This window comes from Hyla sarda, chromosome 1 (assembly GCF_029499605.1).
Source record: "Hyla sarda isolate aHylSar1 chromosome 1, aHylSar1.hap1, whole genome shotgun sequence".
Lineage (NCBI taxonomy): Eukaryota > Metazoa > Chordata > Amphibia > Anura > Hylidae > Hyla > Hyla sarda.
The window spans coordinates 152,636,663-152,708,751 of record NC_079189.1 but is presented as its reverse complement, the minus strand read 5'-3'; positions in this window follow the sequence as shown (position 1 = coordinate 152,708,751).

The following is a 72,089-nucleotide window of genomic DNA, read 5'->3' as shown; positions in this document are numbered from 1 at the left end:
ACAAAAGCCTAGTATGAAGGAAGTTTGTTGTTCTTATATCTGTATGTAAAATGTGTAGTTTTGCCATGTGTACATTTATAGTAATAGTGGGCTGTACTTGCAAGCCATTGTGATGGTTTTTTTGTATTCCCATTTGTACCTTTTTTTTTAACCCATATCATAGTTTTTTTTTATTGTCCATGATTTTTAAACAAAATTATGAGACTGAAACATTTTTCTTCACTTCAACAGCATATAACCCCTTGAGACGTTATGTATGCTGATTTGACAACATTGGTGAATTTTAAAAATTTGGGTTAAAAAATGTTGAGAATGTAGGCTATGGAAGAGTTTCTGTGTACTGTCATTTGCATAAAAGGATGCAAATAATTGGTCAGGCACCAATTTTGGAGATGGATAGGAAGGCTGTAGGGGAGGAGGAGGCCTCTCTTAGGGCACAGTGTCTAACATTTCGCTGTGCTCTCAATAGATAATACAGTAAAGTTTCCATAGCCAGCTATCTTAACTCTGTTTAATATTGTAATATTTGATTTTAACAGGAGGTGCCAATTTTTGTTATTAAAAAAGCCTAGTATGAAGGAACTTTGTTGTTCTTATATCTGTATCTAAAATGTGTAGTTTTGCTATATGTACATTTATATTAATATTGGGCTGTACTTGCCAGCTATTGTCATGATTTTATTGTATTCTTATCTGTACCTTTTTTAACCCAAATAATAGTTTGTTTTTATTATTGTCCATGATTTTTAACCAAAATCATGAGACTGAAACATTTTTTCTTCACTTCAACAGCATATAACCCCTTGAGACGTTATGTATGTTGATTTGACAAAATTGGTGAATTAAAAAAATTTGGGTTAAAAATGTTGAGATTGTAGGCTATGGAAGCGTTTCTGTGTACTGTCATTTGCATAAAATGATGCAAAGAATTGGTCAGGCACCAATTTTGGAGATGGATAGGAAGGCTGTAGGGGAGGAGGAGGCCTCTATTAGGGCACAGTGTCTAACATTTCGCTGTGCTCTCAATAGATAATACAGTAAAGTTTCCATAGCCAGCTATCTTAACTCTGTTTAATACAGTGGTCCCTCAACATACGATAGTAATTCGTTCCAAACGAGCCATCGTTTGTCGAATCCATCGTATGTTGAGGGATTCGTGCAATGTAAAGTATAAAAAGCTGTACTCAACTGTCCCCGCCGCTCGCGATGGTGTCCCCGCCACTCCCGATGGTGACCCCGGGCCTCCGCTGGGCTCTCCTGGTCTTCTCTGGTCCTCCGCTGTCTTCTCCAGTCCTCTGCTGTCTTCCGCAAGGCCTTACTGGGCCTGCGTAGCGACGTCATTACGCCATTTCTATTGGATGACGTGGGCAGCAGCGTATTGAAGTCATCGGAGAGGGCTGAGAAGACACCGGAAGACAAGCGCTGGACCCGGAGGGCACCCCGGAGCATCGTGGAGGGGTAAGTAATACTTACCGCACCACTCGGGGAATATTAAGCTGCTATCCGGCAGCAGCTTAAGCATTTTTTTACGCTGCCGGATAGCACTTGATGCGATGGCCCCGACATAAAAAAGCATCGTATGTCGATGCTGACATCGACATGCGATGGCCTCTGAGAAGCCATCGTATGTCGATTTGATCATATGTCGGGGTCATCGTAGGTCGGGGGGTCACTGTATTGTACTATTTGCATTTGAGAGGAGGTGGCAATTTTTTATATTACAAAAGCCTAGTATGAAGGAAGTTTGTTGTTCTTATATCTGTATGTAAATTGTGTAGTTTTGCCATGTGTACATTTATACCAATAGTGGGCTGTACTTGCAAGCCATTGTGATGATTTTTTTGTATTCCTATTTGTACCATTTTTTTAACCCAAATCATAGTTTGTTTTTATTATTGTCCATAATTTTTAAACAAAATCATGAGACTGAAACATTTTTCTTCACTTCAACAGCATATAACCCCTTGAGACGTTATGTATGCTGATTAGACAACATTGGTGAATTTGAAAAATTTGGGTTAAAAAATGTTGAGAATGTAGGCTATGGAAGAGTTTCTGTGTACTGTCATTTGCATAAAAGGATGCAAAGAATTGGTCAGGCACCAATTTTGGAGATGGATAGGAAGGCTGTAGGGGAGGAGGAGGCCTCTATTAGAGCACAGTATCTAACATTTCGCTGTGCTCTCAATAGATAATACAGTAAAGTTTCCATAGCCAGCTATCTTAACTCTGTTTAATATTGTACTATTTGATTTTGACAGGAGGTGCCAATTTTTGTTATTACAAAAGCCTAGTATGAAGGAACTTTGTTGTTCTTATATCTGTATCTGAAATGTGTAGTTTTGCTATGTGTACATTTATACCAATATTGGGCTGTACTTGCCAGCTATTGTCATGATTTTATTGTATTCCTATTTTTTTTGTATTTTTTTGTATTCCTTTTTTATTGTATTCCTTTTTTTAACCCAAATCATAGTTTGTTTTTATTATTGTCCATGATTTTTAACCAAAATCATGAGACTGAAACATTTTTTCTTCACTTCAACAGCATATAACCCCTTGAGACGTTATGTATGTTGATTTGACAAAATTGGTGAATTAAAAAAAATTTGGGTTAAAAAATGTTGAGATTGTAGGCTATGGAAGTGTTTCTGTATACTGTCATTTGCATAAAATGATGCAAAGAATTGGTCAGGCACCAATTTTGGAGATGGATAGGAAGGCTGTAGGGGAGGAGGAGGCCTCTATTAGGGCACAGTGTCTAACATTTCGCTGTGCTCTCAATATATAATACAGTAAAGTTTCCATTGTCAGCTATCTTAACTCTGTTTAATATTGTACTATTTGATTTTGACAGGAGGTGGCCATTTTTTGTTTACAAAAGCCAAGTAAGAAGGAACCTTGTTGTTTTTACATCTGTATCTAAAATGTATAGTTTTGCTATGTGTACATTAATACCAATATTGGGCTGTATTTGCCAGCTATTGTCATGATTTTATTGTATTCCTATTTATACCTTTTTTTAACCCAAATAATAGTTTGTTTTTATTATTGTCCATGATTTTTAACCAAAATCATGAGACTGAAACATTTTTTCTTCACTTCAACATCATATAACCCCTTGAGACGTTATGTATGTTGATTTGACAAAATTGGTGAATTAAAAAATTTGGGTTAAAAAATGTTGAGATTGTAGGCTATGGAAGCGTTTCTGTATACTGTCATTTGCATAAAATGATGCAAAGAATTGGTCAGGCACCAATTTTGGAGATGGATAGGAAGGCTGTAGGGGAGGAGGAGGCCTCTATTAGGGCACAGTGTCTAACATTTCGCTGTGCTCTCAATAGATAATACAGTAAAGTTTCCATAGCCAGCTATCTTAACTCTGAGTAATACAGTGGTCCCTCAACATACGATGGTAATTCGTTCCAAACGAGCCATCGTTTGTCGAATCCATCGTATGGTGAGGGATTCGTGCAATGTAAAGTATTAGAAGCTGTACTCACCTGTCCCCGCCGCACGCGATGGTGACCCCGCCGCTCCCGATGGTGACCCCGGGCCTCCGCTGGGCTCTCCTGGTCTTCTCCGGTCCTCCGCTGTCTTCCCCAGTCCTCTGCTGTCTTCCGCAAGGCCTTACTGGGCCTGCGTAGCGATGTCATTACGCCATTTCTATTGGATGACGTGGGCAGCAGCGTATTGAAGTCATCGGAGAGGGCTGAGAAGACACCGGAAGACAAGCGCTGGACCCGGAGGGCACCCCGGAGCATCGTGGAGGGGTAAGTAATACTTACCGCACCACTCGGGGAATATTAAGCTGCTATCCGGCAGCAGCTTAAGCATTTTTTTACGCTGCCGGATAGCACTTGATGCGATGGCCCCGACATAAAAAAGCATCGTATGTCGATGTTGACATCGACATGCGGTGGCCTCTGAGAAGCCATCGTATGTCGATTTGATCATATGTCGGGGCCATCGTAGGTCGGGGGGTCACTGTATTGTACTATTTGCATTTGAGAGGAGGTGGCAATTTTTTATATTACAAAAGCCTAGTATGAAGGAAGTTTGTTGTTCTTATATCTGTATGTAAATTGTGTAGTTTTGCCATGTGTACATTTATACCAATAGTGGGCTGTACTTGCAAGCCATTGTGATGATTTTTTTGTATTCCTATTTGTACCATTTTTTTTAACCCAAATCATAGTTTGTTTTTATTATTGTCCATAATTTTTAAACAAAATCATGAGACTGAAACATTTTTCTTCACTTCAACAGCATATAACCCCTTGAGACGTTATGTATGCTGATTAGACAACATTGGTGAATTTTAAAAATTTGGGTTAAAAAATGTTGAGAATGTAGGCTATGGAAGAGTTTCTGTGTACTGTCATTTGCATAAAAGGATGCAAAGAATTGGTCAGGCACCAATTTTGGAGATGGATAGGAAGGCTGTAGGGGAGGAGGAGGCCTCTATTAGAGCACAGTATCTAACATTTCGCTGTGCTCTCAATAGATAATACAGTAAAGTTTCCATAGCCAGCTATCTTAACTCTGTTTAATATTGTACTATTTGATTTTGACAGGAGGTGCCAATTTTTGTTATTACAAAAGCCTAGTATGAAGGAACTTTGTTGTTCTTATATCTGTATCTGAAATGTGTAGTTTTGCTATGTGTACATTTATACCAATATTGGGCTGTACTTGCCAGCTATTGTCATGATTTTATTGTATTCCTATTTTTTTTGTATTTTTTTGTATTCCTTTTTTATTGTATTCCTTTTTTTAACCCAAATCATAGTTTGTTTTTATTATTGTCCATGATTTTTAACCAAAATCATGAGACTGAAACATTTTTTCTTCACTTCAACAGCATATAACCCCTTGAGACGTTATGTATGTTGATTTGACAAAATTGGTGAATTAAAAAAAATTTGGGTTAAAAAATGTTGAGATTGTAGGCTATGGAAGTGTTTCTGTATACTGTCATTTGCATAAAATGATGCAAAGAATTGGTCAGGCACCAATTTTGGAGATGGATAGGAAGGCTGTAGGGGAGGAGGAGGCCTCTATTAGGGCACGGTGTCTAACATTTCGCTGTGCTCTCAATAGATAATACAGTAAAGTTTCCATAGCCAGCTATCTTAACTCTGTTTAATACAGTAGTCCCTCAACATACGATGGTAATTCCTTACAAACGAGCCATCGTTTGTCGAATACATCGTATGTTGTGGAATTCGTGCAATGTAAAGTATTAGAAGCTGTACTCACCTGTCCCCGCCGCACGCGATGGTGTCCCCGCCGCTCCCGATGGTGACCCCGGGCCTCCGCTGGGCTCTCCTGGTCTTCTCCGGTCCTCCGCTGTCTTCTCCAGTCCTCTGCTGTCTTCCGCAAGGCCTTACTGGGCCTGCGTAGCGATGTCATTACGCCGCTGCGTACGCCATTCCTATTGGATGACGTGGGCAGCAGCGTATTGAAGTCATCGGAGAGGGCTGAGAAGACACCGGAAGACTAGCGCTGGACCCGGAGAGCACCCCGGAGCATCGTGGAGGGGTAAGTAATACTTACCGCACCACACGGGGAACATTAAGCTGCTATCCGGCAGCAGCTTAAGCATTTTGCGCTGCTGGATAGCACTTGATGCGATGGCCCCGACATAAAAAAGCATCGTATGTCGATGCTGACATCGACATGCGATGGCCTCTGAGAGGCCATCGTATGTCGATTTGATCATATGTCGTGGCCATCGTAGGTCGGGGAGTCACTGTATTGTACTATTTGATTTTGACAGGAGGTGGCAATTTTTTATATTACAAAAGCCTAGTATGAAGGAAGTTTGTTGTTCTTATATCTGTATGTAAAATGTGTAGTTTTGCCATGTGTACATTTATAGTAATAGTGGGCTGTACTTGCAAGCCATTGTGATGGTTTTTTTGTATTCCCATTTGTACCTTTTTTTTTAACCCATATCATAGTTTTTTTATTGTCCATGATTTTTAAACAAAATTATGAGACTGAAACATTTTTCTTCACTTCAACAGCATATAACCCCTTGAGACGTTATGTTTGCTGATTTCACAACATTGGTGAATTTGAAAAATTTGGGTTAAAAAATGTTGAGAATGTAGGCTATGGAAGAGTTTCTGTGTACTGTCATTTGCATAAAAGGATGCAAAGAATTGGTCAGGCACCAATTTTGGAGATGGATAGGAAGGCTGTAGGGGAGGAGGAGGCCTCTATTAGGGCACAGTGTCTAACATTTCGCTGTGCTCTCAATAGATAATACAGTAAAGTTTCCATAGCCAGCTATCTTAACTCTGATTAATACAGTGGTCCCTCAACATACGATGGTAATTCGTTCCAAACGAGCCATCGTTTGTCGAATCCATCGTATGTTGAGGGATTCGTGCAATGTAAAGTATTAGAAGCTGTACTCACCTGTCCCCGCCGCACGCGATGGTGACCCCGCCGCTCCCGATGGTGACCCCGGGCCTCCGCTGGGCTCTCCTGGTCTTCTACGGTCCTCCGCTGTCTTCCCCAGTCCTCTGCTGTCTTCCGCAAGGCCTTACTGGGCCTGCGTAGCGATGTCCTTACGCCGCTGCGTACGCCATTCCTATTGGATGACGTGGGCAGCAGCGTATTGAAGTCATCGGAGAGGGCTGAGAAGACACCGGAAGACCAGTGCTCGAACCGGAGGGCACCCCGGAGCATCGTTGAGGGGTAAGTAATACCGCACCACACGGGGAACATTAAGCTGCTATCCGGCAGCATCTTAAGCATTTTGCGCTGCTGGATAGCACTTGATGCGATGGCCCCGAAATAAAAAAGCATCGTATGTCGATGCTGACATCGACATGCGATGGCCTCTGAGAGGCCATCGTATGTCGATTTAATCATATGTCGTGGCCATCGTAGGTCGGGGGGTCTCTGTATTGTACTATTTGATTTTGACAGGAGGTGGCAATTTTTTATATTACAAAAGCCTAGTATGAAGGAAGTTTGTTGTTCTTATATCTGTATGTAAAATGTGTAGTTTTGCCATGTGTACATTTATAGTAATAGTGGGCTGTACTTGCAAGCCATTGTGATGGTTTTTTTGTATTCCCATTTGTACCTTTTTTTTTTAACCCATATCATAGTTTTTTTTATTGTCCATGATTTTTAAACAAAATTATGAGACTGAAACATTTTTCTTCACTTCAACAGCATATAACCCCTTGAGACGTTATGTATGCTGATTTCACAACATTGGTGAATTTTAAAAATTTGGGTTAAAAAATGTTGAGAATGTAGGCTATGGAAGAGTTTCTGTGTACTGTCATTTGCATAAAAGGATGCAAAGAATTGGTCAGGCACCAATTTTGGAGATGGATAGGAAGGCTGTAGGGGAGGAGGAGGCCTCTATTAGGGCACGGTGTCTAACATTTCGCTGTGCTCTCAATAGATAATACAGTAAAGTTTCCATAGCCAGCTATCTTAACTCTGTTTAATACAGTGGTCCCTCAACATACGATGGTAATTCCTTACAAACGAGCCATCGTTTGTCGAATACATCGTATGTTGTGGAATTCGTGCAATGTAAAGTATTAGAAGCTGTACTCACCTGTCCCCGCCGCACGCGATGGTGTCCCCGCCGCTCCCGATGGTGACCCCGGGCCTCCGCTGGGCTCTCCTGGTCTTCTCCGGTCCTCCGCTGTCTTCTCCAGTCCTCTGCTGTCTTCCGCAAGGCCTTACTGGGCCTGCGTAGCGATGTCATTACGCCGCTGCGTACGCCATTCCTATTGGATGACGTGGGCAGCAGCGTATTGAAGTCATCGGAGAGGGCTGAGAAGACACCGGAAGACCAGCGCTGGACCCGGAGAGCACCCCGGAGCATCGTGGAGGGGTAAGTAATACTTAACGCACCACACGGGGAACATTAAGCTGCTATCCGGCAGCAGCTTAAGCATTTTGCGCTGCTGGATAGCACTTGATGCGATGGCCCCGACATAAAAAAGCATCGTATGTCGATGCTGACATCGACATGCGATGGCCTCTGAGAGCGATGTCCTTACGCCGCTGCGTACGCCATTCCTATTGGATGACGTGGGCAGCAGCGTATTGAAGTCATCGGAGAGGGCTGAGAAGACACCGGAAGACCAGTGCTGGAACCGGAGGGCACCCCGGAGCTTCGTTGAGGGGTAAGTAATACCGCACCACACGGGGAACATTAAGCTGCTATCCGGCAGCATCTTAAGCATTTTGCGCTGCTGGATAGCACTTGATGCGATGGCCCCGAAATAAAAAAGCATCGTATGTCGATGCTGACATCGACATGCGATGGCCTCTGAGAAGCCATCGTATGTCGATTTGATCATATGTCGGGGCCATCGTAGGTCGGGGGGTCACTGTATTGTACTATTTGCATTTGAGAGGAGGTGGCAATTTTTTATATTACAAAAGCCTAGTATGAAGGAAGTTTGTTGTTCTTATATCTGTATGTAAAATGTGTAGTTTTGCCATGTGTACATTTATAGTAATAGTGGGCTGTACTTGCAAGCCATTGTGATGGTTTTTTTGTATTCCCATTTGTACCTTTTTTTTTAACCCATATCATAGTTTTTTTTTATTGTCCATGATTTTTAAACAAAATTATGAGACTGAAACATTTTTCTTCACTTCAACAGCATATAACCCCTTGAGACGTTATGTATGCTGATTTGACAACATTGGTGAATTTTAAAAATTTGGGTTAAAAAATGTTGAGAATGTAGGCTATGGAAGAGTTTCTGTGTACTGTCATTTGCATAAAAGGATGCAAATAATTGGTCAGGCACCAATTTTGGAGATGGATAGGAAGGCTGTAGGGGAGGAGGAGGCCTCTCTTAGGGCACAGTGTCTAACATTTCGCTGTGCTCTCAATAGATAATACAGTAAAGTTTCCATAGCCAGCTATCTTAACTCTGTTTAATATTGTAATATTTGATTTTAACAGGAGGTGCCAATTTTTGTTATTAAAAAAGCCTAGTATGAAGGAACTTTGTTGTTCTTATATCTGTATCTAAAATGTGTAGTTTTGCTATATGTACATTTATATTAATATTGGGCTGTACTTGCCAGCTATTGTCATGATTTTATTGTATTCTTATCTGTACCTTTTTTAACCCAAATAATAGTTTGTTTTTATTATTGTCCATGATTTTTAACCAAAATCATGAGACTGAAACATTTTTTCTTCACTTCAACAGCATATAACCCCTTGAGACGTTATGTATGTTGATTTGACAAAATTGGTGAATTAAAAAAATTTGGGTTAAAAATGTTGAGATTGTAGGCTATGGAAGCGTTTCTGTGTACTGTCATTTGCATAAAATGATGCAAAGAATTGGTCAGGCACCAATTTTGGAGATGGATAGGAAGGCTGTAGGGGAGGAGGAGGCCTCTATTAGGGCACAGTGTCTAACATTTCGCTGTGCTCTCAATAGATAATACAGTAAAGTTTCCATAGCCAGCTATCTTAACTCTGTTTAATACAGTGGTCCCTCAACATACGATAGTAATTCGTTCCAAACGAGCCATCGTTTGTCGAATCCATCGTATGTTGAGGGATTCGTGCAATGTAAAGTATAAAAAGCTGTACTCAACTGTCCCCGCCGCTCGCGATGGTGTCCCCGCCACTCCCGATGGTGACCCCGGGCCTCCGCTGGGCTCTCCTGGTCTTCTCTGGTCCTCCGCTGTCTTCTCCAGTCCTCTGCTGTCTTCCGCAAGGCCTTACTGGGCCTGCGTAGCGACGTCATTACGCCATTTCTATTGGATGACGTGGGCAGCAGCGTATTGAAGTCATCGGAGAGGGCTGAGAAGACACCGGAAGACAAGCGCTGGACCCGGAGGGCACCCCGGAGCATCGTGGAGGGGTAAGTAATACTTACCGCACCACTCGGGGAATATTAAGCTGCTATCCGGCAGCAGCTTAAGCATTTTTTTACGCTGCCGGATAGCACTTGATGCGATGGCCCCGACATAAAAAAGCATCGTATGTCGATGCTGACATCGACATGCGATGGCCTCTGAGAAGCCATCGTATGTCGATTTGATCATATGTCGGGGTCATCGTAGGTCGGGGGGTCACTGTATTGTACTATTTGCATTTGAGAGGAGGTGGCAATTTTTTATATTACAAAAGCCTAGTATGAAGGAAGTTTGTTGTTCTTATATCTGTATGTAAATTGTGTAGTTTTGCCATGTGTACATTTATACCAATAGTGGGCTGTACTTGCAAGCCATTGTGATGATTTTTTTGTATTCCTATTTGTACCATTTTTTTAACCCAAATCATAGTTTGTTTTTATTATTGTCCATAATTTTTAAACAAAATCATGAGACTGAAACATTTTTCTTCACTTCAACAGCATATAACCCCTTGAGACGTTATGTATGCTGATTAGACAACATTGGTGAATTTGAAAAATTTGGGTTAAAAAATGTTGAGAATGTAGGCTATGGAAGAGTTTCTGTGTACTGTCATTTGCATAAAAGGATGCAAAGAATTGGTCAGGCACCAATTTTGGAGATGGATAGGAAGGCTGTAGGGGAGGAGGAGGCCTCTATTAGAGCACAGTATCTAACATTTCGCTGTGCTCTCAATAGATAATACAGTAAAGTTTCCATAGCCAGCTATCTTAACTCTGTTTAATATTGTACTATTTGATTTTGACAGGAGGTGCCAATTTTTGTTATTACAAAAGCCTAGTATGAAGGAACTTTGTTGTTCTTATATCTGTATCTGAAATGTGTAGTTTTGCTATGTGTACATTTATACCAATATTGGGCTGTACTTGCCAGCTATTGTCATGATTTTATTGTATTCCTATTTTTTTTGTATTTTTTTGTATTCCTTTTTTATTGTATTCCTTTTTTTAACCCAAATCATAGTTTGTTTTTATTATTGTCCATGATTTTTAACCAAAATCATGAGACTGAAACATTTTTTCTTCACTTCAACAGCATATAACCCCTTGAGACGTTATGTATGTTGATTTGACAAAATTGGTGAATTAAAAAAAATTTGGGTTAAAAAATGTTGAGATTGTAGGCTATGGAAGTGTTTCTGTATACTGTCATTTGCATAAAATGATGCAAAGAATTGGTCAGGCACCAATTTTGGAGATGGATAGGAAGGCTGTAGGGGAGGAGGAGGCCTCTATTAGGGCACAGTGTCTAACATTTCGCTGTGCTCTCAATATATAATACAGTAAAGTTTCCATTGTCAGCTATCTTAACTCTGTTTAATATTGTACTATTTGATTTTGACAGGAGGTGGCCATTTTTTGTTTACAAAAGCCAAGTAAGAAGGAACCTTGTTGTTTTTACATCTGTATCTAAAATGTATAGTTTTGCTATGTGTACATTAATACCAATATTGGGCTGTATTTGCCAGCTATTGTCATGATTTTATTGTATTCCTATTTATACCTTTTTTTAACCCAAATAATAGTTTGTTTTTATTATTGTCCATGATTTTTAACCAAAATCATGAGACTGAAACATTTTTTCTTCACTTCAACATCATATAACCCCTTGAGACGTTATGTATGTTGATTTGACAAAATTGGTGAATTAAAAAATTTGGGTTAAAAAATGTTGAGATTGTAGGCTATGGAAGCGTTTCTGTATACTGTCATTTGCATAAAATGATGCAAAGAATTGGTCAGGCACCAATTTTGGAGATGGATAGGAAGGCTGTAGGGGAGGAGGAGGCCTCTATTAGGGCACAGTGTCTAACATTTCGCTGTGCTCTCAATAGATAATACAGTAAAGTTTCCATAGCCAGCTATCTTAACTCTGAGTAATACAGTGGTCCCTCAACATACGATGGTAATTCGTTCCAAACGAGCCATCGTTTGTCGAATCCATCGTATGGTGAGGGATTCGTGCAATGTAAAGTATTAGAAGCTGTACTCACCTGTCCCCGCCGCACGCGATGGTGACCCCGCCGCTCCCGATGGTGACCCCGGGCCTCCGCTGGGCTCTCCTGGTCTTCTCCGGTCCTCCGCTGTCTTCCCCAGTCCTCTGCTGTCTTCCGCAAGGCCTTACTGGGCCTGCGTAGCGATGTCCTTACGCCGCTGCGTACGCCATTCCTATTGGATGACGTGGGCAGCAGCGTATTGAAGTCATCGGAGAGGGCTGAGAAGACACCGGAAGACCAGCGCTGGAACCGGAGGGCACCCCGGAGCATCGTTGAGGGGTAAGTAATACCGCACCACACGGGGAACATTAAGCTGCTATCCGGCAGCATCTTAAGCATTTTGCGCTGCTGGATAGCACTTGATGCGATGGCCCCGAAATAAAAAAGCATCGTATGTCGATGCTGACATCGACATGCGATGGCCTCTGAGAGGCCATCGTATGTCGATTTAATAATATGTCGTGGCCATCGTAGGTCGGGGGGTCACTGTATTGTACTATTTGATTTTGACAGGAGGTGGCAATTTTTTATATTACAAAAGCCTAGTATGAAGGAAGTTTGTTGTTCTTATATCTGTATGTAAAATGTGTAGTTTTGCCATGTGTACATTTATAGTAATAGTGGGCTGTACTTGCAAGCCATTGTGATGTTTTTTTTGTATTCCCATTTGTACCTTTTTTTTTTAACCCATATCATAGTTTTTTTTTATTGTCCATGATTTTTAAACAAAATTATGAGACTGAAACATTTTTCTTCACTTCAACAGCATATAACCCCTTGAGACGTTATGTATGCTGATTTGACAACATTGGTGAATTTTAAAAATTTGGGTTAAAAAATGTTGAGAATGTAGGCTATGGAAGAGTTTCTGTGTACTGTCATTTGCATAAAAGGATGCAAAGAATTGGTCAGGCACCAATTTTGGAGATGGATAGGAAGGCTGTAGGGGAGGAGGAGGCCTCTCTTAGGGCACAGTGTCTAACATTTCGCTGTGCTCTCAATAGATAATACAGTAAAGTTTCCATAGCCAGCTATCTTAACTCTGTTTAATATTGTAATATTTGATTTTAACAGGAGGTGCCAATTTTTGTTATTAAAAAAGCCTAGTATGAAGGAACTTTGTTGTTCTTATATCTGTATCTAAAATGTGTAGTTTTGCTATATGTACATTTATATTAATATTGGGCTGTACTTGCCAGCTATTGTCATGATTTTATTGTATTCTCATCTGTACCTTTTTTAACCCAAATAATAGTTTGTTTTTATTATTGTCCATGATTTTTAACCAAAATCATGAGACTGAAACATTTTTTCTTCACTTCAACAGCATATAACCCCTTGAGACGTTATGTATGTTGAAATTTTAACAAAATTGGTGAATTAAAAAAATTTGGGTTAAAAATGTTGAGATTGTAGGCTATGGAAGCGTTTCTGTGTACTGTCATTTGCATAAAATGATGCAAAGAATTGGTCAGGCACCAATTTTGGAGATGGATAGGAAGGCTGTAGGGGAGGAGGAGGCCTCTATTAGGGCACAGTGTCTAACATTTCGCTGTGCTCTCAATAGATAATACAGTAAAGTTTCCATAGCCAGCTATCTTAACTCTGTTTAATACAGTGGTCCCTCAACATACGATAGTAATTCGTTCCAAACGAGCCATCGTTTGTCGAATCCATCGTATGTTGAGGGATTCGTGCAATGTAAAGTATAAAAAGCTGTACTCACCTGTCCCCGCCGCTCGCGATGGTGTCCCCGCCACTCCCGATGGTGACCCCGGGCCTCCGCTGGGCTCTCCTGGTCTTCTCTGGTCCTCCGCTGTCTTCTCCAGTCCTCTGCTGTCTTCCGCAAGGCCTTACTGGGCCTGCGTAGCGACGTCATTACGCCATTTCTATTGGATGACGTGGGCAGCAGCGTATTGAAGTCATCGGAGAGGGCTGAGAAGACACCGGAAGACAAGCGCTGGACCCGGAGGGCACCCCGGAGCATCGTGGAGGGGTAAGTAATACTTACCGCACCACTCGGGGAATATTAAGCTGCTATCCGGCAGCAGCTTAAGCATTTTTTTACGCTGCCGGATAGCACTTGATGCGATGGCCCCGACATAAAAAAGCATCGTATGTCGATGTTGACATCGACATGCGGTGGCCTCTGAGAAGCCATCGTATGTCGATTTGATCATATGTCGGGGCCATCGTAGGTCGGGGGGTCACTGTATTGTACTATTTGCATTTGAGAGGAGGTGGCAATTTTTTATATTACAAAAGCCTAGTATGAAGGAAGTTTGTTGTTCTTATATCTGTATGTAAATTGTGTAGTTTTGCCATGTGTACATTTATACCAATAGTGGGCTGTACTTGCAAGCCATTGTGATGATTTTTTTGTATTCCTATTTGTACCATTTTTTTTAACCCAAATCATAGTTTGTTTTTATTATTGTCCATAATTTTTAAACAAAATCATGAGACTGAAACATTTTTCTTCACTTCAACAGCATATAACCCCTTGAGACGTTATGTATGCTGATTAGACAACATTGGTGAATTTTAAAAATTTGGGTTAAAAAATGTTGAGAATGTAGGCTATGGAAGAGTTTCTGTGTACTGTCATTTGCATAAAAGGATGCAAAGAATTGGTCAGGCACCAATTTTGGAGATGGATAGGAAGGCTGTAGGGGAGGAGGAGGCCTCTATTAGAGCACAGTATCTAACATTTCGCTGTGCTCTCAATAGATAATACAGTAAAGTTTCCATAGCCAGCTATCTTAACTCTGTTTAATATTGTACTATTTGATTTTGACAGGAGGTGCCAATTTTTGTTATTACAAAAGCCTAGTATGAAGGAACTTTGTTGTTCTTATATCTGTATCTGAAATGTGTAGTTTTGCTATGTGTACATTTATACCAATATTGGGCTGTACTTGCCAGCTATTGTCATGATTTTATTGTATTCCTATTTTTTTTGTATTTTTTTGTATTCCTTTTTTATTGTATTCCTTTTTTTAACCCAAATCATAGTTTGTTTTTATTATTGTCCATGATTTTTAACCAAAATCATGAGACTGAAACATTTTTTCTTCACTTCAACAGCATATAACCCCTTGAGACGTTATGTATGTTGATTTGACAAAATTGGTGAATTAAAAAAAATTTGGGTTAAAAAATGTTGAGATTGTAGGCTATGGAAGTGTTTCTGTATACTGTCATTTGCATAAAATGATGCAAAGAATTGGTCAGGCACCAATTTTGGAGATGGATAGGAAGGCTGTAGGGGAGGAGGAGGCCTCTATTAGGGCACGGTGTCTAACATTTCGCTGTGCTCTCAATAGATAATACAGTAAAGTTTCCATAGCCAGCTATCTTAACTCTGTTTAATACAGTAGTCCCTCAACATACGATGGTAATTCCTTACAAACGAGCCATCGTTTGTCGAATACATCGTATGTTGTGGAATTCGTGCAATGTAAAGTATTAGAAGCTGTACTCACCTGTCCCCGCCGCACGCGATGGTGTCCCCGCCGCTCCCGATGGTGACCCCGGGCCTCCGCTGGGCTCTCCTGGTCTTCTCCGGTCCTCCGCTGTCTTCTCCAGTCCTCTGCTGTCTTCCGCAAGGCCTTACTGGGCCTGCGTAGCGATGTCATTACGCCGCTGCGTACGCCATTCCTATTGGATGACGTGGGCAGCAGCGTATTGAAGTCATCGGAGAGGGCTGAGAAGACACCGGAAGACTAGCGCTGGACCCGGAGAGCACCCCGGAGCATCGTGGAGGGGTAAGTAATACTTACCGCACCACACGGGGAACATTAAGCTGCTATCCGGCAGCAGCTTAAGCATTTTGCGCTGCTGGATAGCACTTGATGCGATGGCCCCGACATAAAAAAGCATCGTATGTCGATGCTGACATCGACATGCGATGGCCTCTGAGAGGCCATCGTATGTCGATTTGATCATATGTCGTGGCCATCGTAGGTCGGGGAGTCACTGTATTGTACTATTTGATTTTGACAGGAGGTGGCAATTTTTTATATTACAAAAGCCTAGTATGAAGGAAGTTTGTTGTTCTTATATCTGTATGTAAAATGTGTAGTTTTGCCATGTGTACATTTATAGTAATAGTGGGCTGTACTTGCAAGCCATTGTGATGGTTTTTTTGTATTCCCATTTGTACCTTTTTTTTTAACCCATATCATAGTTTTTTTATTGTCCATGATTTTTAAACAAAATTATGAGACTGAAACATTTTTCTTCACTTCAACAGCATATAACCCCTTGAGACGTTATGTTTGCTGATTTCACAACATTGGTGAATTTGAAAAATTTGGGTTAAAAAATGTTGAGAATGTAGGCTATGGAAGAGTTTCTGTGTACTGTCATTTGCATAAAAGGATGCAAAGAATTGGTCAGGCACCAATTTTGGAGATGGATAGGAAGGCTGTAGGGGAGGAGGAGGCCTCTATTAGGGCACAGTGTCTAACATTTCGCTGTGCTCTCAATAGATAATACAGTAAAGTTTCCATAGCCAGCTATCTTAACTCTGATTAATACAGTGGTCCCTCAACATACGATGGTAATTCGTTCCAAACGAGCCATCGTTTGTCGAATCCATCGTATGTTGAGGGATTCGTGCAATGTAAAGTATTAGAAGCTGTACTCACCTGTCCCCGCCGCACGCGATGGTGACCCCGCCGCTCCCGATGGTGACCCCGGGCCTCCGCTGGGCTCTCCTGGTCTTCTACGGTCCTCCGCTGTCTTCCCCAGTCCTCTGCTGTCTTCCGCAAGGCCTTACTGGGCCTGCGTAGCGATGTCCTTACGCCGCTGCGTACGCCATTCCTATTGGATGACGTGGGCAGCAGCGTATTGAAGTCATCGGAGAGGGCTGAGAAGACACCGGAAGACCAGTGCTCGAACCGGAGGGCACCCCGGAGCATCGTTGAGGGGTAAGTAATACCGCACCACACGGGGAACATTAAGCTGCTATCCGGCAGCATCTTAAGCATTTTGCGCTGCTGGATAGCACTTGATGCGATGGCCCCGAAATAAAAAAGCATCGTATGTCGATGCTGACATCGACATGCGATGGCCTCTGAGAGGCCATCGTATGTCGATTTAATCATATGTCGTGGCCATCGTAGGTCGGGGGGTCTCTGTATTGTACTATTTGATTTTGACAGGAGGTGGCAATTTTTTATATTACAAAAGCCTAGTATGAAGGAAGTTTGTTGTTCTTATATCTGTATGTAAAATGTGTAGTTTTGCCATGTGTACATTTATAGTAATAGTGGGCTGTACTTGCAAGCCATTGTGATGGTTTTTTTGTATTCCCATTTGTACCTTTTTTTTTTAACCCATATCATAGTTTTTTTTATTGTCCATGATTTTTAAACAAAATTATGAGACTGAAACATTTTTCTTCACTTCAACAGCATATAACCCCTTGAGACGTTATGTATGCTGATTTCACAACATTGGTGAATTTTAAAAATTTGGGTTAAAAAATGTTGAGAATGTAGGCTATGGAAGAGTTTCTGTGTACTGTCATTTGCATAAAAGGATGCAAAGAATTGGTCAGGCACCAATTTTGGAGATGGATAGGAAGGCTGTAGGGGAGGAGGAGGCCTCTATTAGGGCACGGTGTCTAACATTTCGCTGTGCTCTCAATAGATAATACAGTAAAGTTTCCATAGCCAGCTATCTTAACTCTGTTTAATACAGTGGTCCCTCAACATACGATGGTAATTCCTTACAAACGAGCCATCGTTTGTCGAATACATCGTATGTTGTGGAATTCGTGCAATGTAAAGTATTAGAAGCTGTACTCACCTGTCCCCGCCGCACGCGATGGTGTCCCCGCCGCTCCCGATGGTGACCCCGGGCCTCCGCTGGGCTCTCCTGGTCTTCTCCGGTCCTCCGCTGTCTTCTCCAGTCCTCTGCTGTCTTCCGCAAGGCCTTACTGGGCCTGCGTAGCGATGTCATTACGCCGCTGCGTACGCCATTCCTATTGGATGACGTGGGCAGCAGCGTATTGAAGTCATCGGAGAGGGCTGAGAAGACACCGGAAGACCAGCGCTGGACCCGGAGAGCACCCCGGAGCATCGTGGAGGGGTAAGTAATACTTAACGCACCACACGGGGAACATTAAGCTGCTATCCGGCAGCAGCTTAAGCATTTTGCGCTGCTGGATAGCACTTGATGCGATGGCCCCGACATAAAAAAGCATCGTATGTCGATGCTGACATCGACATGCGATGGCCTCTGAGAGCGATGTCCTTACGCCGCTGCGTACGCCATTCCTATTGGATGACGTGGGCAGCAGCGTATTGAAGTCATCGGAGAGGGCTGAGAAGACACCGGAAGACCAGTGCTGGAACCGGAGGGCACCCCGGAGCTTCGTTGAGGGGTAAGTAATACCGCACCACACGGGGAACATTAAGCTGCTATCCGGCAGCATCTTAAGCATTTTGCGCTGCTGGATAGCACTTGATGCGATGGCCCCGAAATAAAAAAGCATCGTATGTCGATGCTGACATCGACATGCGATGGCCTCTGAGAAGCCATCGTATGTCGATTTGATCATATGTCGGGGCCATCGTAGGTCGGGGGGTCACTGTATTGTACTATTTGCATTTGAGAGGAGGTGGCAATTTTTTATATTACAAAAGCCTAGTATGAAGGAAGTTTGTTGTTCTTATATCTGTATGTAAAATGTGTAGTTTTGCCATGTGTACATTTATAGTAATAGTGGGCTGTACTTGCAAGCCATTGTGATGGTTTTTTTGTATTCCCATTTGTACCTTTTTTTTTAACCCATATCATAGTTTTTTTTTATTGTCCATGATTTTTAAACAAAATTATGAGACTGAAACATTTTTCTTCACTTCAACAGCATATAACCCCTTGAGACGTTATGTATGCTGATTTCACAACATTGGTGAATTTTAAAAATTTGGGTTAAAAAATGTTGAGAATGTAGGCTATGGAAGAGTTTCTGTGTACTGTCATTTGCATAAAAGGATGCAAAGAATTGGTCAGGCACCAATTTTGGAGATGGATAGGAAGGCTGTAGGGGAGGAGGAGGCCTCTATTAGGGCACAGTGTCTAACATTTCGCTGTGCTCTCAATAGATAATACAGTAAAGTTTCCATAGCCAGCTATCTTAACTCTGTTTAATATTGTACTATTTGATTTTAACAGGAGGTGCCAATTTTTGTTATTAAAAAAGCCTAGTATGAAGGAACTTTGTTGTTCTTATATCTGTATCTAAAATGTGTAGTTTTGCTATATGTACATTTATATTAATATTGGGCTGTACTTGCCAGCTATTGTCATGATTTTATTGTATTCTTATCTGTACCTTTTTTAACCCAAATAATAGTTTGTTTTTATTATTGTCCATGATTTTTAACCAAAATCATGAGACTGAAACATTTTTTCTTCACTTCAACAGCATATAACCCCTTGAGACGTTATGTATGTTGATTTGACAAAATTGGTGAATTAAAAAAATTTGGGTTAAAAATGTTGAGATTGTAGGCTATGGAAGCGTTTCTGTGTACTGTCATTTGCATAAAATGATGCAAAGAATTGGTCAGGCACCAATTTTGGAGATGGATAGGAAGGCTGTAGGGGAGGAGGAGGCCTCTATTAGGGCACAGTGTCTAACATTTCGCTGTGCTCTCAATAGATAATACAGTAAAGTTTCCATAGCCAGCTATCTTAACTCTGTTTAATACAGTGGTCCCTCAACATACGATAGTAATTCGTTCCAAACGAGCCATCGTTTGTCGAATCCATCGTATGTTGAGGGATTCGTGCAATGTAAAGTATAAAAAGCTGTACTCACCTGTCCCCGCCGCTCGCGATGGTGTCCCCGCCACTCCCGATGGTGACCCCGGGCCTCCGCTGGGCTCTCCTGGTCTTATCTGGTCCTCCGCTGTCTTCTCCAGTCCTCTGCTGTCTTCCGCAAGGCCTTACTGGGCCTGCGTAGCGACGTCATTACGCCATTTCTATTGGATGACGTGGGCAGCAGCGTATTGAAGTCATCGGAGAGGGCTGAGAAGACACCGGAAGACAAGCGCTGGACCCGGAGGGCACCCCGGAGCATCGTGGAGGGGTAAGTAATACTTACCGCACCACTCGGGGAATATTAAGCTGCTATCCGGCAGCAGCTTAAGCATTTTTTTACGCTGCCGGATAGCACTTGATGCGATGGCCCCGACATAAAAAGCATCGTATGTCGATGCTGACATCGACATGCGATGGCCTCTGAGAAGCCATCGTATGTCGATTTGATCATATGTCGGGGCCATCGTAGGTCGGGGGTCACTGTATTGTACTATTTGCATTTGAGAGGAGGTGGCAATTTTTTATATTACAAAAGCCTAGTATGAAGGAAGTTTGTTGTTCTTATATCTGTATGTAAAATGTGTAGTTTTGCCATGTGTACCTTTATACCAATAGTGGGCTGTACTTGCAAGCCATTGTGATGATTTTTTTGTATTCCTATTTGTACCATTTTTTTTTACCCAAATCATAGTTTGTTTTTATTATTGTCCATAATTTTTAAACAAAATCATGAGACTGAAACATTTTTCTTCACTTCAACAGCATATAACCCCTTGAGACATTATGTATGCTGATTAGACAACATTGGCGAATTTTAAAAATTTGGGTTAAAAAATGTTGAGAATGTAGGCTATGGAAGAGTTTCTGTGTACTGTCATTTGCATAAAAGGATGCAAAGAATTGGTCAGGCACCAATTTTGGAGATGGATAGGAAGGCTGTAGGGGAGGAGGAGGCCTCTATTAGAGCACAGTATCTAACATTTTGCTGTGCTCTCAATAGATAATACAGTAAAGTTTCCATAGCCAGCTATCTTAACTCTGTTTAATATTGTACTATTTGATTTTGACAGGAGGTGCCAATTTTTGTTATTACAAAAGCCTAGTATGAAGGAACTTTGTTGTTCTTATATCTGTATCTGAAATGTGTAGTTTTGCTATGTGTACATTTATACCAATATTGGGCTGTACTTGCCAGCTATTGTCATGATTTTATTGTATTCCTATTTTTTTTGTATTTTTTTGTATTCCTTTTTTATTGTATTCCTTTTTTTAACCCAAATCATAGTTTGTTTTTATTATTGTCCATGATTTTTAACCAAAATCATGAGACTGAAACATTTTTTCTTCACTTCAACAGCATATAACCCCTTGAGACGTTATGTATGCTGATTTGACAAAATTGGTGAATTAAAAAAAATTTGGGTTAAAAAATGTTGAGATTGTAGGCTATGGAAGTGTTTCTGTGTACTGTCATTTGCATAAAATGATGCAAAGAATTGGTCAGGCACCAATTTTGGAGATGGATAGGAAGGCTGTAGGGGAGGAGGAGGCCTCTATTAGGGCACGGTGTCTAACATTTCGCTGTGCTCTCAATAGATAATACAGTAAAGTTTCCATAGCCAGCTATCTTAACTCTGTTTAATATTGTACTATTTGATTTTGACAGGAGGTGCCAATTTTTGTTATTACAAAAGCCTAGTATGAAGGAACTTTGTTGTTCTTATATCTGTATCTGAAATGTGTAGTTTTGCTATGTGTACATTTATACCAATATTGGGCTGTACTTGCCAGCTATTGTCATGATTTTATTGTATTCCTATTTTTTTGTATTTTTTTGTATTCCTTTTTTATTGTATTCCTTTTTTTAACCCAAATCATAGTTTGTTTTTATTATTGTCCATGATTTTTAACCAAAATCATGAGACTGAAACATTTTTTCTTCACTTCAACAGCATATAACCCCTTGAGACGTTATGTATGCTGATTTGACAAAATTGGTGAATTAAAAAAAATTTGGGTTAAAAAATGTTGAGATTGTAGGCTATGGAAGTGTTTCTGTGTACTGTCATTTGCATAAAATGATGCAAAGAATTGGTCAGGCACCAATTTTGGAGATGGATAGGAAGGCTGTAGGGGAGGAGGAGGCCTCTATTAGGGCACGGTGTCTAACATTTCACTGTGCTTTCAATAGATAATACAGTAAAGTTTCCATAGCCAGCTATCTTAACTCTGTTTAATACAGTGGTCCCTCAACATACGATGGTAATTCCTTACAAACGAGCCATCGTTTGTCGAATACATCGCATGTTGTGGAATTCGTGCAATGTAAAGTATTAGAAGCTGTACTCACCTGTCCCCGCCGCACGCGATGGTGTCCCCGCCGCTCCCGATGGTGACCCCGGGCCTCCGCTGGGCTCTCCTGGTCTTCTCCAGTCCTCCGCTGTCTTCTCCAGTCCTCTGCTGTCTTCCGCAAGGCCTTACTGGGCCTGCGTAGCGATGTCATTACGCCGCTGCGTACGCCATTCCTATTGGATGACGTGGGCAGCAGCGTATTGAAGTCATCGGAGAGGGCTGAGAAGACACCGGAAGACCAGCGCTGGACCCGGAGAGCACCCCGGAGCATCGTGGAGGGGTAAGTAATACTTACCGCACCACACGGGGAACATTAAGCTGCTATCCGGCAGCAGCTTAAGCATTTTGCGCTGCTGGATAGCACTTGATGCGATGGCCCCGACATAAAAAAGCATCGTATGTCGATGCTGACATCGACATGCGATGGCCTCTGAGAGGCCATCGTATGTCGATTTGATCATATGTCGTGGCCATCGTAGGTCGGGGGGTCACTGTATTGTACTATTTGATTTTGACAGGAGGTGACAATTTTTTATATTACAAAAGCCTAGTATGAAGTAAGTTTGTTGTTCTTATATCTGTATGTAAAATGTGTAGTTTTGCCATGTGTACATTTATAGTAATAGTGGGCTGTACTTGCAAGCCATTGTGATGGTTTTTTTGTATTCCCATTTGTACCTTTTTTTTTTAACCCATATCATAGTTTTTTTTTATTGTCCATGATTTTTAAACAAAATTATGAGACTGAAACATTTTTCTTCACTTCAACAGCATATAACCCCTTGAGACGTTATGTTTGCTGATTTCACAACATTGGTGAATTTGAAAAATTTGGGTTAAAAAATGTTGAGAATGTAGGCTATGGAAGAGTTTCTGTGTACTGTCATTTGCATAAAAGGATGCAAAGAATTGGTCAGGCACCAATTTTGGAGATGGATAGGAAGGCTGTAGGGGAGGAGGAGGCCTCTATTAGGGCACAGTGTCTAACATTTCGCTGTGCTCTCAATAGATAATACAGTAAAGTTTCCATAGCCAGCTATCTTAACTCTGATTAATACAGTGGTCCCTCAACATACGATGGTAATTCGTTCCAAACGAGCCATCGTTTGTCGAATCCATCGTATGTTGAGGGATTCGTGCAATGTAAAGTATTAGAAGCTGTACTCACCTGTCCCCGCCGCACGCGATGGTGACCCCGCCGCTCCCGATGGTGACCCCGGGCCTCCGCTGGGCTCTCCTGGTCTTCTCCGGTCCTCCGCTGTCTTCCCCAGTCCTCTGCTGTCTTCCGCAAGGCCTTACTGGGCCTGCGTAGCGATGTCCTTACGCCGCTGCGTACGCCATTCCTATTGGATGACGTGGGCAGCAGCGTATTGAAGTCATCGGAGAGGGCTGAGAAGACACCGGAAGACCAGTGCTGGAACCGGAGGGCACCCCGGAGCATCGTTGAGGGGTAAGTAATACCGCACCACACGGGGAACATTAAGCTGCTATCCGGCAGCATCTTAAGCATTTTGCGCTGCTGGATAGCACTTGATGCGATGGCCCCGAAATAAAAAAGCATCGTATGTCGATGCTGACATCGACATGCGATGGCCTCTGAGAGGCCATCGTATGTCGATTTAATCATATGTCGTGGCCATCGTAGGTCGGGGGGTCACTGTATTGTACTATTTGATTTTGACAGGAGGTGGCAATTTTTTATATTACAAAAGCCTAGTATGAAGGAAGTTTGTTGTTCTTATATCTGTATGTAAAATGTGTAGTTTTGCCATGTGTACATTTATAGTAATAGTGGGCTGTACTTGCAAGCCATTGTGATGGTTTTTTTGTATTCCCATTTGTACCTTTTTTTTAACCCATATCATAGTTTTTTTTTATTGTCCATGATTTTTAAACAAAATTATGAGACTGAAACATTTTTCTTCACTTCAACAGCATATAACCCCTTGAGACGTTATGTATGCTGATTAGACAACATTGGTGAATTTTAAAAATTTGGGTTAAAAAATGTTGAGAATGTAGGCTATGGAAGAGTTTCTGTGTACTGTCATTTGCATAAAAGGATGCAAAGAATTGGTCAGGCACCAATTTTGGAGATGGATAGGAAGGCTGTAGGGGAGGAGGAGGCCTCTATTAGAGCACAGTATCTAACATTTCGCTGTGCTCTCAATAGATAATACAGTAAAGTTTCCATAGCCAGCTATCTTAACTCTGTTTAATATTGTACTATTTGATTTTGACAGGAGGTGCCAATTTTTGTTATTACAAAAGCCTAGTATGAAGGAACTTTGTTGTTCTTATATCTGTATCTGAAATGTGTAGTTTTGCTATGTGTACATTTATACCAATATTGGGCTGTACTTGCCAGCTATTGTCATGATTTTATTGTATTCCTATTTTTTTTGTATTTTTTTGTATTCCTTTTTTATTGTATTCCTTTTTTAACCCAAATCATAGTTTGTTTTTATTATTGTCCATGATTTTTAACCAAAATCATGAGACTGAAACATTTTTTCTTCACTTCAACAGCATATAACCCCTTGAGACGTTATGTATGTTGATTTGACAAAATTGGTGAATTAAAAAAAATTTGGGTTAAAAAATGTTGAGATTGTAGGCTATGGAAGTGTTTCTGTGTACTGTCATTTGCATAAAATGATGCAAAGAATTGGTCAGGCACCAATTTTGGAGATGGATAGGAAGGCTGTAGGGGAGGAGGAGGCCTCTATTAGGGCACGGTGTCTAACATTTCGCTGTGCTCTCAATAGATAATACAGTAAAGTTTCCATAGCCAGCTATCTTAACTCTGTTTAATACAGTAGTCCCTCAACATACGATGGTAATTCCTTACAAACGAGCCATCGTTTGTCGAATACATCGTATGTTGTGGAATTCGTGCAATGTAAAGTATTAGAAGCTGTACTCACCTGTCCCCGCCGCACGCGATGGTGTCCCCGCCGCTCCCGATGGTGACCCCGGGCCTCCGCTGGGCTCTCCTGGTCTTCTCCGGTCCTCCGCTGTCTTCTCCAGTCCTCTGCTGTCTTCCGCAAGGCCTTACTGGGCCTGCGTAGCGATGTCATTACGCCGCTGCGTACGCCATTCCTATTGGATGACGTGGGCAGCAGCGTATTGAAGTCATCGGAGAGGGCTGAGAAGACACCGGAAGACCAGCGCTGGACCCGGAGAGCACCCCGGAGCATCGTGGAGGGGTAAGTAATACTTACCGCACCACACGGGGAACATTAAGCTGCTATCCGGCAGCAGCTTAAGCATTTTGCGCTGCTGGATAGCACTTGATGCGATGGCCCCGACATAAAAAAGCATCGTATGTCGATGCTGACATCGACATGCGATGGCCTCTGAGAGGCCATCGTATGTCGATTTGATCATATGTCGTGGCCATCGTAGGTCGGGGAGTCACTGTATTGTACTATTTGATTTTGACAGGAGGTGGCAATTTTTTATATTACAAAAGCCTAGTATGAAGGAAGTTTGTTGTTCTTATATCTGTATGTAAAATGTGTAGTTTTGCCATGTGTACATTTATAGTAATAGTGGGCTGTACTTGCAAGCCATTGTGATGGTTTTTTTGTATTCCCATTTGTACCTTTTTTTTTAACCCATATCATAGTTTTTTTATTGTCCATGATTTTTAAACAAAATTATGAGACTGAAACATTTTTCTTCACTTCAACAGCATATAACCCCTTGAGACGTTATGTTTGCTGATTTCACAACATTGGTGAATTTGAAAAATTTGGGTTAAAAAATGTTGAGAATGTAGGCTATGGAAGAGTTTCTGTGTACTGTCATTTGCATAAAAGGATGCAAAGAATTGGTCAGGCACCAATTTTGGAGATGGATAGGAAGGCTGTAGGGGAGGAGGAGGCCTATATTAGGGCACAGTGTCTAACATTTCGCTGTGCTCTCAATAGATAATACAGTAAAGTTTCCATAGCCAGCTATCTTAACTCTGATTAATACAGTGGTCCCTCAACATACGATGGTAATTCGTTCCAAACGAGCCATCGTTTGTCGAATCCATCGTATGTTGAGGGATTCGTGCAATGTAAAGTATTAGAAGCTGTACTCACCTGTCCCCGCCGCACGCGATGGTGACCCCGCCGCTCCCGATGGTGACCCCGGGCCTCCGCTGGGCTCTCCTGGTCTTCTACGGTCCTCCGCTGTCTTCCCCAGTCCTCTGCTGTCTTCCGCAAGGCCTTACTGGGCCTGCGTAGCGATGTCCTTACGCCGCTGCGTACGCCATTCCTATTGGATGACGTGGGCAGCAGCGTATTGAAGTCATCGGAGAGGGCTGAGAAGACACCGGAAGACCAGTGCTGGAACCGGAGGGCACCCCGGAGCATCGTTGAGGGGTAAGTAATACCGCACCACACGGGGAACATTAAGCTGCTATCCGGCAGCATCTTAAGCATTTTGCGCTGCTGGATAGCACTTGATGCGATGGCCCCGAAATAAAAAAGCATCGTATGTCGATGCTGACATCGACATGCGATGGCCTCTGAGAGGCCATCGTATGTCGATTTAATCATATGTCGTGGCCATCGTAGGTCGGGGGGTCTCTGTATTGTACTATTTGATTTTGACAGGAGGTGGCAATTTTTTATATTACAAAAGCCTAGTATGAAGGAAGTTTGTTGTTCTTATATCTGTATGTAAAATGTGTAGTTTTGCCATGTGTACATTTATAGTAATAGTGGGCTGTACTTGCAAGCCATTGTGATGGTTTTTTTGTATTCCCATTTGTACCTTTTTTTTTTAACCCATATCATAGTTTTTTTTATTGTCCATGATTTTTAAACAAAATTATGAGACTGAAACATTTTTCTTCACTTCAACAGCATATAACCCCTTGAGACGTTATGTATGCTGATTTCACAACATTGGTGAATTTGAAAAATTTGGGTTAAAAAATGTTGAGAATGTAGGCTATGGAAGAGTTTCTGTGTACTGTCATTTGCATAAAAGGATGCAAAGAATTGGTCAGGCACCAATTTTGGAGATGGATAGGAAGGCTGTAGGGGAGGAGGAGGCCTCTATTAGGGCACAGTGTCTAACATTTCGCTGTGCTCTCAATAGATAATACAGTAAAGTTTCCATAGCCAGCTATCTTAACTCTGTTTAATATTGTACTATTTGATTTTAACAGGAGGTGCCAATTTTTGTTATTAAAAAAGCCTAGTATGAAGGAACTTTGTTGTTCTTATATCTGTATCTAAAATGTGTAGTTTTGCTATATGTACATTTATATTAATATTGGGCTGTACTTGCCAGCTATTGTCATGATTTCATTGTATTCTTATCTGTACCTTTTTTAACCCAAATAATAGTTTGTTTTTATTATTGTCCATGATTTTTAACCAAAATCATGAGACTGAAACATTTTTTCTTCACTTCAACAGCATATAACCCCTTGAGACGTTATGTATGTTGATTTGACAAAATTGGTGAATTAAAAAAATTTGGGTTAAAAATGTTGAGATTGTAGGCTATGGAAGCGTTTCTGTGTACTGTCATTTGCATAAAATGATGCAAAGAATTGGTCAGGCACCAATTTTGGAGATGGATAGGAAGGCTGTAGGGGAGGAGGAGGCCTCTATTAGGGCACAGTGTCTAACATTTCGCTGTGCTCTCAATAGATAATACAGTAAAGTTTCCATAGCCAGCTATCTTAACTCTGTTTAATACAGTGGTCCCTCAACATACGATAGTAATTCGTTCCAAACGAGCCATCGTTTGTCGAATCCATCGTATGTTGAGGGATTCGTGCAATGTAAAGTATAAAAAGCTGTACTCACCTGTCCCCGCCGCTCGCGATGGTGTCCCCGCCACTCCCGATGGTGACCCCGGGCCTCCGCTGGGCTCTCCTGGTCTTCTCTGGTCCTCCGCTGTCTTCTCCAGTCCTCTGCTGTCTTCCGCAAGGCCTTACTGGGCCTGCGTAGCGACGTCATTACGCCATTTCTATTGGATGACGTGGGCAGCAGCGTATTGAAGTCATCGGAGAGGGCTGAGAAGACACCGGAAGACAAGCGCTGGACCCGGAGGGCACCCCGGAGCATCGTGGAGGGGTAAGTAATACTTACCGCACCACTCGGGGAATATTAAGCTGCTATCCGGCAGCAGCTTAAGCATTTTTTTACGCTGCCGGATAGCACTTGATGCGATGGCCCCGACATAAAAAAGCATCGTATGTCGATGCTGACATCGACATGCGATGGCCTCTGAGAAGCCATCGTATGTCGATTTGATCATGTGTCGGGGCCATCGTAGGTCGGGGGGTCACTGTATTGTACTATTTGCATTTGAGAGGAGGTGGCAATTTTTTATATCACAAAAGCCTAGTATGAAGGAAGTTTGTTGTTCTTATATCTGTATGTAAAATGTGTAGTTTTGCCATGTGTACCTTTATACCAATAGTGGGCTGTACTTGCAAGCCATTGTGATGATTTTTTTGTATTCCTATTTGTACCATTTTTTTTTACCCAAATGATAGTTTGTTTTTATTATTGTCCATAATTTTTAAACAAAATCATGAGACTGAAACATTTTTCTTCACTTCAACAGCATATAACCCCTTGAGACATTATGTATGCTGATTAGACAACATTGGCGAATTTTAAAAATTTGGGTTAAAAAATGTTGAGAATGTAGGCTATGGAAGAGTTTCTGTGTACTGTCATTTGCATAAAAGGATGCAAAGAATTGGTCAGGCACCAATTTTGGAGATGGATAGGAAGGCTGTAGGGGAGGAGGAGGCCTCTATTAGAGCACAGTATCTAACATTTCGCTGTGCTCTCAATAGATAATACAGTAAAGTTTCCATAGCCAGCTATCTTAACTCTGTTTAATATTGTACTATTTGATTTTGACAGGAGGTGCCAATTTTTGTTATTACAAAAGCCTAGTATGAAGGAACTTTGTTGTTCTTATATCTGTATCTGAAATGTGTAGTTTTGCTATGTGTACATTTATACCAATATTGGGCTGTACTTGCCAGCTATTGTCATGATTTTATTGTATTCCTATTTTTTTTGTATTTTTTTGTATTCCTTTTTTATTGTATTCCTTTTTTTAACCCAAATCATAGTTTGTTTTTATTATTGTCCATGATTTTTAACCAAAATCATGAGACTGAAACATTTTTTCTTCACTTCAACAGCATATAACCCCTTGAGACGTTATGTATGTTGATTTGACAAAATTGGTGAATTAAAAAAAATTTGGGTTAAAAAATGTTGAGATTGTAGGCTATGGAAGTGTTTCTGTGTACTGTCATTTGCATAAAATGATGCAAAGAATTGGTCAGGCACCAATTTTGGAGATGGATAGGAAGGCTGTAGGGGAGGAGGAGGCCTCTATTAGGGCACGGTGTCTAACATTTCGCTGTGCTCTCAATAGATAATACAGTAAAGTTTCCATAGCCAGCTATCTTAACTCTGTTTAATACAGTGGTCCCTCAACATACGATGGTAATTCCTTCCAAACGAGCCATCGTTTGTCGAATACATCGTATGTTGTGGAATTCGTGCAATGTAAAGTATTAGAAGCTGTACTCACCTGTCCCCGCCGCACGCGATGGTGTCCCCGCCGCTCCCGATGGTGACCCCGGGCCTCCGCTAGGCTCTCCGGGTCTTCTCCGGTCCTCCGCTGTCTTCTCCAGTCCTCTGCTGTCTTCCGCAAGGCCTTACTGGGCCTGCGTAGCGATGTCATTACGCCGCTGCGTACGCCATTCCTATTGGATGACGTGGGCAGCAGCGTATTGAAGTCATCGGAGAGGGCTGAGAAGACACCGGAAGACCAGCGCTGGACCCGGAGAGCACCCCGGAGCATCGTGGAGGGGTAAGTAATACTTACCGCACCACACGGGGAACATTAAGCTGCTATCCGGCAGCAGCTTAAGCATTTTGCGCTGCTGGATAGCACTTGATGCGATGGCCCCGACATAAAAAAGCATCGTATGTCGATGCTGACATCGACATGCGATGGCCTCTGAGAGCGATGTCCTTACGCCGCTGCGTACGCCATTCCTATTGGATGACGTGGGCAGCAGCGTATTGAAGTCATCGGAGAGGGCTGAGAAGACACCGGAAGACCAGTGCTGGAACCGGAGGGCACCCCGGAGCATCGTTGAGGGGTAAGTAATACCGCACCACACGGGGAACATTAAGCTGCTATCCGGCAGCATCTTAAGCATTTTGCGCTGCTGGATAGCACTTGATGCGATGGCCCCGAAATAAAAAAGCATCGTATGTCGATGCTGACATCGACATGCGATGGCCTCTGAGAAGCCATCGTATGTCGATTTGATCATATGTCGGGGCCATCGTAGGTCGGGGGGTCACTGTATTGTACTATTTGCATTTGAGAGGAGGTGGCAATTTTTTATATTACAAAAGCCTAGTATGAAGGAAGTTTGTTGTTCATATATCTGTATGTAAAATGTGTAGTTTTGCCATGTGTACATTTATAGTAATAGTGGGCTGTACTTGCAAGCCATTGTGATGGTTTTTTTGTATTCCCATTTGTACCTTTTTTTTTTAACCCATATCATAGTTTTTTTTTATTGTCCATGATTTTTAAACAAAATTATGAGACTGAAACATTTTTCTTCACTTCAACAGCATATAACCCCTTGAGACGTTATGTATGCTGATTTGACAACATTGGTGAATTTTAAAAATTTGGGTTAAAAAATGTTGAGAATGTAGGCTATGGAAGAGTTTCTGTGTACTGTCATTTGCATAAAAGGATGCAAATAATTGGTCAGGCACCAATTTTGGAGATGGATAGGAAGGCTGTAGGGGAGGAGGAGGCCTCTCTTAGGGCACAGTGTCTAACATTTCGCTGTGCTCTCAATAGATAATACAGTAAAGTTTCCATAGCCAGCTATCTTAACTCTGTTTAATATTGTAATATTTGATTTTAACAGGAGGTGCCAATTTTTGTTATTAAAAAAGCCTAGTATGAAGGAACTTTGTTGTTCTTATATCTGTATCTAAAATGTGTAGTTTTGCTATATGTACATTTATATTAATATTGGGCTGTACTTGCCAGCTATTGTCATGATTTTATTGTATTCTTATCTGTACCTTTTTTAACCCAAATAATAGTTTGTTTTTATTATTGTCCATGATTTTTAACCAAAATCATGAGACTGAAACATTTTTTCTTCACTTCAACAGCATATAACCCCTTGAGACGTTATGTATGTTGATTTGACAAAATTGGTGAATTAAAAAAATTTGGGTTAAAAATGTTGAGATTGTAGGCTATGGAAGCGTTTCTGTGTACTGTCATTTGCATAAAATGATGCAAAGAATTGGTCAGGCACCAATTTTGGAGATGGATAGGAAGGCTGTAGGGGAGGAGGAGGCCTCTATTAGGGCACAGTGTCTAACATTTCGCTGTGCTCTCAATAGATAATACAGTAAAGTTTCCATAGCCAGCTATCTTAACTCTGTTTAATACAGTGGTCCCTCAACATACGATAGTAATTCGTTCCAAACGAGCCATCGTTTGTCGAATCCATCGTATGTTGAGGGATTCGTGCAATGTAAAGTATAAAAAGCTGTACTCAACTGTCCCCGCCGCTCGCGATGGTGTCCCCGCCACTCCCGATGGTGACCCCGGGCCTCCGCTGGGCTCTCCTGGTCTTCTCTGGTCCTCCGCTGTCTTCTCCAGTCCTCTGCTGTCTTCCGCAAGGCCTTACTGGGCCTGCGTAGCGACGTCATTACGCCATTTCTATTGGATGACGTGGGCAGCAGCGTATTGAAGTCATCGGAGAGGGCTGAGAAGACACCGGAAGACAAGCGCTGGACCCGGAGGGCACCCCGGAGCATCGTGGAGGGGTAAGTAATACTTACCGCACCACTCGGGGAATATTAAGCTGCTATCCGGCAGCAGCTTAAGCATTTTTTTACGCTGCCGGATAGCACTTGATGCGATGGCCCCGACATAAAAAAGCATCGTATGTCGATGCTGACATCGACATGCGATGGCCTCTGAGAAGCCATCGTATGTCGATTTGATCATATGTCGGGGTCATCGTAGGTCGGGGGGTCACTGTATTGTACTATTTGCATTTGAGAGGAGGTGGCAATTTTTTATATTACAAAAGCCTAGTATGAAGGAAGTTTGTTGTTCTTATATCTGTATGTAAATTGTGTAGTTTTGCCATGTGTACATTTATACCAATAGTGGGCTGTACTTGCAAGCCATTGTGATGATTTTTTTGTATTCCTATTTGTACCATTTTTTTAACCCAAATCATAGTTTGTTTTTATTATTGTCCATAATTTTTAAACAAAATCATGAGACTGAAACATTTTTCTTCACTTCAACAGCATATAACCCCTTGAGACGTTATGTATGCTGATTAGACAACATTGGTGAATTTGAAAAATTTGGGTTAAAAAATGTTGAGAATGTAGGCTATGGAAGAGTTTCTGTGTACTGTCATTTGCATAAAAGGATGCAAAGAATTGGTCAGGCACCAATTTTGGAGATGGATAGGAAGGCTGTAGGGGAGGAGGAGGCCTCTATTAGAGCACAGTATCTAACATTTCGCTGTGCTCTCAATAGATAATACAGTAAAGTTTCCATAGCCAGCTATCTTAACTCTGTTTAATATTGTACTATTTGATTTTGACAGGAGGTGCCAATTTTTGTTATTACAAAAGCCTAGTATGAAGGAACTTTGTTGTTCTTATATCTGTATCTGAAATGTGTAGTTTTGCTATGTGTACATTTATACCAATATTGGGCTGTACTTGCCAGCTATTGTCATGATTTTATTGTATTCCTATTTTTTTTGTATTTTTTTGTATTCCTTTTTTATTGTATTCCTTTTTTTAACCCAAATCATAGTTTGTTTTTATTATTGTCCATGATTTTTAACCAAAATCATGAGACTGAAACATTTTTTCTTCACTTCAACAGCATATAACCCCTTGAGACGTTATGTATGTTGATTTGACAAAATTGGTGAATTAAAAAAAATTTGGGTTAAAAAATGTTGAGATTGTAGGCTATGGAAGTGTTTCTGTATACTGTCATTTGCATAAAATGATGCAAAGAATTGGTCAGGCACCAATTTTGGAGATGGATAGGAAGGCTGTAGGGGAGGAGGAGGCCTCTATTAGGGCACAGTGTCTAACATTTCGCTGTGCTCTCAATATATAATACAGTAAAGTTTCCATTGTCAGCTATCTTAACTCTGTTTAATATTGTACTATTTGATTTTGACAGGAGGTGGCCATTTTTTGTTTACAAAAGCCAAGTAAGAAGGAACCTTGTTGTTTTTACATCTGTATCTAAAATGTATAGTTTTGCTATGTGTACATTAATACCAATATTGGGCTGTATTTGCCAGCTATTGTCATGATTTTATTGTATTCCTATTTATACCTTTTTTTAACCCAAATAATAGTTTGTTTTTATTATTGTCCATGATTTTTAACCAAAATCATGAGACTGAAACATTTTTTCTTCACTTCAACATCATATAACCCCTTGAGACGTTATGTATGTTGATTTGACAAAATTGGTGAATTAAAAAATTTGGGTTAAAAAATGTTGAGATTGTAGGCTATGGAAGCGTTTCTGTATACTGTCATTTGCATAAAATGATGCAAAGAATTGGTCAGGCACCAATTTTGGAGATGGATAGGAAGGCTGTAGGGGAGGAGGAGGCCTCTATTAGGGCACAGTGTCTAACATTTCGCTGTGCTCTCAATAGATAATACAGTAAAGTTTCCATAGCCAGCTATCTTAACTCTGAGTAATACAGTGGTCCCTCAACATACGATGGTAATTCGTTCCAAACGAGCCATCGTTTGTCGAATCCATCGTATGGTGAGGGATTCGTGCAATGTAAAGTATTAGAAGCTGTACTCACCTGTCCCCGCCGCACGCGATGGTGACCCCGCCGCTCCCGATGGTGACCCCGGGCCTCCGCTGGGCTCTCCTGGTCTTCTCCGGTCCTCCGCTGTCTTCCCCAGTCCTCTGCTGTCTTCCGCAAGGCCTTACTGGGCCTGCGTAGCGATGTCCTTACGCCGCTGCGTACGCCATTCCTATTGGATGACGTGGGCAGCAGCGTATTGAAGTCATCGGAGAGGGCTGAGAAGACACCGGAAGACCAGCGCTGGAACCGGAGGGCACCCCGGAGCATCGTTGAGGGGTAAGTAATACCGCACCACACGGGGAACATTAAGCTGCTATCCGGCAGCATCTTAAGCATTTTGCGCTGCTGGATAGCACTTGATGCGATGGCCCCGAAATAAAAAAGCATCGTATGTCGATGCTGACATCGACATGCGATGGCCTCTGAGAGGCCATCGTATGTCGATTTAATAATATGTCGTGGCCATCGTAGGTCGGGGGGTCACTGTATTGTACTATTTGATTTTGACAGGAGGTGGCAATTTTTTATATTACAAAAGCCTAGTATGAAGGAAGTTTGTTGTTCTTATATCTGTATGTAAAATGTGTAGTTTTGCCATGTGTACATTTATAGTAATAGTGGGCTGTACTTGCAAGCCATTGTGATGTTTTTTTTGTATTCCCATTTGTACCTTTTTTTTTTAACCCATATCATAGTTTTTTTTTATTGTCCATGATTTTTAAACAAAATTATGAGACTGAAACATTTTTCTTCACTTCAACAGCATATAACCCCTTGAGACGTTATGTATGCTGATTTGACAACATTGGTGAATTTTAAAAATTTGGGTTAAAAAATGTTGAGAATGTAGGCTATGGAAGAGTTTCTGTGTACTGTCATTTGCATAAAAGGATGCAAAGAATTGGTCAGGCACCAATTTTGGAGATGGATAGGAAGGCTGTAGGGGAGGAGGAGGCCTCTCTTAGGGCACAGTGTCTAACATTTCGCTGTGCTCTCAATAGATAATACAGTAAAGTTTCCATAGCCAGCTATCTTAACTCTGTTTAATATTGTAATATTTGATTTTAACAGGAGGTGCCAATTTTTGTTATTAAAAAAGCCTAGTATGAAGGAACTTTGTTGTTCTTATATCTGTATCTAAAATGTGTAGTTTTGCTATATGTACATTTATATTAATATTGGGCTGTACTTGCCAGCTATTGTCATGATTTTATTGTATTCTCATCTGTACCTTTTTTAACCCAAATAATAGTTTGTTTTTATTATTGTCCATGATTTTTAACCAAAATCATGAGACTGAAACATTTTTTCTTCACTTCAACAGCATATAACCCCTTGAGACGTTATGTATGTTGAAATTTTAACAAAATTGGTGAATTAAAAAAATTTGGGTTAAAAATGTTGAGATTGTAGGCTATGGAAGCGTTTCTGTGTACTGTCATTTGCATAAAATGATGCAAAGAATTGGTCAGGCACCAATTTTGGAGATGGATAGGAAGGCTGTAGGGGAGGAGGAGGCCTCTATTAGGGCACAGTGTCTAACATTTCGCTGTGCTCTCAATAGATAATACAGTAAAGTTTCCATAGCCAGCTATCTTAACTCTGTTTAATACAGTGGTCCCTCAACATACGATAGTAATTCGTTCCAAACGAGCCATCGTTTGTCGAATCCATCGTATGTTGAGGGATTCGTGCAATGTAAAGTATAAAAAGCTGTACTCACCTGTCCCCGCCGCTCGCGATGGTGTCCCCGCCACTCCCGATGGTGACCCCGGGCCTCCGCTGGGCTCTCCTGGTCTTCTCTGGTCCTCCGCTGTCTTCTCCAGTCCTCTGCTGTCTTCCGCAAGGCCTTACTGGGCCTGCGTAGCGACGTCATTACGCCATTTCTATTGGATGACGTGGGCAGCAGCGTATTGAAGTCATCGGAGAGGGCTGAGAAGACACCGGAAGACAAGCGCTGGACCCGGAGGGCACCCCGGAGCATCGTGGAGGGGTAAGTAATACTTACCGCACCACTCGGGGAATATTAAGCTGCTATCCGGCAGCAGCTTAAGCATTTTTTTACGCTGCCGGATAGCACTTGATGCGATGGCCCCGACATAAAAAAGCATCGTATGTCGATGTTGACATCGACATGCGGTGGCCTCTGAGAAGCCATCGTATGTCGATTTGATCATATGTCGGGGCCATCGTAGGTCGGGGGGTCACTGTATTGTACTATTTGCATTTGAGAGGAGGTGGCAATTTTTTATATTACAAAAGCCTAGTATGAAGGAAGTTTGTTGTTCTTATATCTGTATGTAAATTGTGTAGTTTTGCCATGTGTACATTTATACCAATAGTGGGCTGTACTTGCAAGCCATTGTGATGATTTTTTTGTATTCCTATTTGTACCATTTTTTTTAACCCAAATCATAGTTTGTTTTTATTATTGTCCATAATTTTTAAACAAAATCATGAGACTGAAACATTTTTCTTCACTTCAACAGCATATAACCCCTTGAGACGTTATGTATGCTGATTAGACAACATTGGTGAATTTTAAAAATTTGGGTTAAAAAATGTTGAGAATGTAGGCTATGGAAGAGTTTCTGTGTACTGTCATTTGCATAAAAGGATGCAAAGAATTGGTCAGGCACCAATTTTGGAGATGGATAGGAAGGCTGTAGGGGAGGAGGAGGCCTCTATTAGAGCACAGTATCTAACATTTCGCTGTGCTCTCAATAGATAATACAGTAAAGTTTCCATAGCCAGCTATCTTAACTCTGTTTAATATTGTACTATTTGATTTTGACAGGAGGTGCCAATTTTTGTTATTACAAAAGCCTAGTATGAAGGAACTTTGTTGTTCTTATATCTGTATCTGAAATGTGTAGTTTTGCTATGTGTACATTTATACCAATATTGGGCTGTACTTGCCAGCTATTGTCATGATTTTATTGTATTCCTATTTTTTTTGTATTTTTTTGTATTCCTTTTTTATTGTATTCCTTTTTTAACCCAAATCATAGTTTGTTTTTATTATTGTCCATGATTTTTAACCAAAATCATGAGACTGAAACATTTTTTCTTCACTTCAACAGCATATAACCCCTTGAGACGTTATGTATGTTGATTTGACAAAATTGGTGAATTAAAAAAAATTTGGGTTAAAAAATGTTGAGATTGTAGGCTATGGAAGTGTTTCTGTGTACTGTCATTTGCATAAAATGATGCAAAGAATTGGTCAGGCACCAATTTTGGAGATGGATAGGAAGGCTGTAGGGGAGGAGGAGGCCTCTATTAGGGCACGGTGTCTAACATTTCGCTGTGCTCTCAATAGATAATACAGTAAAGTTTCCATAGCCAGCTATCTTAACTCTGTTTAATACAGTAGTCCCTCAACATACGATGGTAATTCCTTACAAACGAGCCATCGTTTGTCGAATACATCGTATGTTGTGGAATTCGTGCAATGTAAAGTATTAGAAGCTGTACTCACCTGTCCCCGCCGCACGCGATGGTGTCCCCGCCGCTCCCGATGGTGACCCCGGGCCTCCGCTGGGCTCTCCTGGTCTTCTCCGGTCCTCCGCTGTCTTCTCCAGTCCTCTGCTGTCTTCCGCAAGGCCTTACTGGGCCTGCGTAGCGATGTCATTACGCCGCTGCGTACGCCATTCCTATTGGATGACGTGGGCAGCAGCGTATTGAAGTCATCGGAGAGGGCTGAGAAGACACCGGAAGACCAGCGCTGGACCCGGAGAGCACCCCGGAGCATCGTGGAGGGGTAAGTAATACTTACCGCACCACACGGGGAACATTAAGCTGCTATCCGGCAGCAGCTTAAGCATTTTGCGCTGCTGGATAGCACTTGATGCGATGGCCCCGACATAAAAAAGCATCGTATGTCGATGCTGACATCGACATGCGATGGCCTCTGAGAGGCCATCGTATGTCGATTTGATCATATGTCGTGGCCATCGTAGGTCGGGGAGTCACTGTATTGTACTATTTGATTTTGACAGGAGGTGGCAATTTTTTATATTACAAAAGCCTAGTATGAAGGAAGTTTGTTGTTCTTATATCTGTATGTAAAATGTGTAGTTTTGCCATGTGTACATTTATAGTAATAGTGGGCTGTACTTGCAAGCCATTGTGATGGTTTTTTTGTATTCCCATTTGTACCTTTTTTTTTAACCCATATCATAGTTTTTTTATTGTCCATGATTTTTAAACAAAATTATGAGACTGAAACATTTTTCTTCACTTCAACAGCATATAACCCCTTGAGACGTTATGTTTGCTGATTTCACAACATTGGTGAATTTGAAAAATTTGGGTTAAAAAATGTTGAGAATGTAGGCTATGGAAGAGTTTCTGTGTACTGTCATTTGCATAAAAGGATGCAAAGAATTGGTCAGGCACCAATTTTGGAGATGGATAGGAAGGCTGTAGGGGAGGAGGAGGCCTATATTAGGGCACAGTGTCTAACATTTCGCTGTGCTCTCAATAGATAATACAGTAAAGTTTCCATAGCCAGCTATCTTAACTCTGATTAATACAGTGGTCCCTCAACATACGATGGTAATTCGTTCCAAACGAGCCATCGTTTGTCGAATCCATCGTATGTTGAGGGATTCGTGCAATGTAAAGTATTAGAAGCTGTACTCACCTGTCCCCGCCGCACGCGATGGTGACCCCGCCGCTCCCGATGGTGACCCCGGGCCTCCGCTGGGCTCTCCTGGTCTTCTACGGTCCTCCGCTGTCTTCCCCAGTCCTCTGCTGTCTTCCGCAAGGCCTTACTGGGCCTGCGTAGCGATGTCCTTACGCCGCTGCGTACGCCATTCCTATTGGATGACGTGGGCAGCAGCGTATTGAAGTCATCGGAGAGGGCTGAGAAGACACCGGAAGACCAGTGCTGGAACCGGAGGGCACCCCGGAGCATCGTTGAGGGGTAAGTAATACCGCACCACACGGGGAACATTAAGCTGCTATCCGGCAGCATCTTAAGCATTTTGCGCTGCTGGATAGCACTTGATGCGATGGCCCCGAAATAAAAAAGCATCGTATGTCGATGCTGACATCGACATGCGATGGCCTCTGAGAGGCCATCGTATGTCGATTTAATCATATGTCGTGGCCATCGTAGGTCGGGGGGTCTCTGTATTGTACTATTTGATTTTGACAGGAGGTGGCAATTTTTTATATTACAAAAGCCTAGTATGAAGGAAGTTTGTTGTTCTTATATCTGTATGTAAAATGTGTAGTTTTGCCATGTGTACATTTATAGTAATAGTGGGCTGTACTTGCAAGCCATTGTGATGGTTTTTTTGTATTCCCATTTGTACCTTTTTTTTTTAACCCATATCATAGTTTTTTTTATTGTCCATGATTTTTAAACAAAATTATGAGACTGAAACATTTTTCTTCACTTCAACAGCATATAACCCCTTGAGACGTTATGTATGCTGATTTCACAACATTGGTGAATTTTAAAAATTTGGGTTAAAAAATGTTGAGAATGTAGGCTATGGAAGAGTTTCTGTGTACTGTCATTTGCATAAAAGGATGCAAAGAATTGGTCAGGCACCAATTTTGGAGATGGATAGGAAGGCTGTAGGGGAGGAGGAGGCCTCTATTAGGGCACAGTGTCTAACATTTCGCTGTGCTCTCAATAGATAATACAGTAAAGTTTCCATAGCCAGCTATCTTAACTCTGTTTAATATTGTACTATTTGATTTTAACAGGAGGTGCCAATTTTTGTTATTAAAAAAGCCTAGTATGAAGGAACTTTGTTGTTCTTATATCTGTATCTAAAATGTGTAGTTTTGCTATATGTACATTTATATTAATATTGGGCTGTACTTGCCAGCTATTGTCATGATTTCATTGTATTCTTATCTGTACCTTTTTTAACCCAAATAATAGTTTGTTTTTATTATTGTCCATGATTTTTAACCAAAATCATGAGACTGAAACATTTTTTCTTCACTTCAACAGCATATAACCCCTTGAGACGTTATGTATGTTGATTTGACAAAATTGGTGAATTAAAAAAATTTGGGTTAAAAATGTTGAGATTGTAGGCTATGGAAGCGTTTCTGTGTACTGTCATTTGCATAAAATGATGCAAAGAATTGGTCAGGCACCAATTTTGGAGATGGATAGGAAGGCTGTAGGGGAGGAGGAGGCCTCTATTAGGGCACAGTGTCTAACATTTCGCTGTGCTCTCAATAGATAATACAGTAAAGTTTCCATAGCCAGCTATCTTAACTCTGTTTAATACAGTGGTCCCTCAACATACGATAGTAATTCGTTCCAAACGAGCCATCGTTTGTCGAATCCATCGTATGTTGAGGGATTCGTGCAATGTAAAGTATAAAAAGCTGTACTCACCTGTCCCCGCCGCTCGCGATGGTGTCCCCGCCACTCCCGATGGTGACCCCGGGCCTCCGCTGGGCTCTCCTGGTCTTCTCTGGTCCTCCGCTGTCTTCTCCAGTCCTCTGCTGTCTTCCGCAAGGCCTTACTGGGCCTGCGTAGCGACGTCATTACGCCATTTCTATTGGATGACGTGGGCAGCAGCGTATTGAAGTCATCGGAGAGGGCTGAGAAGACACCGGAAGACAAGCGCTGGACCCGGAGGGCACCCCGGAGCATCGTGGAGGGGTAAGTAATACTTACCGCACCACTCGGGGAATATTAAGCTGCTATCCGGCAGCAGCTTAAGCATTTTTTTACGCTGCCGGATAGCACTTGATGCGATGGCCCCGACATAAAAAAGCATCGTATGTCGATGCTGACATCGACATGCGATGGCCTCTGAGAAGCCATCGTATGTCGATTTGATCATGTGTCGGGGCCATCGTAGGTCGGGGGGTCACTGTATTGTACTATTTGCATTTGAGAGGAGGTGGCAATTTTTTATATCACAAAAGCCTAGTATGAAGGAAGTTTGTTGTTCTTATATCTGTATGTAAAATGTGTAGTTTTGCCATGTGTACCTTTATACCAATAGTGGGCTGTACTTGCAAGCCATTGTGATGATTTTTTTGTATTCCTATTTGTACCATTTTTTTTTACCCAAATGATAGTTTGTTTTTATTATTGTCCATAATTTTTAAACAAAATCATGAGACTGAAACATTTTTCTTCACTTCAACAGCATATAACCCCTTGAGACATTATGTATGCTGATTAGACAACATTGGCGAATTTTAAAAATTTGGGTTAAAAAATGTTGAGAATGTAGGCTATGGAAGAGTTTCTGTGTACTGTCATTTGCATAAAAGGATGCAAAGAATTGGTCAGGCACCAATTTTGGAGATGGATAGGAAGGCTGTAGGGGAGGAGGAGGCCTCTATTAGAGCACAGTATCTAACATTTCGCTGTGCTCTCAATAGATAATACAGTAAAGTTTCCATAGCCAGCTATCTTAACTCTGTTTAATATTGTACTATTTGATTTTGACAGGAGGTGCCAATTTTTGTTATTACAAAAGCCTAGTATGAAGGAACTTTGTTGTTCTTATATCTGTATCTGAAATGTGTAGTTTTGCTATGTGTACATTTATACCAATATTGGGCTGTACTTGCCAGCTATTGTCATGATTTTATTGTATTCCTATTTTTTTTGTATTTTTTTGTATTCCTTTTTTATTGTATTCCTTTTTTTAACCCAAATCATAGTTTGTTTTTATTATTGTCCATGATTTTTAACCAAAATCATGAGACTGAAACATTTTTTCTTCACTTCAACAGCATATAACCCCTTGAGACGTTATGTATGTTGATTTGACAAAATTGGTGAATTAAAAAAAATTTGGGTTAAAAAATGTTGAGATTGTAGGCTATGGAAGTGTTTCTGTGTACTGTCATTTGCATAAAATGATGCAAAGAATTGGTCAGGCACCAATTTTGGAGATGGATAGGAAGGCTGTAGGGGAGGAGGAGGCCTCTATTAGGGCACGGTGTCTAACATTTCGCTGTGCTCTCAATAGATAATACAGTAAAGTTTCCATAGCCAGCTATCTTAACTCTGTTTAATACAGTGGTCCCTCAACATACGATGGTAATTCCTTCCAAACGAGCCATCGTTTGTCGAATACATCGTATGTTGTGGAATTCGTGCAATGTAAAGTATTAGAAGCTGTACTCACCTGTCCCCGCCGCACGCGATGGTGTCCCCGCCGCTCCCGATGGTGACCCCGGGCCTCCGCTGGGCTCTCCTGGTCTTCTCCGGTCCTCCGCTGTCTTCTCCAGTCCTCTGCTGTCTTCCGCAAGGCCTTACTGGGCCTGCGTAGCGATGTCATTACGCCGCTGCGTACGCCATTCCTATTGGATGACGTGGGCAGCAGCGTATTGAAGTCATCGGAGAGGGCTGAGAAGACACCGGAAGACCAGCGCTGGACCCGGAGAGCACCCCGGAGCATCGTGGAGGGGTAAGTAATACTTACCGCACCACACGGGGAACATTAAGCTGCTATCCGGCAGCAGCTTAAGCATTTTGCGCTGCTGGATAGCACTTGATGCGATGGCCCCGACATAAAAAAGCATCGTATGTCGATGCTGACATCGACATGCGATGGCCTCTGAGAGCGATGTCCTTACGCCGCTGCGTACGCCATTCCTATTGGATGACGTGGGCAGCAGCGTATTGAAGTCATCGGAGAGGGCTGAGAAGACACCGGAAGACCAGTGCTGGAACCGGAGGGCACCCCGGAGCATCGTTGAGGGGTAAGTAATACCGCACCACACGGGGAACATTAAGCTGCTATCCGGCAGCATCTTAAGCATTTTGCGCTGCTGGATAGCACTTGATGCGATGGCCCCGAAATAAAAAAGCATCGTATGTCGATGCTGACATCGACATGCGATGGCCTCTGAGAAGCCATCGTATGTCGATTTGATCATATGTCGGGGCCATCGTAGGTCGGGGGGTCACTGTATTGTACTATTTGCATTTGAGAGGAGGTGGCAATTTTTTATATTACAAAAGCCTAGTATGAAGGAAGTTTGTTGTTCATATATCTGTATGTAAAATGTGTAGTTTTGCCATGTGTACATTTATAGTAATAGTGGGCTGTACTTGCAAGCCATTGTGATGGTTTTTTTGTATTCCCATTTGTACCTTTTTTTTTTAACCCATATCATAGTTTTTTTTTATTGTCCATGATTTTTAAACAAAATTATGAGACTGAAACATTTTTCTTCACTTCAACAGCATATAACCCCTTGAGACGTTATGTATGCTGATTTGACAACATTGGTGAATTTTAAAAATTTGGGTTAAAAAATGTTGAGAATGTAGGCTATGGAAGAGTTTCTGTGTACTGTCATTTGCATAAAAGGATGCAAATAATTGGTCAGGCACCAATTTTGGAGATGGATAGGAAGGCTGTAGGGGAGGAGGAGGCCTCTCTTAGGGCACAGTGTCTAACATTTCGCTGTGCTCTCAATAGATAATACAGTAAAGTTTCCATAGCCAGCTATCTTAACTCTGTTTAATATTGTAATATTTGATTTTAACAGGAGGTGCCAATTTTTGTTATTAAAAAAGCCTAGTATGAAGGAACTTTGTTGTTCTTATATCTGTATCTAAAATGTGTAGTTTTGCTATATGTACATTTATATTAATATTGGGCTGTACTTGCCAGCTATTGTCATGATTTTATTGTATTCTTATCTGTACCTTTTTTAACCCAAATAATAGTTTGTTTTTATTATTGTCCATGATTTTTAACCAAAATCATGAGACTGAAACATTTTTTCTTCACTTCAACAGCATATAACCCCTTGAGACGTTATGTATGTTGATTTGACAAAATTGGTGAATTAAAAAAATTTGGGTTAAAAATGTTGAGATTGTAGGCTATGGAAGCGTTTCTGTGTACTGTCATTTGCATAAAATGATGCAAAGAATTGGTCAGGCACCAATTTTGGAGATGGATAGGAAGGCTGTAGGGGAGGAGGAGGCCTCTATTAGGGCACAGTGTCTAACATTTCGCTGTGCTCTCAATAGATAATACAGTAAAGTTTCCATAGCCAGCTATCTTAACTCTGTTTAATACAGTGGTCCCTCAACATACGATAGTAATTCGTTCCAAACGAGCCATCGTTTGTCGAATCCATCGTATGTTGAGGGATTCGTGCAATGTAAAGTATAAAAAGCTGTACTCAACTGTCCCCGCCGCTCGCGATGGTGTCCCCGCCACTCCCGATGGTGACCCCGGGCCTCCGCTGGGCTCTCCTGGTCTTCTCTGGTCCTCCGCTGTCTTCTCCAGTCCTCTGCTGTCTTCCGCAAGGCCTTACTGGGCCTGCGTAGCGACGTCATTACGCCATTTCTATTGGATGACGTGGGCAGCAGCGTATTGAAGTCATCGGAGAGGGCTGAGAAGACACCGGAAGACAAGCGCTGGACCCGGAGGGCACCCCGGAGCATCGTGGAGGGGTAAGTAATACTTACCGCACCACTCGGGGAATATTAAGCTGCTATCCGGCAGCAGCTTAAGCATTTTTTTACGCTGCCGGATAGCACTTGATGCGATGGCCCCGACATAAAAAAGCATCGTATGTCGATGCTGACATCGACATGCGATGGCCTCTGAGAAGCCATCGTATGTCGATTTGATCATATGTCGGGGTCATCGTAGGTCGGGGGGTCACTGTATTGTACTATTTGCATTTGAGAGGAGGTGGCAATTTTTTATATTACAAAAGCCTAGTATGAAGGAAGTTTGTTGTTCTTATATCTGTATGTAAATTGTGTAGTTTTGCCATGTGTACATTTATACCAATAGTGGGCTGTACTTGCAAGCCATTGTGATGATTTTTTTGTATTCCTATTTGTACCATTTTTTTAACCCAAATCATAGTTTGTTTTTATTATTGTCCATAATTTTTAAACAAAATCATGAGACTGAAACATTTTTCTTCACTTCAACAGCATATAACCCCTTGAGACGTTATGTATGCTGATTAGACAACATTGGTGAATTTGAAAAATTTGGGTTAAAAAATGTTGAGAATGTAGGCTATGGAAGAGTTTCTGTGTACTGTCATTTGCATAAAAGGATGCAAAGAATTGGTCAGGCACCAATTTTGGAGATGGATAGGAAGGCTGTAGGGGAGGAGGAGGCCTCTATTAGAGCACAGTATCTAACATTTCGCTGTGCTCTCAATAGATAATACAGTAAAGTTTCCATAGCCAGCTATCTTAACTCTGTTTAATATTGTACTATTTGATTTTGACAGGAGGTGCCAATTTTTGTTATTACAAAAGCCTAGTATGAAGGAACTTTGTTGTTCTTATATCTGTATCTGAAATGTGTAGTTTTGCTATGTGTACATTTATACCAATATTGGGCTGTACTTGCCAGCTATTGTCATGATTTTATTGTATTCCTATTTTTTTTGTATTTTTTTGTATTCCTTTTTTATTGTATTCCTTTTTTTAACCCAAATCATAGTTTGTTTTTATTATTGTCCATGATTTTTAACCAAAATCATGAGACTGAAACATTTTTTCTTCACTTCAACAGCATATAACCCCTTGAGACGTTATGTATGTTGATTTGACAAAATTGGTGAATTAAAAAAAATTTGGGTTAAAAAATGTTGAGATTGTAGGCTATGGAAGTGTTTCTGTGTACTGTCATTTGCATAAAATGATGCAAAGAATTGGTCAGGCACCAATTTTGGAGATGGATAGGAAGGCTGTAGGGGAGGAGGAGGCCTCTATTAGGGCACGGTGTCTAACATTTCGCTGTGCTCTCAATAGATAATACAGTAAAGTTTCCATAGCCAGCTATCTTAACTCTGTTTAATACAGTGGTCCCTCAACATACGATGGTAATTCCTTCCAAACGAGCCATCGTTTGTCGAATACATCGTATGTTGTGGAATTCGTGCAATGTAAAGTATTAGAAGCTGTACTCACCTGTCCCCGCCGCACGCGATGGTGTCCCCGCCGCTCCCGATGGTGACCCCGGGCCTCCGCTGGGCTCTCCTGGTCTTCTCCGGTCCTCCGCTGTCTTCTCCAGTCCTCTGCTGTCTTCCGCAAGGCCTTACTGGGCCTGCGTAGCGATGTCATTACGCCGCTGCGTACGCCATTCCTATTGGATGACGTGGGCAGCAGCGTATTGAAGTCATCGGAGAGGGCTGAGAAGACACCGGAAGACCAGCGCTGGACCCGGAGAGCACCCCGGAGCATCGTGGAGGGGTAAGTAATACTTACCGCACCACACGGGGAACATTAAGCTGCTATCCGGCAGCAGCTTAAGCATTTTGCGCTGCTGGATAGCACTTGATGCGATGGCCCCGACATAAAAAAGCATCGTATGTCGATGCTGACATCGACATGCGATGGCCTCTGAGAGCGATGTCCTTACGCCGCTGCGTACGCCATTCCTATTGGATGACGTGGGCAGCAGCGTATTGAAGTCATCGGAGAGGGCTGAGAAGACACCGGAAGACCAGTGCTGGAACCGGAGGGCACCCCGGAGCATCGTTGAGGGGTAAGTAATACCGCACCACACGGGGAACATTAAGCTGCTATCCGGCAGCATCTTAAGCATTTTGCGCTGCTGGATAGCACTTGATGCGATGGCCCCGAAATAAAAAAGCATCGTATGTCGATGCTGACATCGACATGCGATGGCCTCTGAGAAGCCATCGTATGTCGATTTGATCATATGTCGGGGCCATCGTAGGTCGGGGGGTCACTGTATTGTACTATTTGCATTTGAGAGGAGGTGGCAATTTTTTATATTACAAAAGCCTAGTATGAAGGAAGTTTGTTGTTCATATATCTGTATGTAAAATGTGTAGTTTTGCCATGTGTACATTTATAGTAATAGTGGGCTGTACTTGCAAGCCATTGTGATGGTTTTTTTGTATTCCCATTTGTACCTTTTTTTTTTAACCCATATCATAGTTTTTTTTTATTGTCCATGATTTTTAAACAAAATTATGAGACTGAAACATTTTTCTTCACTTCAACAGCATATAACCCCTTGAGACGTTATGTATGCTGATTTCACAACATTGGTGAATTTTAAAAATTTGGGTTAAAAAATGTTGAGAATGTAGGCTATGGAAGAGTTTCTGTGTACTGTCATTTGCATAAAAGGATGCAAAGAATTGGTCAGGCACCAATTTTGGAGATGGATAGGAAGGCTGTAGGGGAGGAGGAGGCCTCTATTAGGGCACAGTGTCTAACATTTCGCTGTGCTCTCAATAGATAATACAGTAAAGTTTCCATAGCCAGCTATCTTAACTCTGTTTAATATTGTACTATTTGATTTTAACAGGAGGTGCCAATTTTTGTTATTAAAAAAGCCTAGTATGAAGGAACTTTGTTGTTCTTATATCTGTATCTAAAATGTGTAGTTTTGCTATATGTACATTTATATTAATATTGGGCTGTACTTGCCAGCTATTGTCATGATTTTATTGTATTCTTATCTGTACCTTTTTTAACCCAAATAATAGTTTGTTTTTATTATTGTCCATGATTTTTAACCAAAATCATGAGACTGAAACATTTTTTCTTCACTTCAACAGCATATAACCCCTTGAGACGTTATGTATGTTGATTTGACAAAATTGGTGAATTAAAAAAATTTGGGTTAAAAATGTTGAGATTGTAGGCTATGGAAGCGTTTCTGTGTACTGTCATTTGCATAAAATGATGCAAAGAATTGGTCAGGCACCAATTTTGGAGATGGATAGGAAGGCTGTAGGGGAGGAGGAGGCCTCTATTAGGGCACAGTGTCTAACATTTCGCTGTGCTCTCAATAGATAATACAGTAAAGTTTCCATAGCCAGCTATCTTAACTCTGTTTAATACAGTGGTCCCTCAACATACGATAGTAATTCGTTCCAAACGAGCCATCGTTTGTCGAATCCATCGTATGTTGAGGGATTCGTGCAATGTAAAGTATAAAAAGCTGTACTCACCTGTCCCCGCCGCTCGCGATGGTGTCCCCGCCACTCCCGATGGTGACCCCGGGCCTCCGCTGGGCTCTCCTGGTCTTCTCTGGTCCTCCACTGTCTTCTCCAGTCCTCTGCTGTCTTCCGCAAGGCCTTACTGGGCCTGCGTAGCGACGTCATTACGCCATTTCTATTGGATGACGTGGGCAGCAGCGTATTGAAGTCATCGGAGAGGGCTGAGAAGACACCGGAAGACAAGCGCTGGACCCGGAGGGCACCCCGGAGCATCGTGGAGGGGTAAGTAATACTTACCGCACCACTCGGGGAATATTAAGCTGCTATCCGGCAGCAGCTTAAGCATTTTTTTACGCTGCCGGATAGCACTTGATGCGATGGCCCCGACATAAAAAAGCATCGTATGTCGATGCTGACATCGACATGCGATGGCCTCTGAGAAGCCATCGTATGTCGATTTGATCATATGTCGGGGCCATCGTAGGTCGGGGGGTCACTGTATTGTACTATTTGCATTTGAGAGGAGGTGGCAATTTTTTATATTACAAAAGCCTAGTATGAAGGAAGTTTGTTGTTCTTATATCTGTATGTAAAATGTGTAGTTTTGCCATGTGTACCTTTATACCAATAGTGGGCTGTACTTGCAAGCCATTGTGATGATTTTTTTGTATTCCTATTTGTACCATTTTTTTTTTACCCAAATCATAGTTTGTTTTTATTATTGTCCATAATTTTTAAACAAAATCATGAGACTGAAACATTTTTCTTCACTTCAACAGCATATAACCCCTTGAGACATTATGTATGCTGATTAGACAACATTGGCGAATTTTAAAAATTTGGGTTAAAAAATGTTGAGAATGTAGGCTATGGAAGAGTTTCTGTGTACTGTCATTTGCATAAAAGGATGCAAAGAATTGGTCAGGCACCAATTTTGGAGATGGATAGGAAGGCTGTAGGGGAGGAGGAGGTCTCTATTAGAGCACAGTATCTAACATTTCGCTGTGCTCTCAATAGATAATACAGTAAAGTTTCCATAGCCAGCTATCTTAACTCTGTTTAATATTGTACTATTTGATTTTGACAGGAGGTGCCAATTTTTGTTATTACAAAAGCCTAGTATGAAGGAACTTTGTTGTTCTTATATCTGTATCTGAAATGTGTAGTTTTGCTATGTGTACATTTATACCAATATTGGGCTGTACTTGCCAGCTATTGTCATGATTTTATTGTATTCCTATTTTTTTTGTATTTTTTTGTATTCCTTTTTTTAACCCAAATCATAGTTTGTTTTTATTATTGTCCATGATTTTTAACCAAAATCATGAGACTGAAACATTTTTTCTTCACTTCAACAGCATATAACCCCTTGAGACGTTATGTATGTTGATTTGACAAAATTGGTGAATTAAAAAAAATTTGGGTTAAAAAATGTTGAGATTGTAGGCTATGGAAGTGTTTCTGTGTACTGTCATTTGCATAAAATGATGCAAAGAATTGGTCAGGCACCAATTTTGGAGATGGATAGGAAGGCTGTAGGGGAGGAGGAGGCCTCTATTAGGGCACGGTGTCTAACATTTCGCTGTGCTCTCAATAGATAATACAGTAAAGTTTCCATAGCCAGCTATCTTAACTCTGTTTAATACAGTGGTCCCTCAACATACGATGGTAATTCCTTACAAACGAGCCATCGTTTGTCGAATACATCGTATGTTGTGGAATTCGTGCAATGTAAAGTATTAGAAGCTGTACTCACCTGTCCCCGCCGCACGCGATGGTGTCCCCGCCGCTCCCGATGGTGACCCCGGGCCTCCGCTGGGCTCTCCTGGTATTCTCCGGTCCTCCGCTGTCTTCTCCAGTCCTCTGCTGTCTTCCGCAAGGCCTTACTGGGCCTGCGTAGCGATGTCATTACGCCGCTGCGTACGCCATTCCTATTGGATGACGTGGGCAGCAGCGTATTGAAGTCATCGGAGAGGGCTGAGAAGACACCGGAAGACCAGCGCTGGACCCGGAGAGCACCCCGGAGCATCGTGGAGGGGTAAGTAATACTTACCGCACCACACGGGGAACATTAAGCTGCTATCCGGCAGCAGCTTAAGCATTTTGCGCTGCTGGATAGCACTTGATGCGATGGCCCCGACATAAAAAAGCATCGTATGTCGATGCTGACATCGACATGCGATGGCCTCTGAGAGCGATGTCCTTACGCCGCTGCGTACGCCATTCCTATTGGATGACGTGGGCAGCAGCGTATTGAAGTCATCGGAGAGGGCTGAGAAGACACCGGAAGACCAGTGCTGGAACCGGAGGGCACCCCGGAGCATCGTTGAGGGGTAAGTAATACCGCACCACACGGGGAACATTAAGCTGCTATCCGGCAGCATCTTAAGCATTTTGCGCTGCTGGATAGCACTTGATGCGATGGCCCCGAAATAAAAAAGCATCGTATGTCGATGCTGACATCGACATGCGATGGCCTCTGAGAAGCCATCGTATGTCGATTTGATCATATGTCGGGGCCATCGTAGGTCGGGGGGTCACTGTATTGTACTATTTGCATTTGAGAGGAGGTGGCAATTTTTTATATTACAAAAGCCTAGTATGAAGGAAGTTTGTTGTTCTTATATCTGTATGTAAAATGTGTAGTTTTGCCATGTGTACCTTTATACCAATAGTGGGCTGTACTTGCAAGCCATTGTGATGGTTTTTTTGTATTCCCATTTGTACCTTTTTTTTTAACCCATATCATAGTTTTTTTTTATTGTCCATGATTTTTAAACAAAATTATGAGACTGAAACATTTTTCTTCACTTCAACAGCATATAACCCCTTGAGACGTTATGTATGCTGATTAGACAACATTGGTGAATTTTAAAAATTTGGGTTAAAAAATGTTGAGAATGTAGGCTATGGAAGAGTTTCTGTGTACTGTCATTTGCATAAAAGGATGCAAAGAATTGGTCAGGCACCAATTTTGGAGATGGATAGGAAGGCTGTAGGGGAGGAGGAGGCCTCTCTTAGAGCACAGTATCTAACATTTCGCTGTGCTCTCAATAGATAATACAGTAAAGTTTCCATAGCCAGCTATCTTAACTCTGTTTAATATTGTACTATTTGATTTTGACAGGAGGTGCCAATTTTTGTTATTACAAAAGCCTAGTATGAAGGAACTTTGTTGTTCTTATATCTGTATCTGAAATGTGTAGTTTTGCTATGTGTACATTTATACCAATATTGGGCTGTACTTGCCAGCTATTGTCATGATTTTATTGTATTCCTATTTTTTTTGTATTTTTTTGTATTCCTTTTTTATTGTATTCCTTTTTTTAACCCAAATCATAGTTTGTTTTTATTATTGTCCATGATTTTTAACCAAAATCATGAGACTGAAACATTTTTTCTTCACTTCAACAGCATATAACCCCTTGAGACGTTATGTATGCTGATTTGACAAAATTGGTGAATTAAAAAAAATTTGGGTTAAAAAATGTTGAGATTGTAGGCTATGGAAGTGTTTCTGTGTACTGTCATTTGCATAAAATGATGCAAAGAATTGGTCAGGCACCAATTTTGGAGATGGATAGGAAGGCTGTAGGGGAGGAGGAGGCCTCTATTAGGGCACGGTGTCTAACATTTCGCTGTGCTCTCAATAGATAATACAGTAAAGTTTCCATAGCCAGCTATCTTAACTCTGTTTAATATTGTACTATTTGATTTTGACAGGAGGTGCCAATTTTTGTTATTACAAAAGCCTAGTATGAAGGAACTTTGTTGTTCTTATATCTGTATCTGAAATGTGTAGTTTTGCTATGTGTACATTTATACCAATATTGGGCTGTACTTGCCAGCTATTGTCATGATTTTATTGTATTCCTATTTTTTTTGTATTTTTTTTGTATTCCTTTTTTATTGTATTCCTTTTTTTAACCCAAATCATAGTTTGTTTTTATTATTGTCCATGATTTTTAACCAAAATCATGAGACTGAAACATTTTTTCTTCACTTCAACAGCATATAACCCCTTGAGACGTTATGTATGTTGATTTGACAAAATTGGTGAATAAAAAAAAAATTTGGGTTAAAAAATGTTGAGATTGTAGGCTATGGAAGTGTTTCTGTGTACTGTCATTTGCATAAAATGATGCAAAGAATTGGTCAGGCACCAATTTTGGAGATGGATAGGAAGGCTGTAGGGGAGGAGGAGGCCTCTATTAGGGCACGGTGTCTAACATTTCGCTGTGCTCTCAATAGATAATACAGTAAAGTTTCCATAGCCAGCTATCTTAACTCTGTTTAATATTGTACTATTTGATTTTGACAGGAGGTGCCAATTTTTGTTATTACAAAAGCCTAGTATGAAGGAACTTTGTTGTTCTTATATCTGTATCTGAAATGTGTAGTTTTGCTATGTGTACATTTATACCAATATTGGGCTGTACTTGCCAGCTATTGTCATGATTTTATTGTATTCCTATTTTTTTTGTATTTTTTTGTATTCCTTTTTTATTGTATTCCTTTTTTTAACCCAAATCATAGTTTGTTTTTATTATTGTCCATGATTTTTAACCAAAATCATGAGACTGAAACATTTTTTCTTCACTTCAACAGCATATAACCCCTTGAGACGTTATGTATGTTGATTTGACAAAATTGGTGAATTAAAAAAAATTTGGGTTAAAAAATGTTGAGATTGTAGGCTATGGAAGTGTTTCTGTGTACTGTCATTTGCATAAAATGATGCAAAGAATTGGTCAGGCACCAATTTTGGAGATGGATAGGAAGGCTGTAGGGGAGGAGGAGGCCTCTATTAGGGCACGGTGTCTAACATTTCGCTGTGCTCTCAATAGATAATACAGTAAAGTTTCCATAGCCAGCTATCTTAACTCTGTTTAATATTGTACTATTTGATTTTGACAGGAGGTGCCAATTTTTGTTATTACAAAAGCCTAGTATGAAGGAACTTTGTTGTTCTTATATCTGTATCTGAAATGTGTAGTTTTGCTATGTGTACATTTATACCAATATTGGGCTGTACTTGCCAGCTATTGTCATGATTTTATTGTATTCCTATTTTTTTTGTATTTTTTTGTATTCCTTTTTTATTGTATTCCTTTTTTTAACCCAAATCATAGTTTGTTTTTATTATTGTCCATGATTTTTAACCAAAATCATGAGACTGAAACATTTTTTCTTCACTTCAACAGCATATAACCCCTTGAGACGTTATGTTTGCTGATTTCACAACATTGGTGAATTTGAAAAATTTGGGTTAAAAAATGTTGAGAATGTAGGCTATGGAAGAGTTTCTGTGTACTGTCATTTGCATAAAAGGATGCAAAGAATTGGTCAGGCACCAATTTTGGAGATGGATAGGAAGGCTGTAGGGGAGGAGGAGGCCTCTATTAGGGCACAGTGTCTAACATTTCGCTGTGCTCTCAATAGATAATACAGTAAAGTTTCCATAGCCAGCTATCTTAACTCTGATTAATACAGTGGTCCCTCAACATACGATGGTAATTCGTTCCAAACGAGCCATCGTTTGTCGAATCCATCGTATGTTGAGGGATTCGTGCAATGTAAAGTATTAGAAGCTGTACTCACCTGTCCCCGCCGCACGCGATGGTGACCCCGCCGCTCCCGATGGTGACCCCGGGCCTCCGCTGGGCTCTCCTGGTCTTCTCCGGTCCTCCGCTGTCTTCCCCAGTCCTCTGCTGTCTTCCGCAAGGCCTTACTGGGCCTGCGTAGCGATGTCCTTACGCCGCTGCGTACGCCATTCCTATTGGATGACGTGGGCAGCAGCGTATTGAAGTCATCGGAGAGGGCTGAGAAGACACCGGAAGACCAGTGCTGGAACCGGAGGGCACCCCGGAGCATCGTTGAGGGGTAAGTAATACCGCACCACACGGGGAACATTAAGCTGCTATCCGGCAGCATCTTAAGCATTTTGCGCTGCTGGATAGCACTTGATGCGATGGCCCCGAAATAAAAAAGCATCGTATGTCGATGCTGACATCGACATGCGATGGCCTCTGAGAGGCCATCGTATGTCGATTTAATCATATGTCGTGGCCATCGTAGGTCGGGGGGTCACTGTATTGTACTATTTGATTTTGACAGGAGGTGGCAATTTTTTATATTACAAAAGCCTAGTATGAAGGAAGTTTGTTGTTCTTATATCTGTATGTAAAATGTGTAGTTTTGCCATGTGTACATTTATAGTAATAGTGGGCTGTACTTGCAAGCCATTGTGATGATTTTTTTGTATTCCCATTTGTACCTTTTTTTTTAACCCATATCATAGTTTTTTTTTATTGTCCATGATTTTTAAACAAAATTATGAGACTGAAACATTTTTCTTCACTTCAACAGCATATAACCCCTTGAGACGTTATGTATGCTGATTAGACAACATTGGTGAATTTTAAAAATTTGGGTTAAAAAATGTTGAGAATGTAGGCTATGGAAGAGTTTCTGTGTACTGTCATTTGCATAAAAGGATGCAAAGAATTGGTCAGGCACCAATTTTGGAGATGGATAGGAAGGCTGTAGGGGAGGAGGAGGCCTCTATTAGAGCACAGTATCTAACATTTCGCTGTGCTCTCAATAGATAATACAGTAAAGTTTCCATAGCCAGCTATCTTAACTCTGTTTAATATTGTACTATTTGATTTTGACAGGAGGTGCCAATTTTTGTTATTACAAAAGCCTAGTATGAAGGAACTTTGTTGTTCTTATATCTGTATCTGAAATGTGTAGTTTTGCTATGTGTACATTTATACCAATATTGGGCTGTACTTGCCAGCTATTGTCATGATTTTATTGTATTCCTATTTTTTTTGTATTTTTTTGTATTCCTTTTTTATTGTATTCCTTTTTTTAACCCAAATCATAGTTTGTTTTTATTATTGTCCATGATTTTTAACCAAAATCATGAGACTGAAACATTTTTTCTTCACTTCAACAGCATATAACCCCTTGAGACGTTATGTATGTTGATTTGACAAAATTGGTGAATTAAAAAAAATTTGGGTTAAAAAATGTTGAGATTGTAGGCTATGGAAGTGTTTCTGTGTACTGTCATTTGCATAAAATGATGCAAAGAATTAGTCAGGCACCAATTTTGGAGATGGATAGGAAGGCTGTAGGGGAGGAGGAGGCCTCTATTAGGGCACGGTGTCTAACATTTCGCTGTGCTTTCAATAGATAATACAGTAAAGTTTCCATAGCCAGCTATCTTAACTCTGTTTAATACAGTGGTCCCTCAACATACGATGGTAATTCCTTACAAACGAGCCATCGTTTGTCGAATACATCGTATGTTGTGGAATTCGTGCAATGTAAAGTATTAGAAGCTGTACTCACCTGTCCCCGCCGCACGCGATGGTGTCCCCGCCGCTCCCGATGGTGACCCCGGGCCTCCGCTGGGCTCTCCTGGTCTTCTCCGGTCCTCCGCTGTCTTCTCCAGTCCTCTGCTGTCTTCCGCAAGGCCTTACTGGGCCTGCGTAGCGATGTCATTACGCCGCTGCGTACGCCATTCCTATTGGATGACGTGGGCAGCAGCGTATTGAAGTCATCGGAGAGGGCTGAGAAGACACCGGAAGACCAGCGCTGGACCCGGAGAGCACCCCGGAGCATCGTGGAGGGGTAAGTAATACTTACCGCACCACACGGGGAACATTAAGCTGCTATCCGGCAGCATCTTAAGCATTTTGCGCTGCTGGATAGCACTTGATGCGATGGCCCCGAAATAAAAAAGCATCGTATGTCGATGCTGACATCGACATGCGATGGCCTCTGAGAGGCCATCGTATGTCGATTTAATCATATGTCGTGGCCATCGTAGGTCGGGGGGTCACTGTATTGTACTATTTGATTTTGACAGGAGGTGGCAATTTTTTATATTACAAAAGCCTAGTATGAAGGAAGTTTGTTGTTCTTATATCTGTATGTAAAATGTGTAGTTTTGCCATGTGTACATTTATAGTAATAGTGGGCTGTACTTGCAAGCCATTGTGATGATTTTTTTGTATTCCCATTTGTACCTTTTTTTTTAACCCATATCATAGTTTTTTTTTATTGTCCATGATTTTTAAACAAAATTATGAGACTGAAACATTTTTCTTCACTTCAACAGCATATAACCCCTTGAGACGTTATGTATGCTGATTAGACAACATTGGTGAATTTTAAAAATTTGGGTTAAAAAATGTTGAGAATGTAGGCTATGGAAGAGTTTCTGTGTACTGTCATTTGCATAAAAGGATGCAAAGAATTGGTCAGGCACCAATTTTGGAGATGGATAGGAAGGCTGTAGGGGAGGAGGAGGCCTCTATTAGAGCACAGTATCTAACATTTCGCTGTGCTCTCAATAGATAATACAGTAAAGTTTCCATAGCCAGCTATCTTAACTCTGTTTAATATTGTACTATTTGATTTTGACAGGAGGTGCCAATTTTTGTTATTACAAAAGCCTAGTATGAAGGAACTTTGTTGTTCTTATATCTGTATCTGAAATGTGTAGTTTTGCTATGTGTACATTTATACCAATATTGGGCTGTACTTGCCAGCTATTGTCATGATTTTATTGTATTCCTATTTTTTTTGTATTTTTTTGTATTCCTTTTTTATTGTATTCCTTTTTTTAACCCAAATCATAGTTTGTTTTTATTATTGTCCATGATTTTTAACCAAAATCATGAGACTGAAACATTTTTTCTTCACTTCAACAGCATATAACCCCTTGAGACGTTATGTATGTTGATTTGACAAAATTGGTGAATTAAAAAAAATTTGGGTTAAAAAATGTTGAGATTGTAGGCTATGGAAGTGTTTCTGTGTACTGTCATTTGCATAAAATGATGCAAAGAATTAGTCAGGCACCAATTTTGGAGATGGATAGGAAGGCTGTAGGGGAGGAGGAGGCCTCTATTAGGGCACGGTGTCTAACATTTCGCTGTGCTTTCAATAGATAATACAGTAAAGTTTCCATAGCCAGCTATCTTAACTCTGTTTAATACAGTGGTCCCTCAACATACGATGGTAATTCCTTACAAACGAGCCATCGTTTGTCGAATACATCGTATGTTGTGGAATTCGTGCAATGTAAAGTATTAGAAGCTGTACTCACCTGTCCCCGCCGCACGCGATGGTGTCCCCGCCGCTCCCGATGGTGACCCCGGGCCTCCGCTGGGCTCTCCTGGTCTTCTCCGGTCCTCCGCTGTCTTCTCCAGTCCTCTGCTGTCTTCCGCAAGGCCTTACTGGGCCTGCGTAGCGATGTCATTACGCCGCTGCGTACGCCATTCCTATTGGATGACGTGGGCAGCAGCGTATTGAAGTCATCGGAGAGGGCTGAGAAGACACCGGAAGACCAGCGCTGGACCCGGAGAGCACCCCGGAGCATCGTGGAGGGGTAAGTAATACTTACCGCACCACACGGGGAACATTAAGCTGCTATCCGGCAGCAGCTTAAGCATTTTGCGCTGCTGGATAGCACTTGATGCGATGGCCCCGACATAAAAAAGCATCGTATGTCGATGCTGACATCGACATGCGATGGCCTCTGAGAGGCCATCGTATGTCGATTTGATCATATGTCGTGGCCATCGTAGGTCGGGGGGTCACTGTATTGTACTATTTGATTTTGACAGGAGGTGGCAATTTTTTATATTACAAAAGCCTAGTATGAAGTAAGTTTGTTGTTCTTATATCTGTATGTAAAATGTGTAGTTTTGCCATGTGTACATTTATAGTAATAGTGGGCTGTACTTGCAAGCCATTGTGATGGTTTTTTTGTATTCCCATTTGTACCTTTTTTTTTTAACCCATATCATAGTTTTTTTTTATTGTCCATGATTTTTAAACAAAATTATGAGACTGAAACATTTTTCTTCACTTCAACAGCATATAACCCCTTGAGACGTTATGTTTGCTGATTTCACAACATTGGTGAATTTGAAAAATTTGGGTTAAAAAATGTTGAGAATGTAGGCTATGGAAGAGTTTCTGTGTACTGTCATTTGCATAAAAGGATGCAAAGAATTGGTCAGGCACCAATTTTGGAGATGGATAGGAAGGCTGTAGGGGAGGAGGAGGCCTCTATTAGGGCACAGTGTCTAACATTTCGCTGTGCTCTCAATAGATAATACAGTAAAGTTTCCATAGCCAGCTATCTTAACTCTGATTAATACAGTGGTCCCTCAACATACGTTGGTAATTCGTTCCAAACGAGCCATCGTTTGTCGAATCCATCGTATGTTGAGGGATTCGTGCAATGTAAAGTATTAGAAGCTGTACTCACCTGTCCCCGCCGCACGCGATGGTGACCCCGCCGCTCCCGATGGTGACCCCGGGCCTCCGCTGGGCTCTCCTGGTCTTCTCCGGTCCTCCGCTGTCTTCCCCAGTCCTCTGCTGTCTTCCGCAAGGCCTTACTGGGCCTGCGTAGCGATGTCCTTACGCCGCTGCGTACGCCATTCCTATTGGATGACGTGGGCAGCAGCGTATTGAAGTCATCGGAGAGGGCTGAGAAGACACCGGAAGACCAGTGCTGGAACCGGAGGGCACCCCGGAGCATCGTTGAGGGGTAAGTAATACCGCACCACACGGGGAACATTAAGCTGCTATCCGGCAGCATCTTAAGCATTTTGCGCTGCTGGATAGCACTTGATGCGATGGCCCCGAAATAAAAAAGCATCGTATGTCGATGCTGACATCGACATGCGATGGCCTCTGAGAGGCCATCGTATGTCGATTTAATCATATGTCGTGGCCATCGTAGGTCGGGGGGTCACTGTATTGTACTATTTGATTTTGACAGGAGGTGGCAATTTTTTATATTACAAAAGCCTAGTATGAAGGAAGTTTGTTGTTCTTATATCTGTATGTAAAATGTGTAGTTTTGCCATGTGTACATTTATAGTAATAGTGGGCTGTACTTGCAAGCCATTGTGATGGTTTTTTTGTATTCCCATTTGTACCTTTTTTTTTAACCCATATCATAGTTTTTTTTTATTGTCCATGATTTTTAAACAAAATTATGAGACTGAAACATTTTTCTTCACTTCAACAGCATATAACCCCTTGAGACGTTATGTATGCTGATTAGACAACATTGGTGAATTTTAAAAATTTGGGTTAAAAAATGTTGAGAATGTAGGCTATGGAAGAGTTTCTGTGTACTGTCATTTGCATAAAAGGATGCAAAGAATTGGTCAGGCACCAATTTTGGAGATGGATAGGAAGGCTGTAGGGGAGGAGGAGGCCTCTATTAGAGCACAGTATCTAACATTTCGCTGTGCTCTCAATAGATAATACAGTAAAGTTTCCATAGCCAGCTATCTTAACTCTGTTTAATATTGTACTATTTGATTTTGACAGGAGGTGCCAATTTTTGTTATTACAAAAGCCTAGTATGAAGGAACTTTGTTGTTCTTATATCTGTATCTGAAATGTGTAGTTTTGCTATGTGTACATTTATACCAATATTGGGCTGTACTTGCCAGCTATTGTCATGATTTTATTGTATTCCTATTTTTTTTGTATTTTTTTGTATTCCTTTTTTATTGTATTCCTTTTTTTAACCCAAATCATAGTTTGTTTTTATTATTGTCCATGATTTTTAACCAAAATCATGAGACTGAAACATTTTTTCTTCACTTCAACAGCATATAACCCCTTGAGACGTTATGTATGTTGATTTGACAAAATTGGTGAATTAAAAAAAATTTGGGTTAAAAAATGTTGAGATTGTAGGCTATGGAAGAGTTTCTGTGTACTGTCATTTGCATAAAATGATGCAAAGAATTGGTCAGGCACCAATTTTGGAGATGGATAGGAAGGCTGTAGGGGAGGAGGAGGCCTCTATTAGGGCACGGTGTCTAACATTTCGCTGTGCTCTCAATAGATAATACAGTAAAGTTTCCATAGCCAGCTATCTTAACTCTGTTTAATATTGTACTATTTGATTTTGACAGGAGGTGCCAATTTTTGTTATTACAAAAGCCTAGTATGAAGGAACTTTGTTGTTCTTATATCTGTATCTGAAATGTGTAGTTTTGCTATGTGTACATTTATACCAATATTGGGCTGTACTTGCCAGCTATTGTCATGATTTTATTGTATTCCTATTTTTTTTGTATTTTTTTGTATTCCTTTTTTATTGTATTCCTTTTTTTAACCCAAATCATAGTTTGTTTTTATTATTGTCCATGATTTTTAACCAAAATCATGAGACTGAAACATTTTTTCTTCACTTCAACAGCATATAACCCCTTGAGACGTTATGTATGTTGATTTGACAAAATTGGTGAATTAAAAAAAATTTGGGTTAAAAAATGTTGAGATTGTAGGCTATGGAAGTGTTTCTGTGTACTGTCATTTGCATAAAATGATGCAAAGAATTGGTCAGGCACCAATTTTGGAGATGGATAGGAAGGCTGTAGGGGAGGAGGAGGCCTCTATTAGGGCACGGTGTCTAACATTTCGCTGTGCTTTCAATAGATAATACAGTAAAGTTTCCATAGCCAGTTATCTTAACTCTGTTTAATACAGTGGTCCCTCAACATACGATGGTAATTCCTTACAAACGAGCCATCGTTTGTCGAATACATCGTATGTTGTGGAATTCGTGCAATGTAAAGTATTAGAAGCTGTACTCAACTGTCCCCGCCGCACGCGATGGTGTCCCCGCCGCTCCCGATGGTGACCCCGGGCCTCCGCTGGGCTCTCCTGGTCTTCTCCAGTCCTCCGCTGTCTTCTCCAGTCCTCTGCTGTCTTCCGCAAGGCCTTACTGGGCCTGCGTAGCGATGTCATTACGCCGCTGCGTACGCCATTCCTATTGGATGACGTGGGCAGCAGCGTATTGAAGTCATCGGAGAGGGCTGAGAAGACACCGGAAGACCAGCGCTGGACCCGGAGAGCACCCCGGAGCATCGTGGAGGGGTAAGTAATACTTACCGCACAACACGGGGAACATTAAGCTGCTATCCGGCAGCAGCTTAAGCATTTTGCGCTGCTGGATAGCACTTGATGCGATGGCCCCGACATAAAAAAGCATCGTATGTCGATGCTGACATCGACATGCGATGGCCTCTGAGAGGCCATCGTATGTCGATTTGATCATATGTCGTGGCCATCGTAGGTCGGGGGGTCACTGTATTGTACTATTTGATTTTGACAGGAGGTGGCAATTTTTTATATTACAAAAGCCTAGTATGAAGTAAGTTTGTTGTTCTTATATCTGTATGTAAAATGTATAGTTTTGCCATGTGTACATTTATAGTAATAGTGGGCTGTACTTGCAAGCCATTGTGATGTTTTTTTTGTATTCCCATTTGTACCTTTTTTTTTTAACCCATATCATAGTTTTTTTTTATTGTCCATGATTTTTAAACAAAATTATGAGACTGAAACATTTTTCTTCACTTCAACAGCATATAACCCCTTGAGACGTTATGTTTGCTGATTTCACAACATTGGTGAATTTGAAAAATTTGGGTTAAAAAATGTTGAGAATGTAGGCTATGGAAGAGTTTCTGTGTACTGTCATTTGCATAAAAGGATGCAAAGAATTGGTCAGGCACCAATTTTGGAGATGGATAGGAAGGCTGTAGGGGAGGAGGAGGCCTCTATTAGGGCACAGTGTCTAACATTTCGCTGTGCTCTCAATAGATAATACAGTAAAGTTTCCATAGCCAGCTATCTTAACTCTGATTAATACAGTGGTCCCTCAACATACGATGGTAATTCGTTCCAAACGAGCCATCGTTTGTCGAATCCATCGTATGTTGAGGGATTCGTGCAATGTAAAGTATTAGAAGCTGTACTCACCTGTCCCCGCCGCACGCGATGGTGACCCCGCCGCTCCCGATGGTGACCCCGGGCCTCCGCTGGGCTCTCCTGGTCTTCTCCGGTCCTCCGCTGTCTTCCCCAGTCCTCTGCTGTCTTCCGCAAGGCCTTACTGGGCCTGCGTAGCGATGTCCTTACGCCGCTGCGTACGCCATTCCTATTGGATGACGTGGGCAGCAGCGTATTGAAGTCATCGGAGAGGGCTGAGAAGACACCGGAAGACCAGTGCTGGAACCGGAGGGCACCCCGGAGCATCGTTGAGGGGTAAGTAATACCGCACCACACGGGGAACATTAAGCTGCTATCCGGCAGCATCTTAAGCATTTTGCGCTGCTGGATAGCACTTGATGCGATGGCCCCGAAATAAAAAAGCATCGTATGTCGATGCTGACATCGACATGCGATGGCCTCTGAGAGGCCATCGTATGTCGATTTAATCATATGTCGTGGCCATCGTAGGTCGGGGGGTCACTGTATTGTACTATTTGATTTTGACAGGAGGTGGCAATTTTTTATATTACAAAAGCCTAGTATGAAGGAAGTTTGTTGTTCTTATATCTGTATGTAAAATGTGTAGTTTTGCCATGTGTACATTTATAGTAATAGTGGGCTGTACTTGCAAGCCATTGTGATGATTTTTTTGTATTCCCATTTGTACCTTTTTTTTTAACCCATATCATAGTTTTTTTTTATTGTCCATGATTTTTAAACAAAATTATGAGACTGAAACATTTTTCTTCACTTCAACAGCATATAACCCCTTGAGACGTTATGTATGCTGATTAGACAACATTGGTGAATTTTAAAAATTTGGGTTAAAAAATGTTGAGAATGTAGGCTATGGAAGAGTTTCTGTGTACTGTCATTTGCATAAAAGGATGCAAAGAATTGGTCAGGCACCAATTTTGGAGATGGATAGGAAGGCTGTAGGGGAGGAGGAGGCCTCTATTAGAGCACAGTATCTAACATTTCGCTGTGCTCTCAATAGATAATACAGTAAAGTTTCCATAGCCAGCTATCTTAACTCTGTTTAATATTGTACTATTTGATTTTGACAGGAGGTGCCAATTTTTGTTATTACAAAAGCCTAGAATGAAGGAACTTTGTTGTTCTTATATCTGTATCTGAAATGTGTAGTTTTGCTATGTGTACATTTATACCAATATTGGGCTGTACTTGCCAGCTATTGTCATGATTTTATTGTATTCCTATTTTTTTTGTATTTTTTTGTATTCCTTTTTTATTGTATTCCTTTTTTTAACCCAAATCATAGTTTGTTTTTATTATTGTCCATGATTTTTAACCAAAATCATGAGACTGAAACATTTTTTCTTCACTTCAACAGCATATAACCCCTTGAGACGTTATGTATGTTGATTTGACAAAATTGGTGAATTAAAAAAAATTTGGGTTAAAAAATGTTGAGATTGTAGGCTATGGAAGTGTTTCTGTGTACTGTCATTTGCATAAAATGATGCAAAGAATTGGTCAGGCACCAATTTTGGAGATGGATAGGAAGGCTGTAGGGGAGGAGGAGGCCTCTATTAGGGCACGGTGTCTAACATTTCGCTGTGCTTTCAATAGATAATACAGTAAAGTTTCCATAGCCAGCTATCTTAACTCTGTTTAATACAGTGGTCCCTCAACATACGATGGTAATTCCTTACAAACGAGCCATCGTTTGTCGAATACATCGTATGTTGTGGAATTCGTGCAATGTAAAGTATTAGAAGCTGTACTCACCTGTCCCCGCCGCACGCGATGGTGTCCCCGCCGCTCCCGATGGTGACCCCGGGCCTCCGCTGGGCTCTCCTGGTCTTCTCCGGTCCTCCGCTGTCTTCTCCAGTCCTCTGCTGTCTTCCGCAAGGCCTTACTGGGCCTGCGTAGCGATGTCATTACGCCGCTGCGTACGCCATTCCTATTGGATGACGTGGGCAGCAGCGTATTGAAGTCATCGGAGAGGGCTGAGAAGACACCGGAAGACCAGCGCTGGACCCGGAGAGCACCCCGGAGCATCGTGGAGGGGTAAGTAATACTTACCGCACCACACGGGGAACATTAAGCTGCTATCCGGCAGCAGCTTAAGCATTTTGCGCTGCTGGATAGCACTTGATGCGATGGCCCCGACATAAAAAAGCATCGTATGTCGATGCTGACATCGACATGCGATGGCCTCTGAGAGGCCATCGTATGTCGATTTGATCATATGTCGTGGCCATCGTAGGTCGGGGGGTCACTGTATTGTACTATTTGATTTTGACAGGAGGTGGCAATTTTTTATATTACAAAAGCCTAGTATGAAGTAAGTTTGTTGTTCTTATATCTGTATGTAAAATGTGTAGTTTTGCCATGTGTACATTTATAGTAATAGTGGGCTGTACTTGCAAGCCATTGTGATGGTTTTTTTGTATTCCCATTTGTACCTTTTTTTTTTAACCCATATCATAGTTTTTTTTTATTGTCCATGATTTTTAAACAAAATTATGAGACTGAAACATTTTTCTTCACTTCAACAGCATATAACCCCTTGAGACGTTATGTTTGCTGATTTCACAACATTGGTGAATTTGAAAAATTTGGGTTAAAAAATGTTGAGAATGTAGGCTATGGAAGAGTTTCTGTGTACTGTCATTTGCATAAAAGGATGCAAAGAATTGGTCAGGCACCAATTTTGGAGATGGATAGGAAGGCTGTAGGGGAGGAGGAGGCCTCTATTAGGGCACAGTGTCTAACATTTCGCTGTGCTCTCAATAGATAATACAGTAAAGTTTCCATAGCCAGCTATCTTAACTCTGATTAATACAGTGGTCCCTCAACATACGATGGTAATTCGTTCCAAACGAGCCATCGTTTGTCGAATCCATCGTATGTTGAGGGATTCGTGCAATGTAAAGTATTAGAAGCTGTACTCACCTGTCCCCGCCGCACGCGATGGTGACCCCGCCGCTCCCGATGGTGACCCCGGGCCTCCGCTGGGCTCTCCTGGTCTTCTCCGGTCCTCCGCTGTCTTCCCCAGTCCTCTGCTGTCTTCCGCAAGGCCTTACTGGGCCTGCGTAGCGATGTCCTTACGCCGCTGCGTACGCCATTCCTATTGGATGACGTGGGCAGCAGCGTATTGAAGTCATCGGAGAGGGCTGAGAAGACACCGGAAGACCAGTGCTGGAACCGGAGGGCACCCCGGAGCATCGTTGAGGGGTAAGTAATACCGCACCACACGGTTAACATTAAGCTGCTATCCGGCAGCATCTTAAGCATTTTGCGCTGCTGGATAGCACTTGATGCGATGGCCCCGAAATAAAAAAGCATCGTATGTCGATGCTGACATCGACATGCGATGGCCTCTGAGAGGCCATCGTATGTCGATTTAATCATATGTCGTGGCCATCGTAGGTCGGGGGGTCACTGTATTGTACTATTTGATTTTGACAGGAGGTGGCAATTTTTTATATTACAAAAGCCTAGTATGAAGGAAGTTTGTTGTTCTTATATCTGTATGTAAAATGTGTAGTTTTGCCATGTGTACATTTATAGTAATAGTGGGCTGTACTTGCAAGCCATTGTGATGGTTTTTTTGTATTCCCATTTGTACCTTTTTTTTTAACCCATATCATAGTTTTTTTTTATTGTCCATGATTTTTAAACAAAATTATGAGACTGAAACATTTTTCTTCACTTCAACAGCATATAACCCCTTGAGACGTTATGTATGCTGATTAGACAACATTGGTGAATTTTAAAAATTTGGGTTAAAAAATGTTGAGAATGTAGGCTATGGAAGAGTTTCTGTGTACTGTCATTTGCATAAAAGGATGCAAAGAATTGGTCAGGCACCAATTTTGGAGATGGATAGGAAGGCTGTAGGGGAGGAGGAGGCCTCTATTAGAGCACAGTATCTAACATTTCGCTGTGCTCTCAATAGATAATACAGTAAAGTTTCCATAGCCAGCTATCTTAACTCTGTTTAATATTGTACTATTTGATTTTGACAGGAGGTGCCAATTTTTGTTATTACAAAAGCCTAGTATGAAGGAACTTTGTTGTTCTTATATCTGTATCTGAAATGTGTAGTTTTGCTATGTGTACATTTATACCAATATTGGGCTGTACTTGCCAGCTATTGTCATGATTTTATTGTATTCCTATTTTTTTTGTATTTTTTTGTATTCCTTTTTTATTGTATTCCTTTTTTTAACCCAAATCATAGTTTGTTTTTATTATTGTCCATGATTTTTAACCAAAATCATGAGACTGAAACATTTTTTCTTCACTTCAACAGCATATAACCCCTTGAGACGTTATGTATGTTGATTTGACAAAATTGGTGAATTAAAAAAAATTTGGGTTAAAAAATGTTGAGATTGTAGGCTATGGAAGAGTTTCTGTGTACTGTCATTTGCATAAAATGATGCAAAGAATTGGTCAGGCACCAATTTTGGAGATGGATAGGAAGGCTGTAGGGGAGGAGGAGGCCTCTATTAGGGCACGGTGTCTAACATTTCGCTGTGCTCTCAATAGATAATACAGTAAAGTTTCCATAGCCAGCTATCTTAACTCTGTTTAATATTGTACTATTTGATTTTGACAGGAGGTGCCAATTTTTGTTATTACAAAAGCCTAGTATGAAGGAACTTTGTTGTTCTTATATCTGTATCTGAAATGTGTAGTTTTGCTATGTGTACATTTATACCAATATTGGGCTGTACTTGCCAGCTATTGTCATGATTTTATTGTATTCCTATTTTTTTTGTATTTTTTTGTATTCCTTTTTTATTGTATTCCTTTTTTTAACCCAAATCATAGTTTGTTTTTATTATTGTCCATGATTTTTAACCAAAATCATGAGACTGAAACATTTTTTCTTCACTTCAACAGCATATAACCCCTTGAGACGTTATGTATGTTGATTTGACAAAATTGGTGAATTAAAAAAAATTTGGGTTAAAAAATGTTGAGATCGTAGGCTATGGAAGTGTTTCTGTGTACTGTCATTTGCATAAAATGATGCAAAGAATTGGTCAGGCACCAATTTTGGAGATGGATAGGAAGGCTGTAGGGGAGGAGGAGGCCTCTATTAGGGCACGGTGTCTAACATTTCGCTGTGCTCTCAATAGATAATACAGTAAAGTTTCCATAGCCAGCTATCTTAACTCTGATTAATACAGTGGTCCCTCAACATACGATGGTAATTCGTTCCAAACGAGCCATCGTTTGTCGAATCCATCGTATGTTGAGGGATTCGTGCAATGTAAAGTATTAGAAGCTGTACTCACCTGTCCCCGCCGCACGCGATGGTGACCCCGCCGCTCCCGATGGTGACCCCGGGCCTCCGCTGGGCTCTCCTGGTCTTCTCCGGTCCTCCGCTGTCTTCCCCAGTCCTCTGCTGTCTTCCGCAAGGCCTTACTGGGCCTGCGTAGCGATGTCCTTACGCCGCTGCGTACGCCATTCCTATTGGATGACGTGGGCAGCAGCGTATTGAAGTCATCGGAGAGGGCTGAGAAGACACCGGAAGACCAGCGCTGGAACCGGAGGGCACCCCGGAGCATCGTTGAGGGGTAAGTAATACCGCACCACACGGGGAACATTAAGCTGCTATCCGGCAGCATCTTAAGCATTTTGCGCTGCTGGATAGCACTTGATGCGATGGCCCCGAAATAAAAAAGCATTGTATGTCGATGCTGACATCGACATGCGATGGCCTCTGAGAGGCCATCGTATGTCGATTTAATCATATGTCGTGGCCATCGTAGGTCGGGGGGTCACTGTATTGTACTATTTGATTTTGACAGGAGGTGGCAATTTTTTATATTACAAAAGCCTAGTATGAAGGAAGTTTGTTGTTCTTATATCTGTATGTAAAATGTGTAGTTTTGCCATGTGTACATTTATAGTAATAGTGGGCTGTACTTGCAAGCCATTGTGATGGTTTTTTTGTATTCCCATTTGTACCTTTTTTTTTTAACCCATATCATAGTTTTTTTTTATTGTCCATGATTTTTAAACAAAATTATGAGACTGAAACATTTTTCTTCACTTCAACAGCATATAACCCCTTGAGACGTTATGTATGCTGATTTGACAACATTGGTGAATTTTTAAAATTTGGGTTAAAAAATGTTGAGAATGTAGGCTATGGAAGAGTGTCTGTGTACTGTCATTTGCATAAAAGGATGCAAAGAATTGGTCAGGCACCAATTTTGGAGATGGATAGGAAGGCTGTAGGGGAGGAGGAGGCCTCTCTTAGGGCACAGTGTCTAACATTTCGCTGTGCTCTCAATAGATAATACAGTAAAGTTTCCATAGCCAGCTATCTTAACTCTGTTTAATATTGTAATATTTGATTTTAACAGGAGGTGCCAATTTTTGTTATTAAAAAAGCCTAGTATGAAGGAACTTTGTTGTTCTTATATCTGTATCTAAAATGTGTAGTTTTGCTATATGTACATTTATATTAATATTGGGCTGTACTTGCCAGCTATTGTCATGATTTTATTGTATTCTTATCTGTACCTTTTTTAACCCAAATAATAGTTTGTTTTTATTATTGTCCATGATTTTTAACCAAAATCATGAGACTGAAACATTTTTTCTTCACTTCAACAGCATATAACCCCTTGAGACGTTATGTATGTTGATTTGACAAAATTGGTGAATTAAAAAAATTGGGGTTAAAAATGTTGAGATTGTAGGCTATGGAAGCGTTTCTGTGTACTGTCATTTGCATAAAATGATGCAAAGAATTGGTCAGGCACCAATTTTGGAGATGGATAGGAAGGCTGTAGGGGAGGAGGAGGCCTCTATTAGGGCACAGTGTCTAACATTTCGCTGTGCTTTCAATAGATAATACAGTTAAGTTTCCATAGCCAGCTATCTTAACTCTGTTTAATACAGTGGTCCCTCAACATACGATAGTAATTCGTTCCAAACGAGCCATCGTTTGTCGAATCCATCGTATGTTGAGGGATTCGTGCAATGTAAAGTATAAAAAGCTGTACTCACCTGTCCCCGCCGCTCGTGATGGTGTCCCCGCCACTCCCGATGGTGACCCCGGGCCTCCGCTGGGCTCTCCTTGTCTTCTCTGGTCCTCCGCTGTCTTCTCCAGTCCTCTGCTGTCTTCCGCAAGGCCTTACTGGGCCTGCGTAGCGACGTCATTACGCCATTTCTATTGGATGACGTGGGCAGCAGCGTATTGAAGTCATCGGAGAGGGCTGAGAAGACACCGGAAGACAAGCGCTGGACCCGGAGGGCACCCTGGAGCATCGTGGAGGGGTAAGTAATACTTACCGCACCACTCGGGAATATTAAGCTGCTATCCGGCAGCAGCTTAAGCATTTTTTTACGCTGCCGGATAGCACTTGATGCGATGGCCCCGACATAAAAAAGCATCGTATGTCGATGCTGACATCGACATGCGATGGCCTCTGAGAAGCCATCGTATGTCGATTTGATCATATGTCGGGGCCATCGTAGGTCGGGGGGTCACTGTATTGTACTATTTGCATTTGAGAGGAGGTGGCAATTTTTTATATTACAAAAGCCTAGTATGAAGGAAGTTTGTTGTTCTTATATCTGTATGTAAAATGTGTAGTTTTGCCATGTGTACATTTATACCAATAGTGGGCTGTACTTGCAAGCCATTGTGATGATTTTTTTGTATTCCTATTTGTACCATTTTTTTTAACCCAAATCATAGTTTGTTTTTATTATTGTCCATAATTTTTAAACAAAATCATGAGACTGAAACATTTTTCTTCACTTCAACAGCATATAACCCCTTGAGACGTTATGTATGCTGATTAGACAACATTGGTGAATTTTAAAAATTTGGGTTAAAAAATGTTGAGAATGTAGGCTATGGAAGAGTTTCTGTGTACTGTCATTTGCATAAAAGGATGCAAAGAATTGGTCAGGCACCAATTTTGGAGATGGATAGGAAGGCTGTAGGGGAGGAGGAGGCCTCTATTAGGGCACGGTGTCTAACATTTCGCTGTGCTCTCAATAGATAATACAGTAAAGTTTCCATAGCCAGCTATCTTAACTCTGTTTAATATTGTACTATTTGATTTTGACAGGAGGTGCCAATTTTTGTTATTACAAAAGCCTAGTATGAAGGAACTTTGTTGTTCTTATATCTGTATCTGAAATGTGTAGTTTTGCTATGTGTACATTTATACCAATATTGGGCTGTACTTGCCAGCTATTGTCATGATTTTATTGTATTCCTATTTTTTTTGTATTTTTTTGTATTCCTTTTTTATTGTATTCCTTTTTTTAACCCAAATCATAGTTTGTTTTAATATTGTCCATGATTTTTAACCAAAATCATGAGACTGAAACATTTTTTCTTCACTTCAACAGCATATAACCCCTTGAGACGTTATGTATGTTGATTTGACAAAATTGGTGAATTAAAAAAAATTTGGGTTAAAAAATGTTGAGATTGTAGGCTATGGAAGTGTTTCTGTATACTGTCATTTGCATAAAATGATGCAAAGAATTGGTCAGGCACCAATTTTGGAGATGGATAGGAAGGCTGTAGGGGAGGAGGAGGCTTCTATTAGGGCACAGTGTCTAACATTTCGCTGTGCTCTCAATATATAATACAGTAAAGTTTCCATTGTCAGCTATCTTAACTCTGTTTAATATTGTACTATTTGATTTTGACAGGGAGGTGGCCATTTTTTGTTTACAAAAGCCAAGTAAGAAGGAACCTTGTTGTTTTTACATCTGTATCTAAAATGTATAGTTTTGCTATGTGTACATTTATACCAATATTGGGCTGTACTTGCCAGCTATTGTCATGATTTTATTGTATTCCTATTTATACCTTTTTTTTTAACCCAAATAATAGTTTGTTTTTATTATTGTCCATGATTTTTAACCAAAATCATGAGACTGAAACATTTTTTCTTCACTTCAACATCATATAACCCCTTGAGACCTTATGTATGTTGATTTGACAAAATTGGTGAATTAAAAAATTTGGGTTAAAAAATGTTGAGATTGTAGGCTATGGAAGCATTTCTGTATACTGTCATTTGCATAAAATGATGCAAAGAATTGGTCAGGCACCAATTTTGGAGATGGATAGGAAGGCTGTAGGGGAGGAGGAGGCCTCTATTAGCGCACAGTGTCTAACATTTTGCTGTGCTCTCAATAGATAATACAGTAAAGTTTCCATAGCCAGCTATCTTAACTCTGATTAATACAGTGGTCCATCAACATACGATGGTAATTCGTTCCAAACGAGCCATCGTTTGTCGAATCCATCGTATGTTGAGGGATTCGTGCAATGTAAAGTATTAGAAGCTGTACTCACCTGTCCCCGCCGCACGCGATGGTGACCCCGCCGCTCCCGATGGTGACCCCGGGCCTCCGCTGGGCTCTCCTGGTCTTCTCCGGTCCTCCGCTGTCTTCCCCAGTCCTCTGCTGTCTTCCGCAAGGCCTTACTGGGCCTGCGTAGCGATGTCCTTACGCCGCTACGTACGCCATTCCTATTGGATGACGTGGGCAGCAGCGTATTGAAGTCATCGGAGAGTGCTGAGAAGACACCGGAAGACCAGCGCTGGAACCGGAGGGCACCCCGGAGCATCGTTGAGGGGTAAGTAATACCGCACCACACGGGGAACATTAAGCTGCTATCCGGCAGCATCTTAAGCATTTTGCGCTGCTGGATAGCACTTGATGCGATGGCCCCGACATAAAAAAGCATCGTATGTCGATGCTGACATCGACATGCGATGGCCTCTGAGAGGCCATCGTATGTCGATTTAATCATATGTCGTGGCCATCGTAGGTCGGGGGGTCACTGTATTGTACTATTTGATTTTGACAGGAGGTGGCAATTTTTTATATTACAAAAGCCTAGTATGAAGGAAGTTTGTTGTTCTTATATCTGTATGTAAAATGTGTAGTTTTGCCATGTGTACATTTATAGTAATAGTGGGCTGTACTTGCAAGCCATTGTGATGGTTTTTTTGTATTCCCATTTGTACCTTTTTTTTTAACCCATATCATAGTTTTTTTTTATTGTCCATGATTTTTAAACAAAATTATGAGACTGAAACATTTTTCTTCACTTCAACAGCATATAACCCCTTGAGACGTTATGTATGCTGATTTGACAACATTGGTGAATTTTAAAAATTTGGGTTAAAAAATGTTGAGAATGTAGGCTATGGAAGAGTTTCTGTGTACTGTCATTTGCATAAAAGGATGCAAAGAATTGGTCAGGCACCAATTTTGGAGATGGATAGGAAGGCTGTAGGGGAGGAGGAG